Genomic DNA, 60,620 nt, shown 5'->3' on the forward strand with positions numbered 1-60,620 from the left:
CTGCCCAACCATGTTATAGGAGTACAATGCTGTACCAGTGGACTGCTTTCCAAAACCTGGTTGCCTACATTACCCAGTAGTAACAACACAAAGTGCAGGATTTTATGGGTAATGCACACTTAAATTAAACCACTATTTAGAAAAAGTCAGTTTGAATTAAAGTTGTTTCCATACTAACCCTCTTGCCAGTGATGCAGTCATAGTTTGTGTCTAATAATCGTGATTAGGGGCAATGAAACTATGTTGGTGGCCTGTATTTCTTTTTTTTTTATAGTTACAACATTGTGATTACATCACTATTATAAGATATTGAACTTGGCAGTTGAAGAGAGGTTATCTCTGGAAGATTGAATCCTATTAGATGCTTTAGACAAATGATGTGATAGCCTATATCAGTATACAGGCCTGACTTGAGTTCAAAGATCAAACGGACCAAGTCCCTTTGCAAATAATTTGCAAAGGGATTTGCAGTCCCTGGTAAATAACAGCCATTGTGTACAGACACTGTGCACCTCAGATTTTATTCCCTTTTTATGTTCTTGAGGCACTTTGACCCATTACATTTTAACCCCAGACGTCGAGCAGTGTAGGAGAAGCACGTGAGAGAGGGAAGTTGCCTTTTTTGCCGCACGAGCTGACATCAGCGTGCTGAGGTGCTGAATCGTCAGTCTGACCGTGTGTCAGCTGATGCGTTCAGGAAAATTTAGGAAATAACTTGTGGAGTCCTCTTTTTTGTCTTCATTCAAAGTCTCACGTCGTATTTCACCATCTTTGCCAGGTAGGATTCGTTCCTTGATATCTATGTTCGGTTACAATACATGAAGCCTAATATTGTCGTTATAATTACTATTTTTCTTCTGTTTTCTCATGTTTCCCGCCTTGAATGACTCAACTATCATTTACCTAAAATTGAAATTATCAACTTCTTTTGTCTTCCAATGAAGATAATCAGGACAGGAGGATGTTATGATGAAAAGAAACCCGTTTTAATGTGATAACGGTAATTAGCCATCTAATCATCTCTGCATATAACAAAAGAACTGCCACTTAGACAACCAACACCCTCACATTTGCATACAGGTCCGTTGCAAAGCCTATAGGATGTGCCCCTTCGGGCCTGGTAATTATAGGTTTATTGTTTTTCACGGCTGCATACTAAAATGCAAAGCTTGTTGAAGAATGCAGGAGGCCTCGACTAATGACGGCTCAGGGCTAATGACTGAATTACCACGTGCGGCAAAAATAATCCAGTTTAACAAGGCTTGTAGATATGTGATGAGAGTGTGTGAAATGTGCGAGCCCTGGGACATCAGATCAGCTGTCCTAGTTCTGCAGAGGGGTCGCATTAACATGAAAGCATACCATTAGCTTGTCCCACAGCCTTAATAAATCGTTTACAATTGAACAGCCTCGACCTGACACTGATGTTGGTCCTGAACTTTGGGAAGCAGAATTATAATTTCTACCTCAACCTTGGAAATCATAATAAATCCTCGAAGGGAAATTAAAGCATATATTAGAGATCTATGATAAGCTACAGTCATAGTGTTCTGTAAATATAATTTTATGGTGATGATGTACAAACTGAGTGACAAACTGAGACATCAGAATAACCGGATGCGCTGCCTCATACTTCCCTTTATGCTTCCTTAAAATCACAATCGGTTACATTGTACTATAAAACAAGTTGGAAGGATGTCTGCGACATGTTCCCAACCCATGACGAGGGATATTAATGTTATTAAATGGGCGAAATGTACGTTCCTGTATCACATCCAAGTTATACTTTTATTTTGAAGGATTAACTACATTGTTTTGGAGTTCACCGGTCGACCGTCACGTGCAAATTTTGCTGCAGTGACGTTTCAGCCCAACGACCAATCAGCTGACGGGCTCAGAACTGGCTTGTTTACCGCCTGCTTCCTGTTATCCCCACAGTCTCTGGGAGGTTTTTGTTCTGCTAACGACTTTGCCGGCATGTCAGCGGTCGCACAGGCAAGATACATTTAGTTTTTCTCATTTCCACTATGATACTTTGTAGTCATGTTCGACACAAACGCCACAAACTGAGATTCAGCTGTCTGTTGTGTGTTTTTTATCGTTGTCTTTGCTAGCTAGCTAAATTGCTGACATATGTTGGTGTATTTGTTCTCTGGCTTCTGTTTCGCCTATTTTGGATGAAAAAGTAACGTTATGTGTTCCTAGTGTGTAACTGTTGCTACACATACATCCACTTCACTTAGCAGCCACTGTTTTTTATCTAATCAGCGTCTCCAACAGCAGGACATGGATCTAGACGGGCTGTTTTGATGTTTTTCCACAACCTTTGAACCCGTTGCGACCGTGTTAACTGGAAAAACTATGTTATTTCGGTTTGTGGTCTACATGTGATGTTCTTTTTCATGTTCTATGGCTGATTGGAGTCAGAGGTGAAGCTCTGGATACTTCATGTTTATGCCATATGGTTGAGACATTTTTGCCATTTTCATTTAGTCTCTCTCGGAAACAAGAATCAAATGCAGCTTTAATCTCTTTGTTTCTTGTGTTTTAATAATGTAGATAATTACAGTGGTTCTTCTTTTCTGCAGAATATGATGGCAGATGGAGTCCTCACTCGGGGCGCCTTTGGATCGATGACTGATGGAAACTTTACTTCCTTGTGCCCCAATGGGTCCCAGTGGGTTTGGGATGGGCTTGGAGAATGTGCCCAGGATGCCAGGGATATGGCCAGCATCTACCTAGGCCTCCTGTCCATCCTCTGCTTCATGGTGTCTTCACTTCCGTAAGTCTTTTGTGTTGGTATCTCTCAGAGGAAATGCTTTTTCATCTTATCACCATGTATAACTCTGTCTTCTTCTTTTTTTTTCTGATTGCAGACAATACTATAGCTCGTGCAGAACTGGGAACATGGACAGCGCCCTCTCAATTTGGTTCCTGCTGCTGTGGTTGGGAGGTGACACCTGTAATCTGGTGGGCTCCTTCTTGGCAGACCAGCTCCCACTTCAGGTGACTAGTAGTGATATGAGGATTGCCTCAGTGTTGGGGTGTTTCCCGTGAAAGAGTAGGGCTGCAACTAACAAAACTAAAGCTATAAATCTTTTAGTAAATGTAAAAAAAACACCAAGAAATGATCATTAGAAGTTATGAAAACCACAAATTTTGTATTTTCATTCAAAGAAAACGTATGATTTTATTTTTTGACATTTTTTATTTTTATTTTGTGAGAGCATTACAATACAGTAGTTACTATCAGGGAACATACAATGTTACTTCTGCCACTCAAAATAATTTTTTTTTTTTTTTTTTTGTGTACAAAAGTTAAATGAATTACAAAAACGTATGATTTTAATAATGTTATGACAAATAAATGAATTAGAATTAGATGAATGATTATTCAAATGTATATTGATCATTGTTCTTTCATTTGACTAATCAATTACTTGACTTATCATGCCAAGTTATGATACAAATGGCTTTTCATGTGAATTCCATCACAATTACTTAATTTGTATGAGGAAAATGTAAATGTTCATGACTTTTTAACACATGATTTTTCTCCCTGTCGTCCAGACATATACAGCAGTTTATTACGTTATAGCTGACCTGGTGATGCTGGCCATGTACCTTTACTACAAGTTGAAGAACAGAATGGCTGAAAGTGAGTGTTTTCTTTGTTTTGTTTTATGGCTCAATTTCCCAAATGCCAAATATGAACCAAGTTTTTGTTTTGTGCAGTGCCTTATTTGCATCTCAGTTATTTTGCATCCTACTTTGCTTATTTGCATCCTCATTTAGAATACCACACATAGGCCTTTGTGAACACATGAAATATAAAAGAATAACTCCAAACATATATCCGTAACTGTAAACTGTAGCCATTCTCTTTAATGATTTGGTTTCTTAATCCTAACTTCAGTTTTATCTGACATAGCTGCTTATAGAACAAGCTGATGAGCAATGAACCAACTCTAGTCCAGACAGAGGAAGAGGGTAATCCCTGTACCCTGTGATGATGTCATCATATGCCTCATGTTGCTGTGCCGTTTGTTCCTTTATGGCTGACCTTTGACACAGTAACCCTTGTCTGGAGGAATGTGCTGAGATTTCTTTCCCTGTACCGATGATGAACCCAGGTGTTGTCTCTTCTACAGGCAGAACGGTTCTGAATGTTGTGGGTGTAGCCTGCGTCCTGAGCTTCACTACGAGCCTCATTAACCTCCCTGGGTTAGGCGCCCAACAGGAAATAATTCCTTCTGGGTTCAGAAGTCGCAGCTTGCTCTCAACCTCTGACACTAGCCTTATCAGAGTGAGTCAGTTGTTCAATTCGCAACCTGGGGTAAATTAACTATTTATGTCTGGCATTTCATCATGGTGTAACAATGTGTCTGCCTCTCTGTTGCTTCAGGCTTTTACCCCCAAAGAGATTATTGGATTCTCCATTGGGTCAGTGTCATCAGTGCTTTATCTCTTCTCCAGACTTCCGCAGATGTACACTAATGTGAGTATGACAAAGTGGGTTCTTCTACAAATGTGAAGTATCTTTAGTAGTACTGCCTGCATACTATAGATGGTAAACATTAACTGATACTATTGCTTATGCTGGTAGCAAATGGATGAGAACAGTCATTGGAACAAGTATGCTAATCATAATATAACTACAACATTACTGTATAGGTCTGAATGCAATGATTTGCAAATCCTTTTTGACCTATATTCAACTGAATACAGTATGAAGACAGGATATTTAATGTTTAAACTGATAAACTCATTCATTTGATGACTGAAACACACAAAGTGAAGGAACCACGATATCTCAACGTTTTTGAAAGGCCTTGTATTTCAAAGTGAAAGAAGCAAATTAAGTGTAGCTGAAATCTGAGCAGCTGAAAATAAAAGTGAATAAAATGCACTGACGAAATGGATGATTGCCTCTGCAGTCAAGAAAAGGTTTTTGTTTTGCTAACTTCCTCTTGTTCTCTCATTTCTCCTCTCAGTACAAGAGGAAGTCCACAGAAGGAGTTTCTTACTTCCTGTTCGCTCTGGTCATTCTGGGAAACACTATGTACGGCATGAGCGTCCTACTGAAGAACCCTGATGAGGGCCAGGGCGAAAAAAGCTACATGATCCACCACTTGCCCTGGCTCATCGGCAGCCTTGGCACCCTGGCGTTGGATCTCCTTGTATCCTTTAAAGAAAAGAACAAATGCCCACTGCGGCCGGGCCTCTGGATTCTCCTTAATCCCACGTACATGCTACATTTTAGGCAGCGTTGAGCTTGTGGAGAGGACACTTCATCAAATTGGTTTAGGTCTCATGACTGCGTGTGTGGGAACACGATATGTAGTATCAAAGCTCCAAACACTCGTAGGGAAATTGGTTTGTTGCCAACAAAGAAACAGGAGTGTAAAGAGCTGCACTAGTGGCCCCTGGAGGCCACAAAAGTGGTGGACTGAAGTATCAAGTTGCTTCCTGCTGTTTTTCCAATTAGCATATAGATGAGGCAGAAGTACCAGGGGAAAGTTTTTACTGAACTCTGATTGGACAGTTGAAATCCTTGCTTTGCTGTCACAGTCATCTGCAGGTTTAAAGGAATTCTTTAATTTGGGAAAAGGTGGTTAGTTAGCATAAACTTAGCTGAAGCAAAGTTAACTTTGGCAACAACAGAGAGGTCACAGCTGGGACAAAAGGCAGTCGATCAAGTCATTTCCATGTTAAACCACTGTAATCTTTGTATGCATCAGACAAACAAGATACAACATGGTAATTAGTGAGCTTTAGAAGTGCTTTGAAGAGGTTTCCCCTGCTTCAAGTCTTTATGCTAAGCTAAGCTAACATCTCCTGGCTGTAGCTTCATATTTATTTGACAGTCATGAGAGTGGGAGTGACCATCTGATTCTCAGCAAGACAGCCTTTACCAAAAATAACAGTTATTTCTCAAAGCTACTACAAGGAACTTAAGTTTGTTGTTGTTTCTGGCAATCTCTTTGGACAAATGATAATGATGGTGAAACAAAGTAAACTTTGTTTTGTAGCTTTTCTCCTCAGGCTGTGAGCCATTTCAATCATCCTCAGGACTCTTCCATAAAAATACTTTTCATGTAAGAATAGCTATTTTAGTGCTGAAGTGTGCAGAAATAGCCAGTCGAGTCACTGATGGTCTCTTTTAGCTTAGCTCAGTATTCATTTATAAAGCCTGAACAATATTTCAGTCATATATGGTGTGCAATATGAGCTGAAATTAAAACTTTTTTTGAGAGATTATAATGCTTAAAAAGATGTTTGGGGTAATTTATAATGATACTATTTCCAGTTAAGTTTACTGTCTCATTGCAACGTCATTTTAGACGTAAGGTTCATTGTTAAACTGTAAAATATACTGCTGCCATCACATATCTTTGCCACAAGTGTTTGGTTACCACAAACACTGAAGGATCAATGCAAAAAGAATTTGTGTATATCAGTCAATATATTGATATTATAATATCTAATATTGCCCTGAAAATCTGAGTATTGTTTAGGCTCTGTTAAATTCAGACTGTTTAATATCCAGTTAACTGTTCTGTGTAGTACATTCAAGCTACAGGGGACAAACATGGCTGCTTCATTAAAAGATCATAAATCCAGAGACCAGCCAGTACTATTCTGTAATAATACTATCAGGGCCCAGGTCGTCTGTGTTTTGATTTTGGTCATTTGACTAAATGCAGCCTTATTTAGGAATATGCACAACAGAAACTAAAAATACACAGTATTCAAACCAGATTTTGGTACAGGACTCCATCAACAAGAGAGGGATGTGATCAGGCAACAATGCAGGATATCCCATAGTAAATACTGTACTTGAGTGCAGTTAATTAGAAACGTAAATCAAATGCCCACACAGTGAACCTTGGACTTAAAGGAGTTGGGCCGCAGGGCTGACTTTACACAGTTAGTAATCCAACCCTGTGCAGCGGATAAAAAGGACTTACTGTCTGGTATTCAGTAAAATGTATTTTTGTTTATACCATGAATAAGGCTTTCAGCAAGTGTTTCATCACTTAATCGTAGTATGAAGTATCAACAAGTGTCTTCTGTTCTATATAGTTGTGTGTTGTCTATCTTTTCCCAGGACTTCTTTAGATTTCCTTAACGCTGCGGTTCAGATCTCTGTCCAGTTCTTGATTTACCGCAAAGCTAAGGTGGAGATGAACGGCACCCACGCTGAGACGACGCCTCTGATCGGGAGCTAAAGCAACAAACCGAGAGTGTTCTTGTGGGACACGAGCAGACACTCACTTCCAGTGGACCCTCACAATCACATATCCAACAAAATCAGGATGTTTTAGTTTGATTTTATACTTTTATTTATTATGCTCTTTTTTAATGTTTACAATCCATGTTTTTATTGGTAAACATAATGTGACAGATGACTTCCTTCACTTGGGTTCAGCTACAGGGGTGTGATTTACACTGCTCTTAATGTTGGGGTTTTAAAGGGACGATTGAGGGTTTCAGGTGTCGGACACGGATGGAGACTCCTCCCTGTCAACCTGACTCATCTCCTGATTTTAGGTCACAGCCTTAGTTTGATGTCAGACCTCTTATAGATGTCAGAAACCTGTTGCTGGGGGTGACCAGACCATGCAGAGGTTTCTTTTAAACGGTTCTGGTGTTTGTAAGTTGCCAAATACTTTTAACAGTCATGACGCTGACCACTGCATGAAGCCCGATCTTGTTTACAGTGTTTTTAAAATGAAGTCCTGTAACTTGACTCTTTTGTTTTTCTGGGCTTCAGAGACGTGTCTGATTGGAAAACATGAAGTGCTTTGTGAAACAAGTGTAAATTGTATTTAGTCTATTTTTAATTAATGTCTACACGAAGTGCTGTAATCTTGGAAATCTTTTAATTGTAATCATATGATTTTATTTTTATTTTAAATACAGACACTTGACCAGCTTTGTTTGCACTGGTGATTGAAGTCATCACTTAACACAGATTTTCACTACCTTGTTAAATTTACACATTTTTCATTTTTTCCTTTTGCCTGGTTTGCACAACAAGAATTGGTTTTGTACTCGTTAAATAAAGTTGTGAATATGTTCTGTGGGTCAGTGTGCTGTACAGATTAAACAAATACATAACACTTCTTCTCTGTTCTCTGAAGTGTTGATTGAGTCCTTTTGGATTGTCCCAGTTTCCTTTAAGGGGGCACTGTTTAGTTTTGGAGAAAAATCAACCCATAATTTTAATATTTACAATGTTATTGAGGTAATACAACAAACACAAATATTTATTTTTCCCATAAATGAATAAACAAGCTGTTCTCAGAGTAAAATAAGGTCCCCAGAACTCTGATTGAAGCTAGAAAGGTGGCAGGGTCCGCCACATATAAACAAAGTAAAACAGTGTGATATTTGTTTTTTCACTTTACTTAGACATGAAAACAAAGTGTTTATTTATTTCCATCAGTCAAAGATCAGCTCTTTCTCTTCTGATTTAAATATCTTCCCCAAAACTTCATACTGCACCTTTAAAATGGTGTTTCACTTTCAGTCTTACTCACTGATATATGATTTTTATTCTCACTGCTCTTCTTGAGAAGAAAAACTCCTCCTATTTTTCAGAGGTCAAGGCCTGCTCTTGGCCTTGATGTTGACCTTTGACCCTCTGCCTCCACTGACCCCCCAACCCGCAGCCACTGTGTTTGACCTGCTCCTGGGCGGCCTTGACAGCCACGTTGTTTTTCTTCATTAGCAGATTCACACTGGCCTCTCTGTTGCACCCTCCTCCCTCACGGCACACACACACACACACACACACACACTTTCCCCTCACGATTAAACATAATGCAATCCTACACACTCAAAACAGTAAGGGCCCACCCACAGAGGAAGCAGGGTCAGTACAGAATATATCAAGGGTCCAGTAAGTGTGTGTGTGTGTTTCTGGGGTTGTGCGGTTGTGAAACAGTGGCAGAAGGATTGTTCAGCGGGTTGGAGAGATAGCAGGAAGAGCCAGTGATAGGGAGCACCCATCCATCACTAGGGATGAACAAGAAGCTGTTTATAAACACTCTATACTGGGAATTTCTTAATGAGATGACTCCGGTTCCTACAGGCAGGGCAGGGAGGGGGGATACGTGACTCAGTGGTTGCCAGTTAGAATCCCTAGTGCAACCAGGGGGCCACAAACTGGGAAATGTATGGTAAATTTGTGCAATTTCTCTGTTGACGCACAGAGACACACATTAACTTCAAATGTTTCCCGGCTTAATTCCTCATGTTCTCCCCAAATCCTACTCATGAAAATATCTGTGAAGTATTTCTTCTCGCCACTTTGTCTTTCAAGAGAACATTTACAGGAGAAGAAGATCTTTGGTCAGGTTCATGCAGCTCAAACACACATCAACAGCAACTGTCTCATTTGAAAGGTCTTGTTTACTCTGTGAGTGTGTGTGTATTTGTGTGTGTGTGTGTGAGGATGGAGGCTGGGCCGGAGCCAACATTACAAAAAGTGAGGCAGTTGGACAAAGCGAGAGGACGACTGGACGCTCGGCGCAGAAGGAAGGCTCCTGCCATCAACGGTGAGTCCTCAGACCGCAGCTTTAACAGAAATGTTCATAAGCTGACACACGTTGTTTTGTGATCTTTGACCTCTGCAGGTCTGCATTTACTGTCCTTATCTACAGGGGTTTAAATCATGGATAATTAACATTACATTTTGTAATTGTTCCTCTCAGTGGATTCTCTTTTCAACCCATTCAACCCATTACAACGTAGCTGATAGTAAGAGTTTGTTTTGTTTCGCTCACATAAAACAAGAAACCTAAACACACAACGTGAGTGAGCTGACGGCAAAAAGCAGACAAAACAGATTGAGCAGTAAACTGCTTCCCAGGCCTTTAGAAGAATGGAATGAGATGAAAGTGTTTGTCCACCACGTTAAAGTCAAAACTGCTCCACCAAATGAAAATCTCCTCTTAAATTGTAGGCCGACCCCTTGAGAAACTTTACAAATCAGTTTTTCTGTTAGACAACATTGCCTCTGACCCCGACCATGTCATGAACAGAGGATACAAATTGTTACCATAAATATTTACTTTGAAGGGCCTTGAATACGGTCCTCTGTAATCTCCACGGATTTATCTTTGTTTGTCGTCTTAATTTGTGTCTTCTCTGTGATTTTGCAAATGGAGCTGCTGTGATGCAAGAAAAGAAAAAATCAGACTCGATCTGACAATAATGTTTTATCAATCAATCATAAATGATGGTTAAGATGGTGAGAAGAATCCTGTAAAACGTTGTGCCACTTCTTCTAGTTGTGCTACATTTCTGGCTGAGACTGGTCGACCTTAGTCCAAGGTTTCCAGTGCGATCCACACCAGCTGATTACAGTTAAAGGTACTACTATGATGGCCAGTTTTTACACACTACTTAATCAAGGGTGCTGTTTGTTTAAGGAATTTCATTGATTTCATTCGTACCAAAATAGACATAACATAGAAGAGAAATGAGCAAACAACATGGTTTGAAAGTCCAATCTCACAATAACCTCTGCAGTTTGGAGGAAACGCTTTCAAACAAATACTTTACCATTTGAAGATTTACATTCCTTCTCATGATAGCCAAATACATCTCCAACCACACTCACTCACTCACTGGCATACGCTCAAACATAAGATATGGACTTTACTCACGAATACTGAGGCCACTTTAACGTAAGCGTCAGTTTCCTGCGAGGATCAGTAAACAGTCTAGGCCATTATCGAGCTGCAGCTACCAGCCAGCAGCTCTCTGATAAAGAGAGGATCACGCCACATGGAGAACAGGATTTATGATGTGCAGAATATATCTCCAGGCATTGGGCTGTGAGTGATTCAGGACTAATGAGTGTAGGGGGTTTGCACATGCACTCAGTTTGTTCTGGAAAAGTTGTTTCAGTGTTTGGTCGATTAACATTTGTGTTGCGTGGAAATGTTAGACTTTGCTCAGTTGCTCTTCTCTCTGGAATCTTGGTGCAAAGAAAACAAAGTAATAGCACAAACGCTCCCGAGTCCAACTAACCATGAACTAACCACGCTTGGTGTGAACATGCCCTGAAGGTCTTCCCCTCCCTCCCCTCTCCTCTCCTTCTTCTCTCGTGACACACATCTCCCATGGGGCGAGCCCTCGTAGTCAGGCCCGTGTCCAACAATGTGTCCGATAGTGTGAGACTTCCAGAAGATCCATGGCGACTTCTGCACGCTCTCAGATATTGTCCCTATCGTTTAGTGTCGCTCTGAGCGCTGCGGCCTGCTCTCTACCCTCCGTCCATTTCTCAGAGGTTACAAACAGTTGGAGGAATGGCTCATTTGTTGTTGTTTTTATTGGGGGGCCCACATATGTTGGGACATGACAAGAGAAATAACAACAGACCATCTCTTCTTCAGCAGTGCATTCATGGCTTTTCAGAAACTACCACCAATCTGTCATATGAAGGCAGATGATGCTGTTCTATTAAAGGAGCAGTTCACCTCAAAATCAAACATACATATTTTTCCTGCGAGCTAACTAAGCTAGCTGACGTTACAGCTCAGCCGAGAATGACGCCATAAATGTTTAAATCCCACACTGTCACATGAATTAGCCTCCGGTCCGTGAGTAGATGCACACTTCCCTCTGTGCAGTGATACAGTTTGCGGGTGTACTTTGGTAGAAAGAAAACAGGTACATGAAACTGCTGCTTTTTCAAATGTGTTTTTTGACACTAGTTCCATTATACTCTAAAGAAGGCAGACATCATATATCACAAAAATTCAGATACTCACACAAAAACATTCTAGATGGATAAATTGGAGTACTGGTTAAAGGAAAAATATGTATTTTTGATTATGGGATGAACTGTCCCTTTAAAGGTGCAATATGTAAGAATTGGGTCCTTATTGAATTCATACAAATATGGGCAGCACATCACCAGAATAACCGTTAACGCCTGCAACTGTAGCTGCCTGTTGCTAGTTAGCTTAGTTATCTCAGTTAGCCGTGCGGCTAGCGCTCCAGACTGCAGGCTCAGAGTGGTGTTATGAGAAAGGACAGGCCTTGGCTAGATGGTTAGCATGCTAACTTCAGTAGATATTTCTTCCACACAATACATAAATGTCTTTGATATGAGATTAAAACTACTTTTGGTTCACATTCTGTGCATAATTTTAGTTTATTAGTAAATTCTTACATATTGAACCTTCAAGTCTGCGTATCAGCATTGAAGAACTGCTGATACAGACGTCCATTATAAGGCTGTTCCCCTTTCCATGATTTGAGATATATTCAGGTAAGGCAGTGGATGCCAAGGCTGGAAATAAGTTAATATTTCTACCTAACAATACAAGATAACTCATCTAGTAATCTAGGAACTTTCTAAAAACATGTGTCAACACATTTAAAACAGGGCAAAAGGGGCAGCTTATTCCAGTAATATCAAGAAAATCAAAGGCGTTGTTGAAACTAGAATAAAATAAGTGTTACCTTATGACATTTGTTTTACAGTGTTCATGGCATGAATCTCTCTGGCTTTAGGAATATACTGACATTAAGTTTAATGCCACAATGAGGCTAGCATCTGGTTGGATGGATTCCTCAAGCACACCATGAATTGAAATTTGTGGTTTTGAGTGAAATGTCTCAACTCAGGATGTAACAACTCTGTGGTCCATTGACTTTCACCATCATATATCAGATTTGAAATGCCACATACTTTGGTATATGACCAAATATTTGCAAAAATAAATAAATTTCCATTGGTGTCAACTCTACTTTGTTCTTTGGATTGAATGCCTTGACATTTTGTACAGATTTTCATGGTCCCCAGTGGCTCATCCTTGGTGACTTTGATGATGCCCTGACTATTAAAAATCTAAAATGTGGGTTTCTGAGTCATGCAGCCACGTTGCAAAATTCATGTGGTTTTATATTGAAACATAAGTTACTGATGGTTTCTGATATGTAGGACACATTTTTGTCTTTATGTATTTGCTCTCTATTAGATTGTGCTTTTTCCTGAAGTACAATCGATTTTGAAGCGGTGTTGTCATCGTGCACTGTGATCACATGTGTGCCTATTTACCCTTTGGACATAATCTTCAAAGCAAAGACAACAGAATTCCTGTGTCATTTGTCACTGAGATCGATCGTGATCACCCCAGTGAAGGCTACAGCGTCAGTCAGCATTAGTGGCTCTTCTGTAACCCTCTGCTATCCACAGGCCAGTCCTGGTTCCCATAATGAGCCAGTGAAAGGAATGATATGCGGGTGGGAGGACGCCATTAATCCTCGGTAAGCATGCTGCATGTCAAACGGCCATGCTCAGAGATTTACGGGCCAGTGTTGAGGTCACTCCTCGGTCTCCTCTGGGCGGTTCAGGCCTCGACTCCTTTCACTCTGCCCCGGCCTGGTTAACTGTCTGTGGGGGAGGCGGAGGTCCCGGAGCCCCTTAAATCTAACTGCTGTCCAATATTAACTGCAGCACAAACAGAACAGCGGTAAACAAAGGGCAGAGTAAACACACTCCCAAGAGAACAAACATGCACAGATACAGTCACACACAAACACACACACACACATACTAAGTTGACAGCTCAATATAAGTAGTAGAGTTTGTTTCATTTGAATTGAACCTGCAAAACGCTTCATAAGCAGGATTTAGTCCATGATCATGAAAAAGTAAACTTTTAACAGTTGATTTCATGATGTGAATTATTTTATTTGACTCATCAGATTAATGTTTCCTTTGCCCAGCCCAGCTGTTGCATTCTGGGATACATCCATTCAGGCCAAGCCTCAGTACAAACATGTATACAAACACCATGAGTGTTGAGTGACCCTCACTCTACCAATGAGGTAGGAGGTCTCCATCTATCCATCTATCCATCCATCCATCCATCCATCCATCCATCCATCCTCCTGGCCTGTCTTTTGATCTGTGAAGTCCCGGGTCAGGTCCAGCTGTTTGGACCACGGCCCCGTCCCTGCCCTTCCTGGGTGTCCCCTCTTTTCCGACCGTCTATCCCCCGGGGACAGTTAAGACCTCCTCTAGCACATCATCCACCACAGACCAAGAGCCTCAGCTGCACTCTTGCTCTCTGCCTTTTAAAAATAGGCTGGGATATCAGCCTGGACAGCTAAGAGACCTGCACGCATCCTGGGGATTGAGAAATGTCTCCGCACTTCCCAGATCCTTCATATCTGTGTGAATCCTCTGAGTAATTGTCTGTGTGTGTGTGTGTATGTTTATATCTTTGCATGTGTGTGTGAAGATAGACCCGTATTACAAGCGAAAGAGAGGATCTTCTGTCCAGATGAGAGAGTGGACTGAGTTGGAGATGAGCTTTTCGGCAGGGGGGTTTCTCTCCGCCTCGGATGGTTATTGCTCCACAGAGCAGCAGCTCCAGTACTATGGTGAGTCCACGGTGACACATCTGTCTCTGCTTCTGTCTCCTCCAATTTTTTCCCACTATGGCTTCACCTTTAAATTTTTCTTCTTCTTCTTCTACTTCTGTTTTTTCTTTTTCTTCTCTAAAATAAGTTATGTAATGAATGAATCCTTTGAGTAATAGACTGATATGTGAGGTAATAATGCTCTGTCTCGTTGACATGTGACACCAGTACATTGAAACACGCTGATGAGAAAGAACAGGGAAGACAAAAAGAGATTTGACTATGCGGAGACATTTTTACTTGCAAAGCACTTTCAGTGTTATCAGTCAAAGCTAAATGAATTCAAATGATGCTGTGTGGCATCGCTGGTTTCTCTGGCACTCAGGGAGACACAATGTTTTTCTTTTGTTAAAGGTTGTTTCACCCAAATTACTGAAATCATTTTCTCACTTACTTCAGATAGTTTTGGCTGTGTGTGTTTGGATGGAATACATTTCCTTTGTGGTGCTCTCAGCTTTGAAAAAATTACATTAAGAATTTTTTTCTAGTGACTTTTTCTTTAGTAGAACGTATTTCCCATGAAAATGTAAGAAGTACTCAGATCTTGTACTTAAAGATGCAATACCACTGTGATGAAATGCTCTGTTACAAGTTACAAGACATGTACGAGTCATTTGTTTACATTTTTAAGTTAAGTGAAAGTAAAGAAGTGTAAGCATCTTTATACTTAAAGTACCAAAAGTAAATGTGGAAGAAAGGCATATTTCAGAATAATGTTTATTATATTCAGTGCTGTAAAAAGTGCCCAAAAGGTAAACTTGAGTAAAACTAAAGATATCATGCTGAAATATTACTCTGGTAAAAGTGAGTTTTAATCAAATAATATAATATTTATATTTATATTATAATAACATTTTTGATCAAAGGTGATCTGTAGAGTGGCTAGTATCTAAAGTTAAATAAATGTAGTGGAGTAAAAGTACAATATTTGTACTTAAGTACAGTACTTGAGTGAATGTACTTAGTTACATTCCATCAGTGATTATATAATTGGATTATAATAATTGATGCATGAATTTGTTCAGCAATAATGTTGAAGCTGGCAAAGGTAGTTTAAGCACTACAGTAGTTTATCAGCTAGGCCGTTTGTGAATCTTCTCTCAATAAAGATTTATATTGATTCATAATATTACAGCGTACTTTTTTTGCTGATTATATTTTGTATAATTGAACCAAATCTGCAAGGTTTTAAAACAAATGGAGTCGAGTAAAAACAGCAATATTTACCTATTAAGTAGCAGAAAATTGAAATACTCAAGTAAACTTTAGGCACCTCAAAACTGTACTTAAGTATTGTACATGAGAAAGTGTACTTAGTTACTTTCCCCAAAATGAGAATAGTCAACAGTTTTCACCTGGTTCACCTGCACAAATGAAACCCAAACGATCGGCATGGTTCGACACCACCTGAGAGATTTTTTTCTTTTTCATGTTTTTCTGATTTGAGTGAACTGACCCTTTAAAGCGACACAAACATGGACAGGACAGCTAACGGACCTGTTACACTGCTGCTGCGACCTCAGTCCTAACAGGATCACTCATGTCAATTTGCATTTTCTCACCGTGTGTCAGCTGAGTGCTTATTTCATCAGTCGGATGTAAACTCAAAGTGAGACTGTCGAACTTTTGAAAGAAGAAATAAAACATTCTCCTTCTTACAAAAATCAAAAGTCATGAATAATAAAATACAGCATTGCTCAACTCACACCACTCAGGGGTTTTCTGCTATTGCTTTACTAGTTCCAATATGACCTGTAGCTCATGGTGGCTAATGTTAGCTTCCATTAGCAAACTTTAGGTCGATATTATCATTACTTGTGTTTCACCAAAGTTACGAGGGCTTACTTTAAGTAAATGGGTCACCTATACATTATATTGTTACACAACGAGGATGTGACTGCAGTCTGTGTGCAGCACAGCCTCATCTCATTCACTCTCACAGTTGATGAATGAATGGTGAGAGTTTATTTACCGCCTTTGAGAACTGGACGACGTGAAAAAAAAAGTTCATGAGGAGGTTCAGCCGGCCTGCTGCATTCACAGCACGCAGGGAGGCCGAGCGTGCGTCGGAGGATCTATTTATACTGACGTGTATCATCAACAAATTCCCCCTCTTGTCTCCCCTCCTGCCCCGAGGAGCAGCGGGAGGTGAGGGGTTGGAGGGGCAGCTACGGGGGGTAGTTTGCTGGTGTTGTTTGGCTCCCCCAGTGTGCGTGGGATGGAAGGGAGGCTGAGGAGTGTTTAGACAGTGCTCAAATGGTTTACAAACAGTGCGAATCACAGCTCTGTCACATGTCGAGTAAGCAAGGACCCCCCCGAAACCATCGCCGCCACAGTCTGGTAAAGACAGGAAACATCTGGAGAGAGAACACAGAGGAGACAAAAGGAAGGAGTAGAAAGGGGTTAATGAGTGACCTTTGGCATTATGATTCTGTTGACATCTATTTAATCAGCAGCGGGGTGTCAACCTACTAGATACACCAGTTTTCTACATCTGCTGTCATCAAAACCTCTAAAAGTTCTTAGACGAACTCTGGGGTCCAAAATGTGTCCATTTATCATCAATCTTCATTCGGGTCAGTACTGAGAGTACCAGTCTCTGGCACACGTACGGTAAAAAAAGAAAAACTTGTCCTACAAAACCAAAGTTAATGAAAATAACTAATTTAAAAGAAAAGTTTAAGACTTAAGTAAATATGTGTTCTTGCCGAGAGTTAGATGAGAAGATCATGTCATGCACTACACCTGAAGTTATAGCCAGGAGACAGTTAGCGTAGCTTAGCATAAAGACTGGGAAACAGCTAGCCTGACTCTGCACCACAAGGTAACAGAATCTACATCACAACACCTCTGCTCCTCAGTTAACCAGTGATATTTTGCCTGTTTAATCCCTACATGTTCTGGTTTCACAGGGAGCTATGTAGTGGACTATTTCCTGACCGGGTGCAGTGACTTCCTGGCGTTGCCACTGGTTCAGTCAATAAATGAGCATCTGGGTTGTATTTTTATATTTTAATCTTTGGACAGGCCAAGCTGTTTTTACTTCTTCCAATCTTTATGCTAAGCTAGGCTAACTGTCTGCTGGGTCTGCCTTCATATTTAGCTCATAGAGGCGAGAGCAGTGTTGATCTTCTCATCTAACTCTCAGACTGGCCTCAGTATCAGCAGATACTTGATATTAAAGGATTGTTATATAAAAACACATTTTGTGACCAGGATATCCCTATATATGACTGAAAGAGAAATTAATACAGTAGCTTATAACCATAACTTCAAATAGGGGCTCTTGCTCCAGGCCCTGTCCAATAATCCATCCATTGTCACCAATGGCTGAGGCCAAACTATGGACTAAAATTAAGGATATCAGCCTTTACTTTAATTTGGACTACACTTTATCTTTATTTTGTCTCCTGTACTTTTAAAACTTTATGTCAGTGCAATACCAAATCATTAATTTGCCCCTTTAAAGGTGCATTACGTAAGGATTGGTCAACAAACAAACAGGGGCAGCACATCACCAGAGTAAATGCTAACTGCCGCTAACTGTGTTTTTACATCCATGACTGTAGCTAGCTTGTTAGCTCAGTTAGGCCTGCAGCCACTGGGGGAGTGTTGATGTCAACACTTTATGTTAGCACCACTGGGATAAAGACGTTTTCAGGGAGACAACAAACAATACATGCTTTTTCTCGTCAGTCCTCATCTTGATGCAACATGTTTACCCTTTAAATGTCCATCTCCAGCAGTCGTGAGACTCGTGACAGTTGGGTGGGCTCTCCGTTTAATCAGTGCAGAACAGATCCCACAGCAGTCCAAGTCATACCGGACCAGCTGTACTTTCAGAGGCTGCCAGTGGTCACACATGTTTTCTCAGAGGAGACAGGCTTTACGAAAACACAAGCTGTTGACCCACGCTCAAAGACGTCTCGGTCCGTCACAACACTGAACGACCATTACAGGCCGAACCAAGCATCCAGAAACAAGGATCAAAAAATCCTAAATGGCACTTGGAGCTCTCAGCTGCATCCTGTTTCAGCAGTCTGAGCGAGTTCACAAGGTCTCACTCTCAGCTTTTTATTGTATCCCTGAAGAGCCATTAAAGCAGTGAAATCACACGAGTCACGTAAGACCACATTCCTGTGACCTTCTTTGACTTTGTAATGGCGTAATAGTGTTTCCTTGAAACACTCATTCATGTTTCTGGTCTTGGAAATGCAGTTGCTCTGTTGTTCCAGATGTGAAACGGCTTACTGGGGCATGTTTACACCTTAATCAGGTGTCTGTACATACTTTGTTTTTACAAAAAATGACTGAGATGGTGAGCAGTAAAGTCACAACTGTACACAGATGGACCTGGATACTGTTGTCATGTAAACAGGGAAATGAAGAACCAGGTTTCTCATGTTTCATGTAAACATATCCTTAGTGAGATCAAACCCAGGATAGACTGAAAACCGGTAAAACTAGTACACATGTAAACATACGCGTTCTTAAAGGAAAATCTGGTGTTAGTGTATTTATTTTTTTTATTGTCAACAAACCAAATGAAAAGACCAAAACCAACGGGTGGTTCATCTGTCTCTCAGTAGTTTCTGACCTCTCTTTCCTCACTGTGGCTCTCGATGGGTCTGATGTTCACAGAAATCTGAACATTTTCATTTTTTCATTGTAAAAAATGTCATTTTTAAAAACAGCTGAGCTGTATAGTGTATTTTTAGGGGCCTATTTTCAGTCGCGGATTAACACACAGCAGAACTGGGTACGTAGAATTGGATCAAAGCATACTACATTGCCCATATTCATCATAATGAAGGAACATGACACCCAGGTTTTGGACATCAATGGAGCTCTGTGGCACAGAGGAATAAGATATACCAGGTTTAAGTTTCACAGACAATACTTGGAATGTAACTGAGTACATCTACATTCACTCATTAATGGTACTTAAAGGTGCAATATGTAAGAATTTTAGTTGGAAACAGCCAAAAAAAACTTAAACTAAAATTATCAACAGAATGCAAAGAAATAAGTTTGGATGTTATGACATCTATGTATTGATAATAATGGATGTTAGCATGCTAATCAGCTAGCCCCGGCACGTCACAGTCCAAAGCTATTGAACTGGTGCTGTAAACACTAACATTCCCCTAATGCTCCGAGCTCCCAGTCCGGACCACTAGCTACATGGCTAACTGAGCTCTCTAGCTCATTCTGTCTCTAACGACAGCTACAGTTAGCAGTAGATAACTTTTACTATGGTGATATCCTGCCCTCTATTGGTTTGGGACAGGGATTCGACACATGGCCAATTCTTACATAATGCACCTTTAATTACTGTACTTGAGTATTTCCATTTTCTGCAACTTTATACTTTCACTCCAATTCGTTTTGGAGGTACATTGTACATTTTACAAACTACATTCATTCGATAACTTTAGTTACTAGTTACTTTGCAGATTGGTAGGTGGGCAATTGATAGACCCATAGTATACAGTACATACACTTACTCAAGTATTAGTTTTGGGTACTTATTACAACACTGAATGCTTGCTAAAAAGATCAGTTCTTATACCAGAAAAGGCTGCACCAGAGAGGATACAACATTTTCCAGGAAGTAACAGTTTTCTAAGAAGTTACAAGTTCATCTAATTTCCCTCAAACTCTTTCTTTTATTCTTTTTCAAAATGACATCAAATCACAAATCTGAACACAAAATTGCAAATGTCGTATTTGGAGTAATCAGTTAATAAAATGTTTTGCCCTTTCGCTTCAATCGTTCTCATTTTCAGACCTGCTGGCTGACCCTCTGGGCTACCCCCTGCAGGACCCTGACCTCCAGCTGCTCCCTTACAGCCAACAACAGTACAGCCATGCCAACCTGCCATTCTCCCTCTACGGCTCTCCACCCTCCTCCACCTCCTCTCCCTCCTCCTCCTCTTCTTCCTCCTCGCAGCCCTGCCATCCTGCCTACCACTACAGCCCTCATTGCCTGGAGGCCCCGTGTGATCCCAACCCCGAGCCCCACTGTGGGGGCCTGGTCCAGGGCCTCGGGGCCGTAGGTTTGCCTCTGGGGCGGAGGACACGTGTGGGCATGGGAGGGAAGATCAGAGGTCAGGATGAGCTGTGTGTGGTGTGTGGTGATAAAGCGTCAGGGTATCACTACAACGCTCTCACCTGTGAGGGATGCAAAGGTATTTCTCACTTTTGTCTGCCAACTTTTTATTCTTTGTATATTTGTGTTCTAAAATGAATATTCTCACCCTCACCTGGTCCTTCTTTACCTGTAGGTTTCTTCAGGCGTAGTGTGACTAAAAAGGCGGTGTATCACTGTAAGAGTGGTGGTGGCTGTGAAATGGATATGTACATGAGGAGGAAGTGCCAAGACTGCCGGCTGAGGAAGTGCCGGGCTGTGGGAATGCTGGCTGAGTGTGAGCGACCTCCACTGTACTTTAACTAATGAAATGTTAGGCCCATATGCGTTTGACTGATTCGTCTGGTTTGATGATGGTCTGAAATTGTTGTTTTTTTAACCTCAGGCCTTCTGACGGAGGTGCAGTGCCAGTCCAAACGACTCAGGAAAGGAGGTAAAGGCAGAGGACAGGAGGAAGAGGAGAGCACAGATGGCAGGAAGGTCAGCTCTAGCAGCAGACTACCTGGACAGGTACCACAAACTAAGGCAGGGCTGACTCAGTGTGTTTTTGATGGGATGGCTGCCTGAGTGGATGCAAGTTTTTTGCTCATGCTGGTGGCAATTTGACTGCTGAAAGTTAAGTTCTGGCATTGTCCCCAGTCATTTAGACAGGAGCCTGGTGTTATTAGCCTGAAATAACTGCATGGGGGCGTTGCCAAGATGGCTGCCGAGTGGCAAGACTTGCCTAGAAGGACTTTGGTGACTTTGGTAGTGATGGCAGTGTTGATCTGTTCGTTGGTGGACCATTCTGGTCCATACTGAAATATCTCAACAAGAACCGAACGTATTGTCACAAAATTGTGTACTGACAGTCATGTTCCCCAGAGGATGAATCATAATGACTTTGGTGATCCTGGGACTTTTCCTCTAGCGCCACCACAAGTTCCACATTTTTGTTTTTCAAGGAAATGCCTCAGCCTTTGCTGTACTTTGTTTTTTAGTTCTAATTAAACAATGTTAGCATGCTAAGACACGAGACTAAGATGGTGAGCATAATAAACAATATTACTGCTAAGTGTTAGCATGTAAGCATTGTCATTGTGAGTATGTTAGCATGCTGATGTTAGCATTTAGGGGTAATGATGTATATTAACGTCCTTACATTGGCGTTACATACATGTTTACTTCAACACACAAGTTTTCAACACATAACGTTGTTATGACGTTATGAGTTTTGTTTGTAGTTAGCACCTACATTACATCTGACATATGTTGTTGATCTTTATTTACGACCGTTGTGTTGCACTCAGAAACTGTAGGGGGCACTGAATTGCACAAAACGACAATTTTTACATAATGTTGCTTTAATAATGTATAATTAAACTTGATAACAGTTTATAGACTGCCTGAGCACATTAATAAAAACCTTGTGTTTTTTTGCAATTGTTTGTTTTAGCATTACAAACACATAAATTGAATTTAATCATATATTTATTAACAGGGTTATTACTTGCAGCTACCGGATCTAAAGGGGGAACAGCCTTACTAAGATTACCCATTTAGTTCAAAGCACTGCTGTGCTGAAGTAGTTACAGCCTCACGGAGCCACTCGCTCTTTTGGTTGGTCAGTTAATCATGCGATTGGCTGTCAGGAGTGAGATTTGATATAATGCTCTTTCAGGGTGCATGGAGTATTATTTCAACATACTGATATATACTGAGATATTGTACCGTTTGTGGATAATAATTATGTGGAAAAACAAAACAGCTTAACTGGGATGTTTGTTTTAGGCTTATCTAGCTTATAAAATATCCCACAAATCCAATATTTCCATGAATCAGTCCTGCTCATTGATTTGCAGCATTGCCCTCACTGGTTTGGTTGATGAACGGTTCAGAACACAGATGATTTGGTTGGTGAGAAGGTTGTTTGGTGGTTTGGATAAATGATTAGTTTTGTATTGGGTTGGATTATTAAGCAAAACTGCAAAAGACAAGCGTAAACTCTCCTCCCCCAGCTGTTCAAATTCACATGATAACATTTATCTTTCATCTTAATGCACATTCTATATAGCTGTGACAGGGTGAAGTGATATCATGCTCCTGATACTGATTTAAACTTGTGTTAATTTCCCCCTGCGCCAGGCTTTGTCTGCCACTTTAACCCGAGAACAAAAGTACATCGTGGACAGGATGGTGGAGGCCCATCGCCTGTACAGAGCACAGGACAGCAGCCCTTGCAGGGTAGGTAACAGTGTGGAAACACTAGCTGTGCTTCCAAAAACACATTCACATGTTTTATTATGTTTCCCTCATGGTTTCTTGTCTGTGTCTGCTCAGTTGTTTGATTGGCCGTGTACAGAAGAAGGGGAGGTGTTGTCTGATGTTGTGTCACCTCACCTGCAAAGACTGCTACACTTTGCCAGGACAGTGCCAGGTAAGATGCAGGGGGATATACAGCGTTCAGGATCTATAACCTGCTTCCTGATTTGTTCACTTAAGAGAGGAATATAAAATCTAATTGAGGAAAAATATTCTCAAAGTGCGAGGAAGTTTTTAAGGAGGTCAAAGAGAGATAAGGAGCTATCTGTTGCTATGTGGCACTCCCCTGCAGAAGCCCATGTAAGCCAGGCCCTGCAGGGTGTTTTTAGCAATGCTCTAAGGGTGTTGGTCTGTTTCTGTTTACTTCTTTGGTCCTGATTGAAATATCTCAATTATGGCCATAAAATTTGGTACAAAAATGTATTTCTGGGGACTAAGAAGAGAGAAAAAAACTGTCTGACTCAGAGATATTCAGAATAAACATAATCTGTATATAAAAAATGAATATTCCTTGTTCCCCTCACAGGATTTGACCTCCTGGATTATTCAGACCAGAGCTCTCTCTTGTCCGTCTCCTCTCTGGAGGTCATGTTCCTGCTCTCCGCTCAGCACTTCTGCCACAACCCAACAAGCCCCAGTCCAGGTGAACAACCTGCACAGTTTTATGATTCATGCTTGCATTTGAATTTGATCTTTAGTTAAAAAATACATTTCTTTATCTCTGTTATCAGTCATGCAGCTTTTCAGCATGTCAACACACAACTGGTTGAGAAATGTAGAGTCAAAGGAAAACATCCACAGCAGGACGTTGGTGAACTCAGGTGAAACCACACACACACAGGTTCATTAAGAAAATATCTTAAATCTTACAACCCGCAAAATATTCAAGTTACATCACTTAAAATGAGCAATTTCCTGTTTGCTGCTGAGAACAGGAGGCAGTGAGGATCTCTTCGGGCCGGTGCTCAACTTCTTCCATAGCATGGCGACACTGCGGGTGACGGAGGCTGAATACACCCTGCTCACTGCTACAGCTCTGCTCTGCTCAGGTCAGACTGTGCTGTTGTTTGTGGATGTTGTGGAAGTCAGAAATAATCCTATCAGCTGTCACGTCAAGACATGCAAATGCTCTGTTCAATTGTAAATAATCTTTATAAACAGGAAGTAAGATAGTAAAATGATTGATTTACTCAGTCTGACTCAAAGGGTAAAACAACTGTGGGAATTTTCCATGCAGTAGCTGTTTGACAACTTGAAAGCATCACCCCGTCTTTGGATATAAACAAAAAAATACATCTGTTATATGTTTTAACATTGTTAACCTGTGTTCCTCTTCCCCTCCTGTAGACCGTGCGTCCCTGCAGGCGGCCAGCTGTGTTGAGAAGATGCAGGAACTGATCCTGGACCTGCTGTCCAGGGCGTGTGGGGCCCAGGCCGGAGCTGCGCGAGGAGGACCGCAACGGTTCGGCCGTCTGCTGGGCAGACTGACGGAGCTACGAACCCTTCGTCACAACTACCTCCTCCTGACAAGACAGCAGCCTGGACTCTGACGGAGAGGACGTACCAGAAATCTGAAATATGACCACTATCATCTCGGAGTTTTAAGGACTAGATGGTCCCGTATGAGCTGAGAAACTGTAGAGAAACATTTTGGAAATGCAAAGGTTTTCACCTGATACTGATCAGACCGTGATGGATTCTTTGGCTCGCTGTTGTTGATTTTTTTTCTCAGCTGACTTCAGTTTATTCAGTCCTGCAGTCATTATTGAGTTTCAGCTTCTAATAGGACTGAAGCATGTTTGTGGACTGCTGTAGTTTGTTTGGACAAAATATATTTTATAGGTCTTTTTATAACTGTTGTATACAGCTAACATGTAAACTTACAGTACTTTTTACTATGCCGAGTATTGTTACAATAAAACAAAACTGCAGACTGCATGTCCGCTGGACATCACTTTCACCACGCCTGTTAATGAGTGATCATCATTAAATAATATGAAAAGTGATCTCACCTTTGGTTTTGACAAGAAAAAACACAAAACTGCAGTTAAGTATCCCAAAAGTTTTAATAGAGCATTTATTTCCCAAAACAAGGAAATACTGGTTCAGACAAAATATTTGGTGAGCAGGTAAAATATGCAGGTAGTACAAGCTTATAAAGGTGTATTTTTCCATTTGATAAAATGGGGCTCTGGACAATAAATAGAATCTTCTGGGGGTCGACAGTGAATAATGGCAGTTGGTCTTGAATAAATTCATCAACATCAAACCAAACTTGAACTAATCTGTTAAAATGTTGGCTGCATGATTTTAAAACCTCACTCCATTTGTTTTAAATAAGATTTAATTCTCAACTTTAACCAATATAGCTTTATTTCTATAATTCTGTCTTCCATAAATAAATTATTTCTCTCTGTATCAAAAAGAGAATTCAAATATAAAGAACAATGGCTCATTGTGTTGTATGCTCTGAATGTACACACACGTACAGCACAATGAAATTACATCAAAGACAAGCTATGTAGCAAGTCAGGAATTATTTCATCTCCACAAATATACACAGCCTCACTTTGCCCCTCGTGGGTTGATTGAAATACGCATTTTAAAAACAGCAACATTAAATTAAATCGGGTTTGATAATACACATACATATGTACACAAAGTGTGCCTTTATAATATACAAGTGTCTTTGTAAAAGATTAAAATGTAAAAAGCTATTGTATAAAAGATGGCAGTGATCCATTCATACGTCTTCTGCGTCTCATATAAATATGTCAAATCTCTTTTCTGACAATTTGATTCCTTGGCAGTAGCATTATACAAAATAGAGGGGAATTCTCTTACATTTGATCCAGACACACACAGCTTCAACACATCCACGTGGAGTAAGCAGATACCTCGATACAGCCCTGAACAGGGAATCAACGCTTACTGACTGCAGCAACATGGGACCTAAAGGGAACTTCATTCACATCTGGAGGTCCGCGTCCATGACAATGACACGAAGGCAAACGCCACTGCTCTGTGCGTCAGACACTAGTGGTTTGGTAACATACTTCAGTCCATGACTGTGTGCTGCCACAGCAACCTCTCCAGACCACAGTGTGAATACAGATTCGAATGGCAGCAGGACTCAGCCCACCTGCTGCTTTAAGACCAAAGAGAAATGCATAGTGGCTGGCTGTGGGTGCACACAGGGCTCACTGTCGCCCTCTACAGGTAGTTGGAGGCCACAAAGCCTTGACTGTGGCTGACTCGGCTCTGGTGGATCATGGCGCGGTCGTAGGCCACCTGGACAGACTTGCGGATGCTAGACTTGCGACCCTCCATTATGCGCAGCTTGTCCCCCGTGTCATCTACACCCAAGGGTGTCACCTTGTCACGTGGGAGCCACTGCCTACATCAACAAAGATACAGATTTAGACTGTTAGAGGCTTTAAAGATGGTGATGACCACTTTTACTGCTTGTTGCCTGATTTGGACCTAAAAAACATACACACATACATATATACACAGTATATATTTGTGTTTATACATAAAACTACATATAAAACTATCTTCATTTTTTGTATAAATGTATAAACACACACACCCACACACACATATATACATCTGCATTTTTTGTTTGTTCAAATTTATAGGCAAAAATAACTTTCAAGTAGTTATAATCCTCCACCCAGCTGCTCCACGTTGGTCTGTAGAATTACATTTAAGCATGTCTGTCTGACCCTCACCATGTCCGCTTGTTGTCAAAGAAGAGCACCAGGTAGAGCCTCTCATTGGTGTCCTCCTGCCTCTGCTCCCCCAGACGGAGGACGTCTTTGGGTGGGACAGGGATGGGCACCCCATTGTGCAGCAGGCCCTCTTCGGGCATTTCTGGGTCGATGATCTGGAATGAGCGATCAGTCAGTCTAACAGGGTATTCACGTCTGTTTCTAGCACTCAAACAAGTATTCCATGGTCCAGCAGACCTCTTGAATAATGCTTTTTTTCCTTCCTAGATTTGGTCAATATCATCAAAATCACTTATTTAAGTGCTTCTCCACCTGTCGACAGCTCAATTAGAATAAGGCATTACCAGAGCAGGATAGGAGGGATATCCTCGACACTTGGCCCACACCAGTTCTAGAGGTTCCAGCTCTGTCTCATCCTCAGACACTTGGCTGACGTGGCCTGCAAAACAGCAGCAGATGTCATCACCATTTAATGCATAAGAAGGAAATGACCAGGACATCCATACATACATATTCCCACTAAGATCGGAGAATTATACTTTGTGACACAAAATTCCATTTGGAAACATTTCTGAGCATGAGAGAGGGAAAAGAGGATGTCACACAGAGGAAAAAATATAATTTAAATTCAGATGACCATAACACAAAAAACATACCAGTGTAATCTGAGTCTCCATTGACTATCTCCAGGAAGGGAACTTTGGAAAGAGCTGGTTTCCCAAGGCTTCGTTTGGGTGGCGAGCTGCTGTAAGACAGCACATTGTATTGTCAATGTGTTGTCAATCATTACAATAACCAAACAGCCACTGACAACAGATACACTATGTCTTACATTTCTTTGTGGAGGACTGGACAAGGACTGTACTCTGAGTCGGACCCGCCGTCTTTGTGCTTTATGAAGCCATTGGTCAGTCCTGAAAGCAAATGAGAGAAATCTCAGAGGAGCTGCTGCAGACAAAAACAAGACCAGGAGCAAAACTGGACAAAAAGAAAGGATATCTAGGCACACATATCTCTAGTCCCAATGAAAAAAACGCAACAGTACAGTGGTGAGAGGACAGCACACATTAATCAGTGATAAGAGTGGGTGCAGGGGTGGAATTGGGCAATATTTGTTTTGTTGATCTGAGGTAGCAGAAAACAAGTTCCTATGCAAGCTTGTTTCCTCAGAAGGAGGGCTCAGAATATCTGACTGCTATACAAAATTAAAGCTGCAATATGTATTAATTTTAGTAAGACCTGGCGTCCACATGCATGGACATCACATTTTGGGTTTTCTATACCATAATACTTAATTCTACTTAACGTGTGACATGCAAGGTGTTCCTGTGCTTGCAAGCGGATCGCAACTGGTACACAGCCTTTCACAAATAGGTGTGAACATGTTCCTACAGAAAAAAAGGGCATTCCTAGTTTGAAGTAGTAGTAGTAGAAATAACTGTGATGTTCAAAACATGTTCAAAAACACGTTCTTATGTGTTATGAATAAATGTAAAAGCAGTCAGAAAAAAACACTGCTGTGTTCTGGTTGGAAATTACACAATGGTGACTTTATTGCGTTCTATGGAAATTCAGGCTGAGTGTCCCCGTATGTGGACATAATTTTTCTCAAAAACTACATCATGTCAAAAGATGATGCTTAGTTCTTATACTTATCAGGTCCCAATAAGCCCAAATAGCAAAGAGAAATTAAAAATGCATACCAAAAAAGAGCTCAGGTCTTAGGAGGTTAAAACATTCAGAAATCCACTTAAACAGAATGTGAAGAAATAACAGTTTTGACATTATGACTAAGATTTCTATGTATTGCGTTGCAGAGACATCTACTGAAGTTAGCATGCTAACCAGCTAGCCTTGGCCCTGAAAACCTCTTTCTCCAAGTGGTGCAAAGCTCCTGTGCTAGCAGTATAAAGGCCAGCACAACACTCCCCCAGTAGTCCAGCTAGCTGCACGATTAACTGAACTAACAAGCTAACTGTAGCTACAGTCATGGATGTATTAACAGAATACAGTTAGCAGCAGTTAGCAGTTACTCCGACGATATGCTGCCCTTATTTTTTGGGAATATGAATTCAAAAAGGTGGCGATTTTTTTTTTTTTTACATAGTGCACCTTTAAGTCTGACATTGTAAAATAAGTAATTAGCATTAGCTAGCTAACCTGAAGTGATAAAGAAGATAATAAAAATGGAAAAAGACTGCTCTGAACAAGTGTGTTCTGAAGACAAGAATGGAGATAAATTTAACTGTAACATCTATAACTGCACTCTAACATGTCATACATCCCGTTGCATTTTGTTGCTGTCTGCCATTGTCATCATTGTCAGTCAGCAAACTTTAATGAGCATCATATGTGATCACATCCTAGTGAATGTCTTCAGAGAGAGAAATGTGTCAGATGTCAGTAACTGAGTAAAGCTTCTCACCACTTTCCAGTGTATGATTTGGTGTCTTCTCCAGCTCATTATCTGACATGTCTCGAATGGGGTTGCATTTTTCATTGAGTGCGGGGGGTCCTGGGCTTTTCTGGGGGGTCTTAGATGGAGTGGAGAAGGGTGTAGAGGATGGGGTACTGGCTGCGGAGTTGGGTGCTGTTGGGGTGCTGCTTGTACTGTCATCCTGCAGCCCCTTTCCATTCAGCAGCGGACCGTCTCTCTCTCTTAACAGCTTAGTTACGTTTTTTGCCTTCTTGAACAACACCGAGGTTCGTCGTCCGACTCCCCCGGTGGTTGGCCGTGGGGGGGCGCTGAGCTCTGGCAGGCCGTTGGCCACCACCTGTCCTTCACTGTGCAAAATGGGAGGCGGTGACACCGGCCGCTCCTGTGCTTTAGTGCAATTAATGTTCCCTGTGGCGCTGTCTGAGAGGTCATCTTCCAGCTTTAGGCGTTTGCAGGGCCAGCTGGGGGACTTGGGCTCCCCTGTGATTGGCCGGAGGGTGGGTGGCTCCAGAGGTGCGTCCCCTTGTCGTGGAGGAGGAGCCGGCCCTGTAGGTTCCAGTGTTGGGGGCGATGTGGATTTAAGGTCTTCTGGAAGATGAGAGGAGAAAAATTAATTCAATTCCACTCTGCGTTTCTTTGCAATGAATGCCCATTTAGTATGTAGTGTGATGTGGCGGTGTAGTATTCACACTGGAAAATGGTGTCACTTCATCATGATTTCATTCAGTCTAACCACAGCCCAGAGAGAGTTGAGGTATTCTGTAGATATGGAGGACCTTATCAAGACGAGTGAGTATATAACTTTGCTCTCACAACTGTACACCAGCAACATGGTAACATGGCAGTTATGATTCAACTGACACAAATCACAGTGTTCTGCTGCTCTCCTCTACGGTACCAAGAGACTTTTTGACTGGACTAGCCTGTAGTCAGAAGTGGGATGATATGGCATGACTGTACGTGGCCAATGGAGAGTGGTGAGTCCATGAGAGTGATGTATAAAAGAGGTGCAGACATAGAGTGCACTGGGAGAGAGGAGTTGTGAGGCAGCCATGGCTAACGAGACTCTGTGGGCCCCTACTTACTAGACTGGAGACAGTGGGGTGGTTGGGGTTGGTGCGTGGGGGGGACCCTGGCTCAATTACCTGAGGACAATGTTCCGTTAGCTCATGTTCACAACTGGTCTCATTGAATAAAAGAGGCTTTTAAAGGTTCATGCATTGGCAATTTCATACTGTTGAAACATCACTGCTTTTCATCACCCACCTTTGTCCAAAGACAAAAGCCCGTTGTCTGCCTTGGCGTCTTTGTCGTCATCTTCCTCGTCATCTTCATCCTCGTCCTCATCATCTTCTTTCAGATGTCCATTGTGAAGGCTGTTGCGGGGGTGCTGGCCCTGCCTGTAGCGGATGTTGTTGATCTCGCGACGAAGCAGGCGGATGCGTCGAGTTCGGGCGCCGCTGCATCGCATGGAGGTGACAAAGTCGAGCTTTTCTAACAGCTCCTTCAGCTGTTCGTCCACCGTCATATGAAGCCGGTTGTCTGGATCCAGCACACTGTCAACTGGACACAACAGGAAGGAGTCAGGAGAAGAGTGAAGATAGCATGCATGTTCCACGAAGTGACAACAAGTATTATAATTGAGGCTGATTCGCTAACCAACGACACATTCGCAAAAGGTGAGTCACATCAGTACTCAACAATACCAAACTTACAAGAAGAAATCAGATTCCCAACACTGACTTGACAACTGTACCAGTATTAATATTATTAATTCTATATATATTTATATTATAAAATTACTGGATATAGACAACACTGCTGTGGAACTTCATTTATCAGTTCACCATAGCTAGGTAAACCGTTAACAGACACTGTATAGTGTCATTACTTAACACAGTTACAACAGAAACAACTTCATTGACACAAAAACAGACCCTGTGAGAAATCTGTCCAAGATAACCCAGTTATTGCCCAACAGATGAAAATGTCAGACTCTACCCTTACTCCACTACACAAATGCACAACAACCTGAAATCAACACATGTACAAAAATAAGACATGCATCAGTGCCTTATATTGGCGGCAATGGTGCTAACATGAATGTTGCCCACAGGAACAGAAATGTGACTCATTTTAACTCCTCTCATTCAAAACTGAATAGAGAACATGTGCCCATTGAGTATTTTATATACTGATACCGATTCCAGGACTGAGGTAAACAATGCCCACTCAGCAGTATTTAATTGAGAAATGCATTACCTATTAACAAACAGCCATTAGACACATTTTTGGAGCAGGGGCATTTGGTTCTCAGCTAGAAATAAAAATAAAAAGTGGAAATAGTATTATTTCTATTTAGGTACTGTTAGCAAACTCACACTTTAATTCATGTACAGTTTATAATAGGGTCAGTCCATGCCAACTCACCTAGGGTCTCCCAGTTCATGTCATGGATGCTGACATCTATTAAATTCATGGAATGGTAAAATCCTATAGCTGTACTCCAAATACTTTTTAAGTTATGAATTGTTGAAGCTCGGAGAGTTTGAAATTGTGATATAATATGTATGTGTTGAGTTTAATTACTAAGATGAATATATTTCTTTAATATCTACAGATGATAAAAACACTGAATGTGACATTACAGTCAGTGAAAAGTGTGAAAAAAATCACAAAACAAAACAAGGAATCACAAAAATGCTGAAATATATTTTAGAGGGCCAGACTTCAAAAATCCACAATTAAAAAAGTATTTGGAGTACAGCTATAGGATTTTGCAAGGTCTCATGAATCAAATGGAAGTTTCAACATTAACTTTTTCGAGAAAATCCATGACGTGAACTGGGAAAAGTTCTGGGTGATTTTGGGTGAGTCAGCGTGGAATGACCCAATAGCACATCATGCTAATCACATCTGAATCTGAACTAACTTGTAATCCTATCGATTCAACCTTGAGCTGCATTGTATTGATGTAAATATTTCTTAATTGCACTTGATCATAGACCATGTATCACAAAGTATTTAATCATACTAGAGGGATACATACTGACCCCTTTCCAAAGTACAACAGATGTGTTTTTTCTCCTTTCCTGCGGCGTACCACCACTGTGACTTACCATCCTCCCAGGTGCAGCTGTAGAAGTCTCGTTTCTGTGGTGACTCTGGGAGGAGCATGCCAGTGTCCAGGTCCAAGCCGGTGTTGGTGGCTTGTCGTTGGGCATGGCGCAGTACGGCTCCTCCTAGGTCTCGAAGACGCAGTGCTGCCCGGTGGAAGACTGTTTCCTTGGCATTGTAGAGGAGGCAGTTAGACACCATCAGGTTGAAGTCGGCCTCGAGGTCAGCCACTGAGCGGTAGGCATGACCCTCCAGCTTAGTGAGCATAGTGGAAAAGTCCATGGGCTGGCTGATGAACTCCAGGTAATCTGGGACCTGAGGACGAGACAGAATGATAGAAGTTAATGAGGAGAATGGACAACGTAGGCAACTAAAATCCACCTCAGCAGAAGCGTAAAGAAGTGGACAGGTGGAAAAAGTTAGTCAAGGTTAATTGCTGAGCAGTTTTAATGACTTTATGTCTAACGTTCAAGAGAGCTGTGAGGTGGGAGGGGTGCACTGATTCCAGAAATATTTACTATTTGTTTTTCCCACTGACAAAAATACTTCTACAGCTCCCAGTTAAATGAGCATTAGAGAATATTAAGAACTGGGTTATTTGATAATAAATTCAAAAAGGACAAGTTTGAGTGCATAAACACTTCAGGGGAGAGTTAAGTTCCAAAGGTGCATTTCAGCAACATAAATAAATACATACATTCTGCCACGTGGCCTATTAACAGTGGGAAGGATCTAAAGATTACACTGTTGATCAAAGTGATTTCCAGTTTGCAGCTCAAATCCGTTCACATTTAATTTAAGGATTCAGCATCAATGAAGTCTGTTGTATCTTTAGTTAATTCATGCTTTTGACTGCCTTTTTTCCATACAAACAGAGGCCACGGACAAAGTTAAAATCATTTGAATTGGTGTTAAGAACATAAACCTGCAGGGTCTTTACATTATCTGGCAGAGCCCTGTGTTTCTTTGTTCAGTAACAGTGGGCATGTCACTTAATGAATCCTTGAAATGGGATAAAGAATGGAGAGAAACACTCCTCCTCTCTATTCAAATGCACCAGGTCTCCATGTTGTAACAGTGAAATCACCTCCTTAATGTTGACTGGCTGTGCAAAAATCTGGGCTGTGTCCTTTTCCTGTAGCTGCTCCAGAGTGGAGCGGAGCAGCACCAACATTGGAGTCAACTGCATCTCCAGAGCGGCCTGGTGAACTTTGACCTGTAGTTAACAGAGGATATGCATGTGATGTCAGCATACATGGAAACTGCAACCATAAAGAATTCAGACACAAGTTTTTACAGACTGTGAACGGCTAAAAAGACGAGAAGCAATGTGAAGCCCATACATGTGACAGGCTGTGTTTTGTAAACCAACAAAAGACAATGGTTTGCTATATGAAATGTGATAACATCAAAATATTCCTAAAAAGATTTCCACTGGCTGTTCACTACATCATATGTATAATTGTCAATTGTGATGGCTTTTGTTTTATTCTCGGTAAAGAAGCTCTAGCCATTCACAGCAGCCACCTGCTGGCTTGTTTTGGCACTCAGTTGGTTTAAGGGGACAGTACCACATGAAAAAGACAAGTCAATTTATGACAGGCAAAGAAAAGGGAGCTTTTAGCCTTTGTTTGGATTGAACCGCTTAGAGAGATGACAGGAGATGGGGGGGAGCGAGAGCGAGAGAAAGAGAGGATGACAGGAAAGGTCCACAGGTTGGAATAGAACCCAGGCTGCTGCTGAGGACTCAGCCTCCAAACATGGGCCGCATGCTCTACGAGGTGAGGTACCAGGGCGCCCAACACTTAAAGTTTTAAATGCTTGTTATTTATGCACTTTAGATCTTCAACATTTCAGAGACTAATCCATGTATATTACCTGTTCTCGTTTGAGTTTCTCCCTCTTGCGGATGAGCTCCACCAACAGCCGGGCTTTTTCAAGGTCATGCCGCAGCTTCTGCCAGTATCTCAGTGCTTCTCTTGCAGCAGAAACCTTCTCATCCACCTCAGGCTACAAATTTACAACAAATGTTCTTATGTTCATTGAATTAACATTGTAGAAGACATGTATGTCAATGTAATTATCTGAGTACAAATATAGTCACAGAGCATCAAAAGTTTAGTTCTGTGTCCTGCCCTGACCTGTTCAGTAGTCCTTTGGGATTGGATGGTACAGTGCAAACGCCGGACCAGCGGCACACCGTTCCTCGACTGACGCTTCAATAACCAGTAATTGTGCAGCCTCTGCATGAACTGGTTTTTCCTCTGGAAAATGATTCCTTTGCAGATGATATTCAGCCTGTACAACAAAAAAATAATTGCAGGTTGGTACAATCAACATGAATGACATCAGCTCAGGCACCTCTGCCATAGAACAGTTTCTCATAAATTTACACTCATGCTTATTTAAGGTAGCTATCAAATCCAAAAATCTCCACCAAAACGGTGCTTTTAAAATGGATTTGCTTGATGTTTTGTGCTTCTCTAGATGTGTTATAAATTTGCTGAAAAACATCCTGGCCAAAATAAAGAAATAAACATAGTTTTTTATTTTTAATATTTGTTGAACAACAACAAAAGCACAGCATTTCAGTTAATTCAAAAAAGGAAAATCTAACCTGCTTGTGGGGATTTGAGGCACTATCACTTGTGCTGGTGACTCTGGGCTCTTCTTCCCTTTCTTTTTATCTGTCTTGGCATCATCTTCAGACTTTCTGCCTTTTTTCGGTGTTATAGGACCCTCTGTGTAAGCACTCCGTCCTCTACTCGCCCTCCCTCTGCTACCCACCACCCTTCCTTCACTCTCCTCATCTGAGCCGGTCTCTTGTCCTGGTGGCGAATGGGCCTCACAAAACGCTGTTTTCTTAACAGAGAACGTGGTCCCGTTCACGTTTGTTTCTCGCACAGGATCGATCTTCATAAACAAGCCAGCACGCTGGGCACACGTGACATGAAACGCCGTGTAACAGTTGGCCTTGTGGCACTGAATTGATGCACCACGGCCTTTTTGCTTACACAGGTAGCAGGTCAGTTTCCAGCGTGCTGGGGGAATGTTATTGACCCCTTCCACTGGTTCTAGAAACACTGTGTTGGCAAAGCAGACTTCAGGGATCCAGATGGCACAGACCACATGTGCCCAGCGTCCATCACTTGTCTGCTTGAAGGCGCCGCCCCGGTTCGGACATAGAACACAGTCAACAGGTTTCTGAGGGGACTGGAGGCAGCAGCGGCACAGCCACTGGCCCTCGGGGATGTAGGGCACTCCGTAACACTCCTGGTGCACAGCCAGGTTGCAGGAGTCGCAGAAGAGGATGACGTTGCTGTTGAGGCACTCATCATCCAGGCACACGCAGCAGAAGGCATCGTCGTCAATAGTGCTCTGAGAGGGCGCCCGACTGCGGGCTTCCTGGTACGCCTCCTCCTCTAGCCGGTCCACCAGCAGCTCAAAAGTGTCTGGTGAGACAGCTGAGTATCCCTCTGATGTTCGGCCAGCATTTACCATCTCCAGCCAGGCAGTGTCCTCTTCGTCCATGTCATATTCTGCCTCAGCTTCCTGCTCCTCAGCTGAGCGTTCAATGTAACGGTAATATGCCGTAGGCAGAGGAGGTGCCTCGACTGGTGTGAAGGTTTCTAGGACGTGAAACTTAGGTTCAGGGAGGGTCATGTGGTGATTGTGTGATGCATTCACCTTTTCAGGTGTTTGCAGATGCGAATTGGGGCAGTGGTTCTTGGAAGGTGGTGGCGATTTGACTGGAGGACATTTTGAGTCTTTCCTGCGACCTCTAGGTGTAACAGGTTTGCGGACTGTTTGGGCACTGCTGGTAGGAGATGACGACTGCTCACTGTTCTCCTTGTTGCTGTTACACTCACTAATGTCCTGAGCCATCATCTCGTCATCGGTGATGACCTCCAAGGGCTCCAGAATAGAGATGCGGTGAAGCCTGCCATCCAGCTCCACCTCCACCACCTTCTGGGCCTGTGCGTATGTCAGGGTTTCTCTGCTTGGAGAGGCTTTGAGGCTGTAAGGGGATGGGGAACGTTGGCGGGCACCCCCACGCCCGCCAACTGTCCCATTGGACTTCTTGACATCAGCTCCACCTCCTGCAGCCACCTGGCCTTTTCGACGTGGCTTCCTCATAGGCCACCAATCACACGTTCCCTCCTGTGGGTTTAAAAAATATAATATTAATAATAATAATAATAATAATACTACAACTGTGCTATCAGACTTTAATAAATATAGTATATACAATATATTCTTGTACTTTATACAAAAACATTGTGGATAGTATTAAAAATAAGCATTTGATGGTGCTACAGTAGAATATGAAAATGTTTTGCCATTTTTCCACCTTTGAAGGATAGCACTCTATAATGTTATATTCAAAAAAAGACAATGCCCAAGTTAAAATGTTTTGCTGTGTTATCTTAAGGAATTGTCCGGTTAGTAACTTATTCGTATCCAGCCAGATTTACTGTGACAGCTTAATTTCCCAATGAGATCATAATATAATTTTTACAGGACAAAACAAAATCTCATGCCATTGCTGTAACAATGGCATGGAAATAAGACTTAAAGATGCTTAACATGATTTGACAATCTTGACATATAGAGCCATTCAAAAAATCTCTGTCGTGAGTTGTATTTTACTGCAGTGTTTAGGCAGGACTATGGTCAGCATCACCTGTGGTGTAAAACATTCCTTCACACACATCAACTCGCGTAACTCTTATTCACTCAATCAGTACAGGGAAAGACAAATGTACTGACAGCTGTCAATCTGAAGGTTAGATTTAATTGTCAAAATACACACGGCCAGTAAAGAAAAATAATCTGTAATTAGATTCTTCTCGACTTTATCTCATAAAACGTTGGCAACTACTATCAGGGCAGCCCACAACAGAAGGGCTCGTCCAATCAGCTTTCAGGGTGGTTTGACTGATCCACCCCAGAACCAATCAGCTTTAAGAGTACCGCGGTCTCAACTGCTCGGTGTCCTTATTTCGAGAGTAAAATGTCAGCCATATTTACAGTTTTCAAATTATGTTAAATGCTCTCCTACGGCTTAATGTTAGAAGCAGGTTTGAAAAATCGAAGCAGTGCTTCATATGCTCAAGTTGGGATGTGAAAGGCTCTCTGACATAAAGGTGCGGAGACAAGTAAGGCAGTTGAAGATACCAGCTAACAGCTAGCCAACCTGCTAACTTTAACAAATGGGCAGTACCAACGTTAGCAGGCTTGATATTTTTTAACGTTGACAAGGCGCTAAACAAGTTAAACTGTTTCTAGCTAAAATGGAGTTAAAAGTTATGAGCCACTTTATAATAAAGAAACAGTAGATAGCAAACTTCCACCTTACCTATTATGGCAATTGAGTGACACAGGTAGCTCGACAGCCGGCGGTCTAAAGCCGCTTCTACAGTAATGGTTGCCTAGCCAGCCGCCTTACTTGCTGTAGTCCTGGAGCTAATAGCTACCGTTAGCCAGCTACAGTTTGCTGGCACAGCCGGTATATTTCGCCAATTTATAACGCTTCCGTTTCTCCACAACGCGGCGTTTGGGAGGCAAGAAGTCAATCCCAAAGGTTTACTGAGAATACAAGTGGTAAACTTGCATTAATAATCTGTGAAACAGCTTATTGTCGACCCAATTTTGTGAGAAGGAGAAATTGTAGCCTCCTTCGGCTAGCTGGCTAGCTATTTGGGTCTAGAGTATGTGCTAAATCGAAATGAGCCAAAGTGAAAACACAAGACTTCCGGATACATTTTTCAAAATAAAGTCCTTGTTGGAGTCAATGTTTAAACAGCTAAAAAAATATTACATTTAACGTGAGACGTAACCCTAACCCTAAATTAGATCAAGTTTTATCCCCTGCTAACACGTCGGTTTCACATTTTTTAATTGCAGTACAGTACAGTCATTGGCAGAGTGCTTTAACATTAGTTATATTTGCACTGAAATGTGGCAAAACGTAGGTAAACACTGGCAGCACTATGGAGGGAGGCCTAGCAATTCGGTGGGCTACAAAATGCAGATATTAGTTCCCACACCTTTTATTTACAGATTTATATTTTGTAATTGACTTGATGCACCAGGTTTCAATCTATTATTACTTTACATATTATATTTATTGCTTTTAAGTAGTATTTTAATATTATCTTACTTTTTCCTGCTAGAAAACGCTATTTTCTTTGGATGTTTGATCGTCTTGCATCCCTCCATAGTGCATGTGATGTTCAATGTTTTGAGTTATTTAACTTGTTTTGAAATCGTGTATTTGTCAACTTAAATTTGGTTTCTTGTCACTTTAGACACACTTAGACAAATAATTTTAAAACGATGTTTTGCTTTTTCCTCAGTCTCGATCGGACAAATAGTTGCACAAAATGAGATAACGCTTAACTCATATAGGTATTTGAATAATTGTATGCTTTTATTTTGACGTTGAAATGTCTCACTTCCGCTTTCTTGGTAGCCTGTGGGCTACCTTGATAACAGCAGATTGATACAAGTTTAGCCGGCCCCCTGAACGTCACCAGGCCATGATTTTCGCGCGCAAGCCACTTAACAGGGTCAATGACAGATCACAGTTTGTGCTGATCCTGGTGCATCTGTACTCTTTCTAAATGTGTAGATTTTAATCCAAACAAGCCCTTTCAAAACAGTGCCCTGAACTAAACCCTGATGGTTTTCTTTGGAGTGGAAACCTGATACCTGTCCTGTCACCACATGTACATAAAGCATGTGCACACACATGCGGGCTTGTGGATTGAATTGTTTATTCTATTCATATGCACACACACACACTCACATGCTCAGGAACAGACCCTTGTCATATTTATATAACATGGTTAAAATGAGTCTTATGGGCAGGAATATGTCCAGTGCAAAATCCCCAATCAAAAAGATGACACAACTGATTTAAGAGAATATCCTTAACCCTAATGAATGACCTCTGTGCAATATTATACATCACACACCCTAAATGTACTAAGAGTTGGGCTTAAAATTGTGTGCAAGACTAAAGTTACAATATATACAGCATGGCCGACATTACAGTAGTGAAGTATGATACAAGCACCATACAAACTGTCAGGGTCACATGTTACACCTGACGCTGATAGCATATTGCACATGCACACAGTAACTTCTAATATTTTGGAGCCCCCCTGTACTTTTCAGGCCATTCATAGGTAAAACAAAGACGTTGTCCCTTGCTAATCATTTTAACCAACAACATATGAAGATGACATTTTCACATAAACTCTGCACTAATTTTAAAGGATAAGTTCATCCCGAAATGGTTGAGGTTTCGTAGTCCAGAAAACATTTCAGCGTTACAGCATTCTCCTAAACAACTGTAATAGATGGTGACTTGTTTAAAATGTAAAAAAAAAAATAAGAAAAAAAACCCCAAAACAAAACAAGACATAACATGGCTCCATACAGCTCGTCCGCGGTAATCCAAGTCTCCAGAAGCCTCAAGATCCCAAAATGACATAGACTATAATATTTTGGTGTGGTCTCGGGCAGCATCATTTACACTTTGCTGCAAAAACAAAACTTCATGCACATCTTGTCATACTGTTTAATTGGAAAACGTTATCACAGTAAATCTTACAGTAAACCCTGTGACATTTGGTCACACTAAATTTGCAAGACAATCCACTAATAGGGAATGTGTAACATGAAGAGCAATCTACACACAGGAAACAATTGCACGTTACCAAAAACATACCAAAAAAAATACAAAAAAACAGGTGTGTTTCAGTTTTCACTCTCTGAGCACTGATTCAATATCTAAACATATCCAGAGTGTAAAAGAAATAGAGTGAATCCATGGTTGGAATATACAAGGGCACCAGTGGCTGTACGCTGTGAGGGCATCAGTAGTTACAAGACATTCATCGGGTCACGGAGACATAGTCAGGGTGTTTTTCCTCTTGGAGTCCCGCCGAGGGAACGGCACAAAGCTTTTCACCTCTCTGAAACATAACCCTGTGGGCAAAAGGGGGGAAACCCTTTATTCTCTGCATGTGCAGCATGTTCACAACTTCAATAATAATTTAAACAGAAAGCCATTAGAGGTGTATTACATGGCATTTTACACATTAATTATTAATTATTACCACATTAAGAGAAGCCCTGCAACAGAATGTTTGTGTAGCAAATCACCCAACATAGCCTTCAAGTTAAACACCATTTGAAAAGCTTGATAATGCTCTTCCACTGTTTATGCACTTTAAGAGAAGTGCATTATTAATGTTTACAGTATATCGTTCTGTCTTTCTACATTCTGTGGAAGGCCTCTTTTCTGTGAAATTTGTAAAATGACTGTAAACAAATGAGACAATTACTGATACTATAGCACATTCATTCTATAATATCTGTAAATGACAGGTACTTATAATGTGTATATATGAACTCAAATCTGATCATTATATTATGGCAATTTCTTTCAATAATGTTTGCTTAATCTTTTTCACTTACGTTTCCACTCATCCAGGGTCATTGTGGAGTTGTCATGGCTGTCATCGTAAGGCGTAGGCTCGGGAAAGTCGTCTGGGTCCCTCAGGATGTCGAAATATGGGTGCTCCAGAGCTAGTTCAGCTGTGGGCCTCTCGTCTCCATCCAGAACCAACATCTTCTCCAGCAGGTCAATACCTTCAAATGGCCAGAGGTACAGAATAATTCAGCAATTGGATCAAACATAAAAACAACCAAACTGTGCATGTCAGTCAATATATACAACACTTTGACTGACATTAGCCATATGGTAGTTTGTTGCTAGCTTTTCAATAGGAGATTATATAACAAGTCCAAAAGTTGTACATTGTACCATTCGTTTTGTACCTATCTAATGAAACAAGTTCAGCTGATTCTAAAGATACAAAAAGGAAGAAATCCTGCTGCTGCCAGTTTCTCCTGTCCTTCACTGCTTGTTTAGAGCAGTAAGTGGAAAAGCATTCATGAACAGGGAACAAGGAGAGCTATAATGGTGTTACATCATTCAGAGACAGAAAGTGGTCAAATAAACCTTATAAGCAAATGAAACACATGATGAGCAAATGATAGATCCACAGCTGCTGTGCTGACTGTAAAAGACTGCACTCTTTCTGAATGTGTTTTAATCAACAGGTAAAAATAAAAATATATGGACCATTCGAGCCAAAGTATAATGCCGTGGCTGAACTCACCCTTTGCACTGGCTCTGGGGAACAACGTTGAGAAGTCTTTTCTTGGATAGCGAGGAAGGGCTTTGACATAATTTTTGGCCTGTTTTAAAAATAAAAGAGGAAATGAAGCTAGGCATCAAAAACAACATTTGAGAAGATTGCAAGATTACTGTGGTATTATTGTCCATTACTGTGGACAATAATAAATAAAATCATTTATCATCATGTCCTTGTTTCTGGGTTTTGAAAAATGCTATACTGAAAATGCTTAAATGCAGATACATATTTAAATACAAATCACTATCACTAAAATATATTGTATTAACAATGCAATTACTTTCCTTCCTCCAAATAAGCATTTTTTGCTCTTAAAGCAATATCCAACCTCTCATAATTGTGAATGTTCAAACACATTCTTTGAACAAAAGCGTCAATAAAAAAGATATTTGTTGATCCTTTGAAGTCTGAAATTACTGAATAGGTAAAGACTTAACTTGTTTGAGATTGACTGTTTGGCAAAGACAAAAACTGTTACTTGTGGAGCCCCATGGATATAATTTATATTTGTATGATTAATTTCCACTTCTGTAAATAACTTGATTTTCCATTTCTCCCTTCCTTCTACATGTGTCTTGTTGAGGCCCTGACTTTTCCTCTACTGCCACCCTCAGGACAAAAATATGATATTTTTACTACCACTACAGGTATGAGTTGTGGTCAAAAGTTTACATTCACCTATAAAGAACATATACTGTATATCATGGCAGTCTTCAGTCCCAATGATTTCTACAGCTCTCATTTTTCTGTGATGGAATGAGGGAATACTACACATGCTACTTTGTCACAAAAAACATTCACAAAGTTTGGTTCAATAATTAATTTATTATAGGTCTTTTGAAAATGTGACAAAATCTTCTTCTTCATGAAGGTTTTTATGACAAAGTAGTTTGTGTTCCACTCACTCCATCACAGAAAAATGAGATCTGTAGAATTCATTGGAACTGACGACTGCCATGATATACAGTACATGTTTGTACTGTGTATGTAAACTTTTGACCACTTCTGTAGCTTAAAGAATAATAAAATCTTCAATATGTTGTTGTTGTTGTTGATGCAAGGATGCAATGTATACTGCAATCTCTGAGGGCTGCAAGTGAGACATTAGCCTTGTTGATATTATTTTCATGGGCTTCAGTGATGGATTTAGTTATTGTGTTACAAATGATTTAAGAGAGATGAAGCATTTTCACTCTGAACTCTCAGGGAAATCACTGACCCCTTGGCATTTATTCATTTATTTAATCAGCTTTAAAGTTGATGAAGATCATCTATTGGGATCAGTGATTTAAAAGTCACCTCAGTCAAACTGTAGTTTTGTTCAATACATGTATATTTATGACACACTGTAATATGTCCTACCTCTTGCGTGTCCAGTTTCTGTATGAACTCTGGTCCGGGTACTCCAGTCACTTTCATAATCTGTGTCAGCTGGTCCATGTCTGATCATAAAGGGGTTACAATCAAGGATTTTTAAAAGTGGGATGTCCTGGTGATTTCAATTAGCAAGCGTCCACTCAGAAGCAGTGGAAAGAGTGGTTTCCAAGCAGGTCCATAACAGGATAATAAAAGAAACTATAAATCACTAAAGTAAGTGCATCATGTGCAAAGAAAGGACATAAAAAGCGACCATAAAACATGCAGAAAAGGAGTGAAGTAGAAGCTAACCTGGATGCTGCCTGAGGAAACATGTTTCTTTTGCTGCATGTAATATACTGTAATTACCTTTTGTGTTCCAATCCTTACCTGATTTACAGTGCCTTTCGTCAAATAAAACTGTGTAATCAAGCTGCTTTCAATCACCTTTATCATTGCAATGATTTAGCAGTGATATTAAAATTTGATGGAAGGCATACAGCACATTTTCAATTCTATATATGGAAATCTATATCATTATTTCACACTGCACATGCTTCAAAAGTTACTGGTCCAGTGAAGGGACAAAGCAGATGAAAGGATACAGTCCTTTCCTTTGAAGAGGGTTTTTCCGTTGATCATTTCTGCCATGATGCAGCCCACAGACCAGATGTCCACTAGAATAAACACCAAAGACAAAACACATCAGTAAGAACCTGAGCAGAATACACATCACGGAGAGCTTTTCAAGTTTGGCTCAGTGCAGCAGAAATGAGGAAGGTGGCATTTATATGCCAGAGCAAAGTTCCTATTCAGAGAGACAGCGAAGGATCCATTGTGCTGTTTCTGCTGGGTGAGTAATACAATCCTATAGAGGGTTTAAACTTGCCAGAGTTGCTTTCTGTGCTACATTCCATTCGGGAGATGCTGTTTACAAAATGAAAAACCACTATCTCTAACAGAAGCATAAATCCTGAGGAAAGTGGGTTTCACTGCAGTGACAGCTCTGTCATTGAGTCTCAGCACTATCAGGCTGCTGTCAGACGCGTCTGTGTCAACTGCTGACAGATTAAGGGGAAAAAAGATTTATTGTCAGAACAACACCCATGCTACTTCAAATGTCATGCGCCGACAACAGGATTATATAAAAAAACCTGCTGACCCATAAAGTACCATGCAAACCATCGCTAAAAGACAGACATGCCTCTAAGTTTTCGAACAGCAAACAGTTACAGCACAGACGGGCCGACAGTCCTTAGACAATAGCAAGGATGGAGGTAAGAATATCGAACAGCTATGATTGTCTTGCCAGTCTGCGTGTAGTGCATCCAGTTCAGAATGACCTCAGGCGCCCGGTACCAACGAGTCACCACGTAGCCCGTCATCTCAGCGTCAGTGCTGCGAGCCAGCCCGAAGTCCAGGATCTGCATCGGAAACAATGAAATCAATCTTAGTCTGGAACATGAACCTGTATATGACAGATGTCAATACAGTTAATTTATTGTTTGATAAGGTCATTCATTTATTTATTCATATTTCATACATCAATAACAAATGGAATTTCCTGTATATTGCTAATTTTATAGCATATATCTTTTATTTTATCACATTCTTCGTCCTGGCTGAATTCTAGTTTATTATGCTGCTGCAGCTGCCCTGTCAATTCACTTCTGTAATGTTTTCCTAGTGCAATCCTTCAAAGTACAAACCTTCAGTTCACAGTCCTGGTTTACAGCCAAGTTTCCAGGCTTAAGATCCTGTAAAAGAAAATGAGCTGAGTGATGATTACTCATTGCACATAGTGATTAACAGCAAATGATAGCGCACTGTTTGTACTGTGCTGTATCAAAACTGGGACTTGGTGCTTTAAGTCCCTGTGGCCAAACATGGATCAGCTGTTTGCCCCAATGCGACTGTGAGGATTTTAAACAAGGACTCAGTGGTGTGACTCAACTGTAATCTGGCCGTAAGACTTGCTGCAGCATTTCTGTAGGGTCATTCATAAAATACTGTGACATAATGTGTGATAAGGGTGGCACTGTTAGTGAGTGTTGATAATACAGTCTGAACAGAGACAAACAAATATCCAGAGCTTTATCACCACACACTTATAGCTTAGTTAACAATTAGCATGACTGATAAAAATATTATGATCAAAACATAAAAAAATCTTTATTGCTCATAAATGTGAGCACAGTATTTGTAAATCTACAGTTTTACTGTAAAGAAAAGGAAGAAAATAGTAGATTTTATAATAGATCTTGCAGGTTGAAATCCTACACAAATGTATAACTATATGTCTTTGAACGATGAAAAGAATAAAACTAGAATCGCTCTCAGTAGAGTGCATACCACTGCCAAGGCCCAAATAGTCCCCTTTACCTGCATCATATTGTACTCATTCACTGATACCTGCCACCTACAGTAGGGTCCAAAAGTCTGAGACCACTAGCCAAAATACTTCTGTTTTGCACTTGTTGTTTTCATTACAAAAGATAATATAAGCTTAACAATTTGAGTAAAAAGTTGAATCTTTGAATCTTTGATAAACGTCCATGACTTTCAGAAAGTCGTAGTATTTGGCATGCTCCCCTTTTCCTTCATGACAGCATGCACTGAAGCTGGCTCTAACCCTACTTTCCTTACTCCACACACATACAAACACACACACCCACAAGCGCTGGCACTAGTGCTGAAGGGTGTGACCTAACATCTCCAGACATGCCACCAGACATCAAGGAGTGAACTCATTCTACCTGTTGGGGCAGGGTTTGATCTGACTCAATAACAATGACAAATTAACCTAACATTCCCATGTCCTTCTGTAGTACGTGAAGAGGTGCATGTCTACTGAGTACAAACCATTTAAACATTACAGTTTCTTTCACATAGCCAGATTAAAGATATGGTTTTTGGCTTTCTACAATAACATTTGACTTGTGCTTACCCTGTGGATGATGCCAGCCTTGTGAATGTACTGCAGAGAGGGAGAGACAGAGCAGCAGACATTTCAGGTTTATGGATAATATATGGCATTTAATGATAGTGCTTTGTGTGATTTAATATGCCTGTTTACATGATGTTTTATTAGTATGTCTGTTTGCTTTCATCAACTCATCTGACAACTCTTCTTGTAATGGCAAATAAAGTTACCTTGTCCAAATAAAGTCTTGAGAGGAGTTGTCAAACAAATGGCACATCTATTAGGTATTATTATTAGTTGTTAATTATAAGTTTGTTTCCTTTCTTCAAATAACTTTTAGCATCCCTCTTTTCTATAACTATCCATCATGAGTTTGTGTTACGATGACTCATTTAAGGCACTAGGTCAACTCTCCACTGCACCCTTCAATATATGTATATACAGTATACATGCAATCAAAGTGCACAAAACTCTCCTTTATATACAGTATTTTTCTAGTGTGACTGTTACATAAGTACCTTGGAACCTTAAGTTATAATCATACTTCATGTTATGCTTCCTGATAAATACAGTGTGTTCTTGTATGCCTCCCCAGCTCACCCTGAGTCCACAGAGCATCTGGTAGACGAGAAACTGGACCTTGTCTTCTGAGAGATGACCCCGCACCTTGGACAGGTCAGTAAACATGTAAGGCATCACCAGGCAACTGGGGAAAAGATGGGGGGGGGAGGCAGAGCGAGCAAGAGAATGAATAGAAAGTGATGGATAGACTGATTGCATCTACTGAACAATTAAAACATACAATTACACTTTATTATATCCACTATACAATTCAGTTAACATCACAACTAATGCACAAGAAACAGCTGTCCTTGACTATCTGCTGTCATGTTATACACCCAGTGTTAATGCTGTAATCCAGGTCTTTTCATACTTTCATTAAGGAGCTTAGGGTTCTTGTGTGTGTTTATGTAACACTCCTGTTTATACAACCTTCAATGTTTGAATCCTCTCCGCAGTATCCACCTAATTTGCTGCTGCAAAAGTCTTTGGGTGCAGTTCAATGTACTAATCTTACCACTTAGTCAGAACAAAATAATTAAATGAATTTAAAAAATGACTCAATGATCTAATTATCAGTGTTATGCTTTGTAACAATTCAATGATAAATGGCAAAATAAAACTAGGTGATGTTGTATTTTCATGTTTTTATTAAACTGGCATTTGACCACTTTTTTGCTTCTACATATCACTCTGAAATAAATAATGATTTTGCAGTGAAAAATGACACCATCCGCATTTAGACTGGTTCCCTATAAACCTAGCTTTCACTATGCTACACATCCCACCCACTGGCCTTGATATTTCTCACTAAAATTACGGCAAAAAAGGAAGCAAGTCTGTCATTACACAACAAAAACAGGACGAGGCATTGTTTTCCCTGGTCACCATTAACAGTAGAAAAACTGGAGTAACTGTGGAAATTCTACACTGCAACAGATAAAGAAACCCCGACTGATAGAGGAGGCAAAGAAGGAGAAGAGGGAGAGTGATAGAAACCAAGGTCAAAAAAGAGTGAACAGGCAGCCATTCGCTCAATGGAGAGCACTGGTGTTGTGTTCCCTTGCTGATATGTATTTCCCCTTACCAACAGGACTTGAGACAGTTCAAAGCCGTGACCTCCCTACTTATTAATACACCCAGGTGTTTTCATAGCACTGAGATCGGGGTTACAATGGCTTTGTTGCTTTGGACAGTAGCCATTTTGCTAGCAGTGTGTTTGGAACAGCAGCGGCAACAGTATTACCACAGGGAAACACTTTTTAAAAACTCTACAGTATTTCAGTATTTAGTGTTTACAGTACTTTGTGTTAAGATAACTTCAGCTCACTGTCAAATTGCTAACTAATCTGGTAAATTTTATGATAGCCTTATCTGCGCTTCTTAATCAAGACCTACGGTTCTTGCTTGACTTGCGGATTTTAGTCTCCCAATTATTCTTAACAGCAAACACTATAACATACACTATTTGGCCAAAAGTATGTGGACACCCCTGCCTGGAGCTGTTATTTATCGTCCTCGATACAAAAATACAGAAATACTGGTTCCATTTGAGGCGGGGGTCTTTCACATTTTTCACTCTTAGGACCCCTCAGCTGATAAGAGATAGAGCAGAGATCCCCTACTACATATTTTGTATAAAAATCAAACTGGGCCTACAATACAGTTTAGGGTGGCCTACAGTGGCATGTAAAAACAAGTCGGCAGCAGTTTTAGCAAGTAACAAGGCGAATGTTAGGCACGTTAGCCTCACCCTCTGCAATTTTAATGGTAGTTTCTGAGGTGGGGGGTGTGTCAGAGTCTCTTGCTAGATAAGTTACAAAACAATCTATTATGGCTCAAAGGACTATCCGTACACTTGGTATTATAACACAGATAACGGGCCAATATGTTTCAATAATATATAGTTAGCTAACTAGTTCACCGTTATGAAGAGGTGCCGCACAGTTGTTAAGCATGCAGTTAGGTTAGCTTGCTCATATAATTTCAGAAGGAATCATGGGTAGAATCATCAATGTTGTGTAAATTAAACTGTGAATTTATCTTGTTGGATTCGTGTTAATCTTTATTTTCAGAAACTTCTAAATGTTTGAAAAAATAAAAACTTTGAAAATATTACCAAACAATAACTTGGTGGCCCCATTTCAGTAACTCTGTGGACCCTATAGGGGTTGTGGACCCCTGATGAAGACCAAGGATTTAAGGGAGGCAACAGTGGCAATAATGACCACACACATGCCAACACCAAATGACTCTTGATAGTCTTTGAATGTTAAATGGGGCATGATGCACAGACCTATTGTTTAAACCTCCTCAAAATACAAAGCAGTCCTTGTTCTCAAATGTTCTGCAGCAAGCATTTTTCAGGTGAACACTAAACTTGCAGGTCATCGTAGGCGTTTCCTGTCTCTGCCTGAGGGCTTTGCTAATATGCTGAAAAATACTCACAAGTCCTGCATGTCATCGAGGCACGAGGCAGGTGTAAACACATCAAGAAGTCCGATCACCTAGTTGGAATGAAAGAACAAGGTTAGGAATATCTAGAACAAAATCAAATGTTAAAACTACAGTCTGTTAGAGGAAGAAGGAAATGTGTTATATCCACTCACATTTTCATGCTTCATGTGTTTGAGCAGTCGCAGCTCTCGGTAGGCCCTCTTAGCAAAGATCTCAGACTGGAAAGGCCTGTGGAGCTTCTTGATGGCCACTTTCTCTTTAGTCTTCTCATTTATTGCTGAGCTGCGGTGAATAATGGAAGAACCAGTCATTAGCTCTGCACTTTAAGTCTATCTGTGCTGTCTGCTTTCACTACAATTTCCCTCTTTTGAAGTCAGAGCAGTGAGAAAATGACAACGGTCTATTTTGAGGTTTCACTCTCGCTTAGAAGTTCTGCATGGATGGAGAAACTGTTGGTGAGACTCATTCTCTAAATGAGTGGGGGTGGTCTGTGGTTTATTGAGTATCAACATGTAAATGTTTGGCAACTCGTGATGTGCATGTCTGCAGTGATCTGCAGGGCACCAAATCGTAGGAGGAAAAGGCTTGTTAGGCTATTTGGAGCCACATCCACCAACACACATTACACACACCACTTGTGCATAGTGCTGTGGACAACACTGATGCACTAATATGGGATATTAAAATCAATTTTAAAAAGACAAACATAAACAATAAATACAGTACATTTCACACATACATCAGTTAAAATGTTGATTATGTGTCTGAATATTATTTCCCTCTTTACCGATGTTTGCCATTTCCCTGAAGTCGGTTTATGAGAGATATGTAATCAGGCAAAATTATACTTAATGGTGTTGGGCCTTGATCCCAGTTCCTCAGATGGTGCCTCTTTAAAAGGCCAGATATTTTAACCTTTAACAGATCACAACGCCCACAATATGATGCTTAAAACCCTGGTAGCAGGCCAATGTCTGCAGCGCTAACAGCAGAAGCACCACAGTCTGCTATAATGGATGTTGAACCATCTCCACTTTGAATTTTCACATTCTAAGCCTCATTGGTTAGCACACAGACAAATGATCTATAAAGACCATCAATGAGTTAAAAAATAAAGATGAGACTGGCTTGACATCAAAACTGACCATAATGCAGTGACTGGTTTTCTGAATGAAACTTAGTGAATGTTCAGAGGATGTTGACCAGCAGCTGTGCAATGGAATTACAAATAATCTTGAAACATATAAAAAAAATAATAAAAATTGTTGGCCTACAATTCACAAACATGTACTGATTGATGCTGAAATGTCAAAACATTGTGGTGCAAAGAATATAGAGAAGTTTGACTGTGAAATGCGAGCGGTTTACCACAGTACTGAAGTAGAAGCACTGCGATGGCAGGGCAACAAGGTCATTCACTTTCACACACTAATAATAGTTGATTATTAAGTCTCATCCCCAGGTTGTCAAATGTTGACGCTTTGGTTTGGCAGCTCGGGTTGGACACCTTCCAGGAAGTTACACTTTGTTGCTTTCATCAAACGAATTAAACAATTCAAAAAATAGTTGGCATTAAGTTGAAATGTTGACAACTGATTGAATAATCAAGTCATCGTTGCAGCTCCATTCGTGACCAGTATTTTTAAAAACCATGGCAACGGCCCTGATTGTAGGTTGTACAATGTTAGTATGAAACTTGTATGTACGACAATTGTATTTGTACCAGCTTTTACACAATTAGCCCCATCTGACTTGTATTAATAGTTAATAGTGATCTTATAATGGACCATCTTTGGAATTTCATAAACAGCTTTTTCAAAAGGCCCTTAATGATGGGATATCACCAATAAATCATATTATATCTCAAACAAAATGTTATGGAAATTTACCACCAAACTTGCAGCCTCAGTTGACCTCAATACTGATTTTATTTATCTCGTCGGCAGATAAACAACATGGTACGTGTAAATCAATAATGCTGAGTGATGCTGTGTGCCTCCAATGTATTTCCTACATTTGCTGAAACAAACGTGAATGTCACAGCAACAAAAACATGTTTCCACTGACTCCATATATTTATGTTTAACCATTAAATTAATTTAGTTTCTGTACTGTGTATGTTTCTACACGTGAATATACATATAAACATAAAATAAATAAATATATATACACCATGTTATATATTGTATTTAAACATGTATATGCAAATGCAATATAAGCTGTTTCTGTGGTTTCCACTATGAATCATTGTATCTTGTCACTGCACGTAGAAATCAAAGTGCAAAGTGGCCATCTTTAATACTGGCACTCCATCTCCTCTATTACTGTACACTTAAACCCATATAAGCTGCATGTTATGAGACAGTCTACACATGGCAGAAGCTGTTGGGATGTGTTTTAAGGTGCCAGGTGTTACATATAACTTGTTAACATGAGAGTTAGTAGCTGTGTCATCATGTGTTGACAGTGTGTTGCTGTACATACAGCACATAAGCCAGGCCCACCACAGGCAGCATGCAGCCAGGGTAGCTAACATTAATGAGTGCTGAGAGAATGAACCCTGTTCACACACGGTCCAGTCCCAGCTACGACACACACTACATGCAGCGTAAAGGACGAGTCACTCACCACACGGAGCCGTACGCCCCGGTGCCTATCTGCTTGAGCCGTGTGTATTTCTCCGGGACTTCCCACACCGTGCTGTTGATTTCCTCACGGGAGAAATTCGCCTGAGCCTCCATGATGAAGAGGATAAGGCGAAGCTAGAAAAAAAGTTCTCCCCCTGTACGCCTGTCACTTGTTCAGGAGGTGAAGCAAAACACTGCTCAAGTACCAGGTAGTGTGCTCTACACCTGGCTTCCGTTAGGGCTTTTCAAAATAATGTCCGTGTGGGAGTGAAAACAAACAGCTAGCTAACATGCTACACAAAACCAGACTGAGCATGATATAAAATGGATACTGTGAAAACTGAGCCTGATAGTTAGTTGTAATTTATATTAAAGCATTTTTTTCACTCTTTAGGCTTCCATTAATGTCAATTAATAGCGAACATATGCTATAAAAATGTCATTTGAAGCAACAGAAAACCAACTAGCTTAATGGACCCAGGAAACATGACTTTTAGTTAAAAAAAATTTTTTTGAGTTTTTATTTCATAACATTCTCATTTGTCTTTTTATTTGAGACTCATTTTAAGAAGGTTTAGGCCAACAGGATGCTGAATGAAGTGTTTGTCTACCAGCCAAATGGCTAGTGAATGTTAAAAATTTAGAAGTCAAAAAAAGAATTACCACTTTTAAATTTTTTAATTTGTTGGCTTTTTTTTTCTCAATCTATTGCATTTTTTTAAATCAACATAGGCTGGTGCTATTTGTGTGCCCTGTCACACAATTTTAGTGTTTATGAAGAAAACCTTTATTCTGAAGGCAAATCACCGTGCTTCCGGTCTCAACCTGACTGTTGACTCGACACCACAGTGTTATGCTGTCACTACGCTACAGACACGGTAATACAGTAGATAACACGATAAGTACCACGGAGGACCTGTTTACATGTTAGCCTTATGTAGTCTTCCCTTTACAGAAAACAGTGTCACTATAAAAAGCTTCATCCTGCGTGTGGAAAGCAACCAAATGAAGTAAACTCCATACAAACCCTCAGTGTGAAAATCAGACGCCTGGCTTGCTGAAACATGTCAATATGACTCGAATGGCTCCCACCCACACATGGTAGGTGTTACTTGTCATGAATAATTACTGTACATTGCCAGAAGTTAATGAATCATGGCAGCCTACAAGAGTACATTCACACTTACAGGCATGAACAAAAACATGTAATAAGACTGAAATTTTGACTTTGCACACAAATACACTGCAGGTTCCTCTATCATATTAAATGATCCACAGCTATTATATCTCCTGTTTCGGTCATAACCCCTTTGCAGAATTATGCTGTTTATATTCTTCCAACATGAACAAACGCTGGCCTACATAAAAAAAAAAGACTAATGTTATTCCTTGACTGTAGCTAACATTGTGTAAAAGATCAGTTTTCCCTGAAAACCTGAAAAGCCAGAAAATCAACACTGATATCTACAGTCTCATCAAGATACATAACCTGGAGCTGCTCCGTTGGCAGTCTATTTAAGCTGACCTTGTGTATTCAACGTTGTTTTATTTTCTTTCCCATCTGAATGGGATCCTGTAATAGTGACAATGAAAGACCTTGGTTCTCAGGGCTGTACTTCATTACCTTTTCCACTGAATTTAGATTAGATTTATTAAATTCCAAATATCAGCTACATTTGGCTTTGTCTTATTACTCAGAATTCTCGTATTTGGAACATTAATATCAGTACAAAATGCAAACCAGCAAATGAAAACATGAAGTATTTTGGCAGAACATATGGGGATCAGGGGGTTAAATTGTAAGCTTGATTATGTCATTTAGAATGACAGTGAATATTTATTTTTCTGTATGTCATATGTTAGTCTCATGTCAGTCTCATGTCATCTGTGAAAGTGTTATTAATGGTTCTTTTATTCAATAGGCGAATGTAAGGAAATGCAATGGTTTACACCAAAATCACAGAGCTAATTAAACCTCAAATGTGTAACATTCAGAAATCATCCATATTTGTATCCTGTTTGGGATTTGAGTCATCGTCTACTCTTATGTATTTTGGGGCAGCTTTTAAAATAATATAGGGGTGATGAGGCGACTGTTTTTAACTGTGCAATAAGTAAGATTTTTACTGTTGGATGGCAGAAAATGCTCATAATATATCTGTGGAGGCTGAAGGGTTATGGATCAATATCAATGACTCAGCCATTACTTGGCCAGCTGCTGAACCTTCTGGCTTTCAAAGCTCACTTTGCTTCCTGTACTCTGTTTAGAAGAGAAAACATCCCTCCTACTAGAGTTTCAAGACCTGATCTAAACCGGTCTCTGTTTGGTCAAGTGATTAACAAAGTGGACCAACATGAAGGATGTTGAAACTGTAGCATCAGTGAATTGACATTCATTTATTTGCCTTTTCTACTTTAAAAGCTTTCTCAGTACAAACACAATCTAACTAAGCTAGGTAGCCTGATAGTAAAAGTGGGCAAGTCGCAGGATTTATTTTGGCCAAACACAGATAAGAGATACACAACGTTTAATCTTTGTAAAACTGGCTGCAATTTATTAATTGTCCTGGGAAAAATATATTCACAATTGTGTAGTGATTTGAAAACCCAGTTATTTTGGTTTCAGGGCATCAATTTTGCCCAGTTAGTCGTACAAAGTTTAGGTAAAAAGATGGTGACCGGGCCAAGTTTTATAAAATGCCTTAAATAAATAAATAGTTTCTTGTGTCCATGGAAGTAAACGTCAGGACGTCAGGACGTCAGAAAGTGCGGGTGTAAGCACACCATGTGGACGGCTGAGTGTACTTTCTTGATTGCTAAAACTTTTACCAGCAATATCTAATTTAATATATAAGCTTGTAATATTTACTTTTCTTGTAAAAAAAAAGAAAAAAAAGAAAGAAAGTTAAATATATTGTCAATGTTAAATCTAAACGTTAAAGGTGTTTGCTGAAACTCATTATTAAGCAAATATCCAGATTCACACTGCTGCTCAGTGTAAGTGCTGTATTAGAAGCTCAATAAAGAGATCCAGCGCTTTCCACGGTCTTCCTCAGGTGGTCAGACAGTGTGACTGTGCTCCACCATTGGTCACTTCTCTTCTCTGAATGCTCTCCTCCATCTGTTGCCTGCCAACATGTCTAGAAATTTAGCTGTCACCATTGGAGGGGCAGCAGTTCAGGGTTTCAGCAATGTGTCTCCAGCTGCAGCAGCAACATCCACCACAGAGCCATCACAGCACTCGGTTAGTTTGATTTTTAATTCACATAGAATTTGTTAATTGAAAGGTGAATAGACTGTATTCAATGTTGACATGTAAATATATAATTAGTAAATAGATAATAAATAGTTTTTTAATCAGTGTGGCATTATATTTCTATTTCAGTTCCAGTCAAGTTGGCATATTTATGACAACACCATCATGTGAACAGATAATAGCTGTGATGATGTTTTATTTGCATTTTATACTTCAGGGCTCCAGTACCAGAAGCAGAATTCGCCCCACTGATCCACCACCTAAATTTTCATTCATGCTTATGTTCCAGTTCATACTATCTTTTGATTGCCCATTTAATTGATTTAAACATTCTTGTATTTAATATACAGCACAGTGTATAATTCTCTTTGGTCAGAAAGATATTAATGATGAGCAGATATGATGTCTAGCTCATTAGTCACACCATCTATAATTCTCTCGGTGCCATAATCTGTGTTTTCGTGTGGTCACCAAGGAAGGCATCAGATTCACTAGATGGACTGAAAACCACCTTTACTGAAGCTGCAACTCTTCTGTCAGTCTCAAGGCCATCTTTCTATGAATTACTGCAAGACTATAACATCCCAGTATCCAAATTTAACAGCATCATTGAACAATAATTGGATCTTAAAGTGTCACAGATAAAAACTAAACATTCAAATGTTGGAGAAGTGATGCTTATGGGGCATCTGATCCTCAAAACAATGTGGTTCAAAGACGACATGTTAGAAAGTCACTGCAAAGGTGGACTCATATGGTGTTGTAGTCAGGAAGAGCAGCATTAGCTTGGAGAGTATATTCTGTGCAGGTTGTGGTTGCTCTTTGGTATAATAAAGGTATGGGCAGTCAATCAGTCTGCTCTGATGATGAGGGTGAGCTTGAAGAAGGTGATTATCAAGAGGTTGAGAATAATGAGGACTGATGAGGAGACTGATTGTAATGATGACTGGTTTGACTGGCCTTTCTGGACCGATATTGATGATGTCAGTGACAGTGATGATGATTATGATAACATCAGATCTCCCTCTCCTCTCAGTCAGCGCTTTCCTGTACCTGATTGATGGCCTGATCCCACTGGGTTTCTCTTGTTTTTCAGCATCAAGGTACCTCTATAGCATTGGGAAATTCCTGAGCGGTATGTGGAACATCAAGATGGAGATCTTTTCAGTCAGAAGCCTTTTGTTAATCATAGGAAGAGTGTGAGAAAACCTGCAGAGAGCAGAGAAGCTTGAGACAGCTACCTCAACTTCTGTGTGACAGCGACTCCAGCTGGAAAAAGAAGGATCTGGTGGTTGTGTTCTTATTTGTAACTATGCAAGGTGCCTCTGCGTCTGGCAGATGGCACCTTGCACTGGGGTCTATCAATATCTGGTCTGTAGATTGTGCTTTTTAACCTTGAGGGCTGGCCTTATGTATCTGGCAGAGCCGACAATGCCCTGTTTGTACTCGCACTAGAGCTTATGTGTATCTGGAGGCTGGATTTCTCTTTGTAACCTTTTGGGTTGGCCTCTTCGTCTGGCTGGGCTAGTGATGCTTCAGGCCCTATCTATTATCATTAAATCTATTAACATAATAATTATATAACAGCTTATTAGTTAGGTTTTAGGGGGAATCCTGCTTAATCCAGGCTCAATCACGCCTTTACCACTGCTCCTTTTTTCATTCAAGGTATTTCAGATGACTGAAATTTCTCAAGTGTCATTTGTCTTCACATAAAAAGAAGAATCCACAACCCTGAAATGAATGTATGGCCTCATTCCACTTGAGCTACTGCCACTCACATAATGTTGGCATAAAAGGTAAGAACAAGCTTTTGACTTTAAAAGAAATCGAACAAAAGCAGTCCTGTGTGTAAAGAGAGAGAAAGTCATATCTTCTAGCATACACATAGAGTACCTGTTCATCCATCTAACATGACTTACTTGATAATTCAAAGATAGGTTATCTGGCTACCTCTGTTGTTTTTTTAAATACATTTTTTTACTGAGGTCTATATGGGAGCACAGGCATGGAAATTATTTATGACAACATTAACACAAGAGTCTTGCAAGTTTAGTTATGAAGTTATTAGTAATTCAGTGATTGTTCATCCCTTTGTGTTGTACTTACTTGTTGCAGAGTTGCAGAGTGCTGTAAGGGGCAGAAGAATCACTTGAGATATGTTATTTGTTTATTCCAGGGAAGGACGTTTCTTGTGGTATTCCTTGGTATTCCTGTGAGTCATAGTCAAGCCAACCACTCATGCGAGGAAGGTCCTGCTCGCTGAACACACTGAACAACTTTCTGAGCCAAACTTGCTTCCGGGGCCAAAGCACTGTCTGAAGAGCCAGTGAGACGGTAGAGGATGACTTATTTTGATTTCGGCTTTACTCTGTATGAAGGTTACAAGATAAATGTGATGTCATTTAAAAAAAAAAAAAAAAAAGTGAAACTATGTTTGAGTCCTTTGTGCATCTATTATAGAAAATGGATCGTGATGATGAATTGAGGAGTCTCACAGCTTGAGGAATGAAGCTGCTCCGTAGTCTGGTGGTTCGGCAGCGGATACTTCTGTATCTGCCAGATATCAGCAGGGTGAACACACTGTGGCTGGGGTGGGTGTTGTCTTTTAGTATCCTTTGGGCTCTGTGCAGACATGTAACTTCACTGATATCACTGACGCTCTGTAGATGGGTCCCAGTGGTGTTCTGGGCAGTTTTAATCAGCCGCCGTAGAGCCTTCCTGTCCTGGGTCGTGCATGCCAGCTTGTGATTTTTCCAGTCAGGATGCTTTCTATTGCTCTTCTGTAAAGGTTAACAACTATCTGGCTCTGTAAGGCATTAAAAGTGTAACTTTTTACATTGTGACTTGAAATACCTTGGTCAACAAGGCCAACGATAATACTGTAAACTTTCTGAAAAACCACTGCATCTCTCTAACCCTCTGTTTGTTGGCAGACCAACAACCGTGAGCACATGAGAGTCCAAGCTGTGTGATTATCTCTCTGTTCCTCTCTTTCTTTTATCCCCACTTGTCCTCTCTTTTCAGTACCAAGGTTTCTCCGTGCTGGACCATCAGCTGTCCTGGGACCTTTCTCTCTCTCCCCTGGCTCTCAGTGCATCGCTGTCCTGCAGGAGATTCAGCCTCACTTCTTCTCTCTCGTGTGTGAACAATGCCCTCTCTCTCCCTCTGTGTCAGTGCTTTCCCTGTTCCCTTTCCCTTCTATGTAAATGATGTCCTTGAGTTTTGCCTGTTGTGGTTATGTGTTCTCTCATGCCTCTTCCAGGTCTCCATGGTAGAGAGGAGGTCGCGTGGCATCCTTCCTCTTTTGCTCCCTTGAGGTTTTCATTCTTTTTTTTTTTTCTTTATCTGAACTTGAGGTGAGTTTTGAGTCCATGTTCAGACTGACTTTAGCCCCTGTGTGAAGAAAACGCAGCCCACTCATTCATCGGAATAAGGCTTGTCCGGAAACGCAGTCGGGGTGCCGGAGCCGTGCCAGATAGCATCACCTTAGACGCCTGTGTTGGCAAATCAAGTTCATGCACACACACGTTCCTGGTAGATTACTTTGTACTGTGAATGCTGTATTGTCAATCATCATAATTGCTATACTGCTAGCATAGAAAAAAAGCACTTACCAGTTTTTTTTTTTTCATTTCAACAGCAAGGGCCACGCCACAGCAGTGTGATTTTAAAGGTTAAGGTCCAGATGAAATGGCATTGTCAAAGTGCCTAGCTTCCGTATTGTGATGTATTTTCAGAATGAAACAGGATAGGCAGGTGGGACATAATGTTGAGGGATTGGATTTGAATGTTGAAAAGTGGGTGTGAAGTGCACTGTACACTGCTGGGATAACTGTATCCATCAGGGAGAGAGAGACAAAGTCCTTCGTTGACATATATAATATCTGAAGGTGCCCACTGTTAAGTGCCTTGCACATAATATGGAACTGTCACAGAAATCACTTTCCTCAGTGAGTACATTCTAGCCAGCGGGACTGAAACCATGGGAAACGGAACAAAGCTCGAGGTGGGAACACCTGAAGACACACCAATGTACGGTGCTGGTGCTCGCTAGCTAGCTCATTAATCTTAGCTCTCTAAAAGTTGAAGATTGATTGATGGGGAGATATCATGATATTCGGTGTACATTGAATGCACTTCCACACTGTAGCATATACTTTCAGACAGAATACAGCATTTAAAGAACTACTGCTCCAATGTTCAGTACAAATATAACAAAACCTACCTGAACTCAGGATACTTATTTTGCCTTCAGTACAGATATCAATCACAATTCTACCTGCCAGAATGTGGCAGCATTCTAAATTTGCTGAATACATTGTATTGATTATTACCAAACTGACATAGAGAAAAAAATGAATGCTTCTCGGCAAGTATAGTTAATTCCCCCGTAGCAGAGCTGTAAACAGTAGCTCCGTCCATCTTTCATCCAATTTCTAAACTGTCTATGCAGAGTCGCAGGCTGACACTCAACATAAGGGAAATTTGAACTAGGGGCTGAAGACCGGAGCACTCAGTGAAAAGTCTCGCGACACAAGCACATTTTGAAACTGAAGACTCATCTAAGGTCCAAACCCAAAACTTTATTTCTGTTACCACTGAGCCACAGTGCATACAGTACAGCTACAGTGATAAAAAAGATAAACCTTATCTGATTTCAGTTTATAAAATGATATAACCTGCGTGTATGTGGTTTATGATAAGCTCCGTCATGTAAGATTTAAAAAATTATTAATTAATGGTGAGAGCTAATGATCTTCGAAGGACAATTTAGTACCTGGCACAGGCTCAATTTATAGTCTAACTGTAAAATGAACCAAATGAGCTAAAACTTGTTATTCACCTTGACCAAAGGCTAGAAAGTTATAGGTATATTCCAGCAGCCACACTGTGCCGCTGTCCTTCTATGGAGTTTGGGATGAACATTTCATTTAATGAATTCACTCTACCATAGATGCAGATGCTTTGTATTGCTCTTTGTAATTACTTTACATACTACCTGCAGGCTAATATATCTAAAACTGAAAAATTAAATTTGACAGACATCTGTTGTCTGTCTGCTGTCGCCAATATTGATCATAAATCCACTTGCTCTTCACTATTTATTTGCATCGAGTCGATCTTCCTGGGACATTTCCAAAAATAGTTTTCATAAACTGCTTCTGACAGAGGGCCTCTGTCACTCCATCTGGGTAAATGTCAGCAAAATGCCAAATTTCAGAGACATTCAGAATTTTTGAGATGCCAAACACAAAGGATTTATTAACTTTCTAGCGAGTGAATTGACATCAGCCTCTGGCAGAACATGTATGGCAGATGTGTTAGTTACAAGTTCCCTAGAGGAATTTGCCATATAGGCTGAAGAATTGTTTTAAACTAATTAGTTGCCGTTCATAAGAACCTAATAGTGCAGTCTGAAATTCAGTGATATTCATGCCATGTCTAAGAGTCAAATAAAGGAAAATGGATTCAGTAAAATCATTAAATGCTCATGCATATTTAATATCACCCACACAGCGATTGAAAGACACAGTTTCTATTATAAAGGCTGCAAAAAGTAACTAGTCATGTCCGCCTTTGGATTTATGTTATGCTTGAACAATTAAATAATGTTCCCATTTTCAAAAACACAGCATCACATATTCTTAAAGCCTGCTAAGCCTGCCACATACGCTCTGAGCTATACAAGATACAGCAGATTGATAGCATCAGCTGCTCCTTGATCCTACTACACACATTTCTCAGTCCAATTCAAGCTTTGTTTGGCTGTGGGACTAAAAGCTATGAATGTGGAAATGCGAAAAGACGTCACACCCAGGTTGCAGCCTCATGGTTGCAGCTCTATATTACCCGGAAAAGTTTTAAATGCAGCCCACAAGATGGAGCTAACGCCTAGCAGAGGGCCACAGGATGAGCTGAGTGGTGCAGCTGAATTGGTGCATTCAGGCCATTTTATCAGATCAGTGACCAGTGCAGCTTCATTTAGGCATGGCTGTCTTTACTGTTTAAA

At 40.5% G+C, this 60,620-nt stretch overlaps 4 protein-coding genes and 1 long non-coding RNA gene across 7 annotated transcripts; 3 read left to right on the plus strand and 2 right to left on the minus strand.

Moving 5' to 3' along the window:
• The first annotated feature begins 1,865 nt into the window (after positions 1–1,865).
• Positions 1,866–8,129, plus strand: slc66a1 (solute carrier family 66 member 1). The gene is made up of 8 exons (XM_084367011.1): positions 1,866–1,995; positions 2,589–2,782; positions 2,877–3,006; positions 3,571–3,658; positions 4,152–4,306; positions 4,406–4,498; positions 4,995–5,180; positions 7,146–8,129. Exons 1-8 carry the CDS (start codon positions 1,978–1,980, stop codon positions 7,230–7,232), a joined length of 951 nt encoding a protein of 316 aa, XP_084223137.1. The 5' UTR covers positions 1,866–1,977; the 3' UTR covers positions 7,233–8,129.
• Positions 8,130–14,315: 6,186 nt separating this feature from the next.
• On the plus strand, positions 14,316–24,724 carry nr1h5 (nuclear receptor subfamily 1, group H, member 5; the record flags this gene model as incomplete). Its single annotated transcript, XM_084365627.1, has 10 exons — positions 14,316–14,415; positions 20,244–20,645; positions 20,742–20,882; positions 20,991–21,115; positions 22,730–22,828; positions 22,925–23,021; positions 23,433–23,549; positions 23,638–23,727; positions 23,842–23,955; positions 24,254–24,724. The coding sequence occupies 10 exons, from the start codon at positions 14,316–14,318 to the stop codon at positions 24,454–24,456; spliced, it is 1,488 nt and encodes a 495-aa protein (XP_084221753.1). The 3' UTR covers positions 24,457–24,724.
• Positions 24,725–24,953: 229 nt separating this feature from the next.
• On the minus strand, positions 24,954–37,896 carry brpf3b (bromodomain and PHD finger containing, 3b). Of its 3 annotated transcripts, none has more exons than XM_084365909.1 (13): positions 37,554–37,896; positions 34,812–36,355; positions 34,336–34,492; positions 34,073–34,204; positions 33,282–33,410; positions 32,197–32,509; positions 30,344–30,640; positions 29,066–29,662; positions 27,473–27,554; positions 27,297–27,385; positions 26,985–27,079; positions 26,641–26,795; positions 24,954–26,303 (listed from the first exon to the last, which is right to left on the minus strand). In XM_084365909.1, the coding sequence occupies exons 2-13, from the start codon at positions 36,329–36,331 to the stop codon at positions 26,120–26,122; spliced, it is 3,750 nt and encodes a 1,249-aa protein (XP_084222035.1). In that variant the 5' UTR covers positions 36,332–36,355; positions 37,554–37,896; the 3' UTR covers positions 24,954–26,119. The 3 variants fall into 3 exon arrangements, with proteins under 3 accessions (XP_084222035.1, XP_084222036.1, XP_084222034.1); XM_084365910.1 differs by having other exon boundaries at positions 27,297–27,382; positions 29,066–29,665; XM_084365908.1 differs by having other exon boundaries at positions 29,066–29,665.
• A 1,060-nt stretch (positions 37,897–38,956) lies between these two features.
• Positions 38,957–51,588, minus strand: mapk13 (mitogen-activated protein kinase 13). The gene is made up of 12 exons (XM_084366776.1): positions 51,353–51,588; positions 48,877–49,006; positions 48,716–48,774; positions 46,307–46,412; positions 45,731–45,760; positions 44,493–44,540; positions 44,093–44,207; positions 43,389–43,460; positions 42,790–42,869; positions 41,392–41,470; positions 40,685–40,858; positions 38,957–40,192 (listed from the first exon to the last, which is right to left on the minus strand). The coding sequence occupies exons 1-12, from the start codon at positions 51,463–51,465 to the stop codon at positions 40,107–40,109; spliced, it is 1,092 nt and encodes a 363-aa protein (XP_084222902.1). The 5' UTR covers positions 51,466–51,588; the 3' UTR covers positions 38,957–40,106.
• Positions 51,589–56,229: 4,641 nt separating this feature from the next.
• On the plus strand, positions 56,230–57,160 carry LOC311264821. The gene is made up of 3 exons (XR_014623493.1): positions 56,230–56,406; positions 56,787–56,944; positions 57,071–57,160. It is a non-coding gene; the product is annotated as an uncharacterized lncRNA (long non-coding RNA).
• Positions 57,161–60,620: the final 3,460 nt, after the last annotated feature.

This window comes from Pagrus pagrus (genome assembly GCF_965226575.1).
Source record: "Pagrus pagrus genome assembly, chromosome: 11".
NCBI lineage: Eukaryota > Metazoa > Chordata > Actinopteri > Spariformes > Sparidae > Pagrus > Pagrus pagrus.

What these genes read in the sequence shown, in the direction of transcription:
- slc66a1 (XM_084367011.1), top strand. An exon ending in TTCATGGTGTCTTCACTTCC is followed by an intron (nt 2,783 to 2,876) that starts GTAAGTCTTTTG and finishes TTCTGATTGCAG; the next exon opens with ACAATACTATAGCTCGTGCA. An exon ending in TTCCGCAGATGTACACTAAT is followed by an intron (nt 4,499 to 4,994) that starts GTGAGTATGACA and finishes TTCTCCTCTCAG; the next exon opens with TACAAGAGGAAGTCCACAGA.
- brpf3b (XM_084365908.1), bottom strand. Translation starts at nt 36,331, where the DNA reads ATGAGGAAGCCACGTCGAAAAGGCCAGGTGGCTGCAGGAGGTGGAGCT. An exon ending in CCCAAAGGACTACTGAACAG is followed by an intron (nt 34,205 to 34,335) that starts GTCAGGGCAGGA and finishes GTAAATTTGTAG; the next exon opens with CCTGAGGTGGATGAGAAGGT. An exon ending in ATCCCTCCTATCCTGCTCTG is followed by an intron (nt 26,796 to 26,984) that starts GTAATGCCTTAT and finishes CGCTCATTCCAG; the next exon opens with ATCATCGACCCAGAAATGCC.
- mapk13 (XM_084366776.1), bottom strand. Translation starts at nt 51,465, where the DNA reads ATGGAGGCTCAGGCGAATTTCTCCCGTGAGGAAATCAACAGCACGGTG. An exon ending in CCTCTTCAAAGGAAAGGACT is followed by an intron (nt 42,870 to 43,388) that starts GTATCCTTTCAT and finishes CTTTATGATCAG; the next exon opens with ACATGGACCAGCTGACACAG. An exon ending in GACCCTGGATGAGTGGAAAC is followed by an intron (nt 40,193 to 40,684) that starts GTAAGTGAAAAA and finishes TTTTGCCCACAG; the next exon opens with GGTTATGTTTCAGAGAGGTG.